At 35.6% G+C, this 72,089-nt stretch overlaps 2 protein-coding genes across 3 annotated transcripts in view; both read left to right on the top strand.

Annotated features, from left to right (window-relative positions):
- The window catches only part of LOC135222847 (telomerase Cajal body protein 1-like), a 57,776-nt gene extending 51,698 nt beyond the window's left edge, over window positions 1–6,078 (top strand). For both annotated transcript variants that reach the window (XM_064261180.1, XM_064261179.1), the window contains exons 10-11: window positions 3,906–4,032; window positions 5,188–6,078. In XM_064261180.1, the coding sequence (XP_064117250.1) occupies window positions 3,906–4,032; window positions 5,188–5,353 (293 nt within the window). In that variant the 3' untranslated portion in view covers window positions 5,354–6,078. The remainder of the gene's footprint in view (window positions 1–3,905; window positions 4,033–5,187) is intronic.
- A 29,745-nt stretch (window positions 6,079–35,823) lies between these two features.
- LOC135223292 (uncharacterized) lies at window positions 35,824–40,154 on the top strand. Its single transcript, XM_064261764.1, has 5 exons — window positions 35,824–35,927; window positions 36,050–36,234; window positions 37,535–37,778; window positions 39,475–39,553; window positions 39,898–40,154. The coding sequence occupies exons 2-5, from the start codon at window positions 36,056–36,058 to the stop codon at window positions 40,050–40,052; spliced, it is 657 nt and encodes a 218-aa protein (XP_064117834.1). The 5' UTR covers window positions 35,824–35,927; window positions 36,050–36,055; the 3' UTR covers window positions 40,053–40,154.
- The last annotated feature ends 31,935 nt before the right edge of the window (window positions 40,155–72,089 follow it).

Here is a 72,089-nt window from a genome sequence, read left to right as displayed (position 1 = left end):
ATCTTCTAATCCTTGGCCGAGGAGTTTTGTGGTAAGGAACTTATCTGATTTGGTTGGACATGAGGAGGAAGAAAGGCTCTTATGTCCAGTCAGGGCTATTAAGCAGTATCTGTTTGCCACTAAGGGTATTAGAGGACAATCTTCTAAGCTCTGGACCTCGGTTCAAAATCCCTCTCGTCCTCTCTCTAAGAATGCTATATCGTTCTTTATTAGAGAGCTTATCAGGGAAGCTCACTCACAGTCCGAGAACGACAATCTTTCCGTTCTGAGAGTTAAAGCTCACGAGGTTAGAGCAGTGGCAACTTCTTTAGCATTCAGAAAGAATTTATCTTTAGCTTCGATTCTTCAGAGCACGTTCTGGAGATCGAATTCGGTTTTGCGAGTCATTATCTCAAAGAGATAGAAACGGTTTTCGAGAATTGTAAAACGTTAGGTCCGGTGGCGGTTTCTGGCATGGTGTTGGGAGAAACGGCACAGGGGTCGTCACCTCTATGCTAACTTTTCACCTTGAATAGGTTGTCGAGTTCAAGGGAAGCTGGGGGTACTGAGTACCTGGGATACTCACCAGTCTGTTAGGTCAGATTTTACAATGGTTGGGTATATATGTTTTTAAATCTGGTGTTGGTGACAATGTTTTGTATGATTGAATTTCTGGTCTTAGCCCAGGGCAAGGGCAATCTTTGTTGTTACTATCCTCCGTCAGTCAGCCTAGACTCGCTTGAACTACGGAAGGATTCCACTCCTGTAGAGGCTAACTTTGGTCAAATTCCAATTCCTCTACAATAGTAAGAAGAGCACCGACCAGAGGCAGTAACAGTCTGCTGTAGCTCTCTTACAAGGTAAGGTACAACAGACACCTTGAGTGTTTACTGGTATTGCAATAAATGTAACCATTTAAAAATACTAGTGGTCCACTGAATCCCACCTTCCCATAAATGTGTAATCAGCTCTATAATTGTTCGGTAAGACACTACAATAAAAATAAAATTTTCATTATTAAAATGAAGTTTTTATTGTATATACTTACCGAACAATTATGATTATACCCACCCTCCTCCCCTTAGGTGGACGGACGGGCAGAAAGAATTGGATTCACCTGGGCAGTTGTACCTGGTTCTCCCGCGAGTGGAGGGAGATGATGTCATCACCACCAGTGTTGGCGACGCCGACGCGCTAAATTTGAATTTAGTATCCTGCCGCTCGTGGAAATCACGGCTCTATAATTGTTCGGTAAGTATACAATAAAACTTCAATTTTAATAATGAAATTTCATTTTTTTGAGTGCTGTTATCGTTCATGTTTATTAACTCAGTCTGCATCCCTTTGCTTTTTCTGTTTATTGTTTCCTTTGGTAGATTACAGGAGAATTCTTTTACCAGTTAATTTGTTTGCTGGGATACTCACTTTGGTTGTAAATCTCACATATTTACAAAAAGCTTAATACCCTGTTGGTGGAGAAACTTGAGTAATGTTCTTAATTATTTATTGAAATGAGAAAAGTGGTGTACAGTAAACCCCCCAAAATTCATGGGGGATGAGTACCAGAACCCCCAGCAAATTGTTAAAATCAGTGAGTACTTGAAACCATTCTAAAAATGTTTTAAACTGCTGCAGTATTTTGATAGTTTAAACACAAAAAACCTTGTCAAAATGCTTATACCCGAGTATTTTAATAGTTTTATCACAAAAAAGTGCATTTAGTTAAGAAAAGGATATGAAAATACAGTAATGTGTGAATATTTCTCATTAAAAAATACCATGAATAGGCAAACTTTCTGTGAATAATGGGTACATATGGTCTGTAGAAAAATGCGTGAATAGGTGAGTCTGCGAATCATGAGTCTACGAATCGTGAGTCCATAAATAGCGGGGGTACTGTATTGGTAAAAACTCCACTGCTATAATTTTTATAAGTCTAATGGGCAGTCTGCATTATACCTAATTAAAAATTTTTAACAAACTGACTGATTTAGACATTTAATGCATTGTTTACTTCTAAACATATTTGAGAATTAGATCATGAAATGCCTCATACTGTAAGTGAATAAATTTTAATTTAAGCAAAGCATTCATTTCAAGATTCCTCATGTCCTAGACAGTGCCTGTGGATATTCCTTTTGTTTAGATCAGGGGTTTTCAACCTGGGGTACACCAAGGGTCTGTCGGGGGTTTGCGTTCCCCATGGCACTTGAACGAATGTTAGATGCTGACGTTCAATGTGCTTTAGCAAAAAGTGCTCATCGGTCAACTAGTATAGTTAATGAAAACAGTTTCAGCCATTTCATTGACTCCCTTTGCATCTGATGTAATAATAATGTATTTTGTTTTTGTGGCTCAGTACCATAACCTTGAAAATTTACTGTTTAGCCAGAGGTAAATAATTATAAAAAATTGTCTATATTTTTTTATGGAATTCTTTATGTTTTCAATATTATTGGTTATGTCAGTAGAGTTATGCACTTAATTCCCTTCTGTACAGTACTTGCAAATATATAGAATGGAATGTTTTCTGAGTTGGTTTTGTTTTCCATGTTATACAAAGTGAAGGGTTACATTACTGACATTACAAATGCCCGAAAGGGTACGGGTGGAGAAAAAGGTTGAAAACCCCTGGTTTAGATGGTATAAGCATGATACAAAATCAGTTCACTGTCTACTAATGCTATCTGCTCTATCCAAATCATTTTGAGTCTTAATGATTAAAAAATTTTCACTCAGGTAACTGCTGCAGTTTGAAGGGATCAAAATTTATGAAAATTTTGGAAGAATTATTCCATTTTGGATTATTTCATACTTAATAAATGCCACAGCAATGAGAAGCAGATGCGATTGTGTGAATAAGATTTGTAAAAAGATCATGTGACCAACCATGATTTCAAAGGATAGCATAATTGTGGTATTTGGATGGACAGATATCTTTGCTGAAAGGCCTTGAAAAGTGAACGAAAGGAACCATGAGGCTTTTGCTCACAATCTGGAGTTATGTAACTAAAGCCAAGGAAGAAAGCAGGCCACAAAAAAAAACTTCCTTTAATATTTCAAAGACCTCTTGACATTTCCTTGTTCTGTCAAGCTCCAGATGATGAATCAAGCCATACATCATGGTGTTAATTCAGTTTTTAAATCAATATTTAGTATTATATAAAATGCACTAGGTTTATATTGCATTTACCTGTCCATATTACAGATAAATGCACATTTGCATGTGGCTTTTGAGAAAGTAAGGGTATGTTGGTACATAACTTAAAATGGTACAGTAGTAACAAGTGCATAGCATTCCATGAAAAGTTAACAGACCACTAACATTCAGTATTTGTGAAAGACCACTGTGTATGACTACACTTGTTTAGTAGTGTATAAAGATTACTATATCTTGGGGAATATGGTAGTGTCAGGCTACAATTTAAGGCTTCCTCTATTTCTTAATATTTTTCTCAAACTAAAACAACCTTTTGTAATTATGAGATGATATGATCCACATTTCTAGGCCCTCGTAGGACAGGCCAAAGGATCAGGTCTCAAATAAGTGGCTCATATTGGGGCAAAACTTTAAGAAAAATAAGGTCCGTTAGGTAATGGGAAAGGAGCAAAAGAAAAAAAGTTAGGTAGCTAATGTGAAGAGAACAAAAGGAATGAAAGTTAGGTAGCTAATGGAAAGAGAACAAAAGGAATGAAAGTTAGGTAGCTAATTGGAAGAAAACAAAAGGAACGGATAAGTTAAAAGTGGAAAGCAGTGCAGATTGGGAATGAAGGAACATTGCCAAGGCCTTTAAGAACTGCCTATTGTGTGTCAGGCAGGGCACACCTTAAGCAGGCTTCTTTTAGGGCTTTTGTGTCTTTTGACTTGTCAGTCATAATGAAAGTCTATTACAAACGAATTTTTACAAACCACAAAATTTTTGCAGGCACCACAAATGGGTCAGTTCTTAAGTGGAACTTGCAGGATTTACCACTCCCTGATGGTGAGGACCCAGAAATGATCAAGACATCTTCAAAGTTTGTTGCTCATAAAGACTGCTGTAATGGTGTGAGGTAAGTTTGTAATTATATATTAAATATATATTTATAAATGTTATACTGTAACTACTTCTAAGTTAAGTTATGCAATAGTTCATCATAACATAGTGAAAATTCCACAAAGTGTTCTTTTAAATTTACCTTTCAAGTGCATATGTTTAGCCTGTGATTTGGCCTTTATTATGTTTTCTGTCACCTTTACAGTATATACCAGTTGAAATTAAGTGCTGTCCTGTAGTGCAGTTGTAATTGTATTAAATTGCACATGTACCATCATATAATTTCTTTTATATACAGTATATATAAATCACAGTCCTAATGCATTTTGGAATGTGGCGATATCATTTTGAGTAATATGTATTATACTGTTGGAAACTATTTTACTATAGTTAAGAGTCCAGGAGATATTGATACATAAAAAGGAATAATGAATGATGACAGTTTATTTTAATGTAGTTAAGAGTCCAGGAGATAATGATACATAAAAGAGAATAATGAATGATGACAGTTTAGGAGAATATTGTTTTCGTAGAATGATACTGTAGGAAATTTTGAGAAAGTCATCCAATTTTTAAAATTTTGCCATACATACTGCATATAGGAACTATCCAGATAAAATGGTGACAAGAATTATAGTTTTTTTTATTTGTGAAATAAATTTTTCCTTAGAAACCATGCACCACAGTAACTTGATCACTGTAAATGTAATATGAATTTATTTTTCTGCTAGGCAAGTTTGTATTGGTGATGATTAGAACTGAAATCCTCATTATATTTATTTGAACTGGCCTCATGCTAGTACTCTTGCTTTCTCCTTTGAGAAAGTCTTCTTGAACAATGATATATAATTTCGAGTTGCTTTTATATGCTATAGAGTGCATATTGCCCTTTGGGTATCTGCTGCAAAAGATAAAAATTTGATGTTAGGTGTGAAAGATAATCTACAGTTTTAGACTACTAAATACATTTTATTTTGGTTTTACTGTTAACTTTATATAAAGGACTTGATCATAATCAATCTGCATCCATGAAGTGTTATGTGCTCATTGTGCATCACCAGGTGTTGTTTTGAATGCAATTTTTGATAGCTTCAATTTATTTCTTGTAATTTTTATTATATGCCTCTAACATGAAAAATGTTGATATAGATTTTATTTTTCTCATTCACAGTTTAAATCCACATTTCCCAGTACTAGCCACAAGCTCTGGTCAGCGCCACTTCCCAGAGCCACAGTCATGTTCTAGCTCAGACTCCTCCTCTGAAGATGATGGACCCTTATTTTTGCATAGGAAAAACAAATATGAAAATTCTGTAAAATTATGGTGGCTTGGGTGATGTAGAATGAATTTCACTTTCTTGGGTATTCCTTGTCATGGATTTTTTTTTTCTTTGTTGATAACGATTCTTGGTTAAACCCAGTTTTGCTCAGGATCACACATTTACCTGAATGTACTAATTACTAAGCATTTTCATTTTGAGTTTTAATAAAAAAACAGAAACAGAGTGATTGTACAATATTCTTTTCTTTGCTCTTAACATTTGAAATGTAGGTAAGCTGATCAATATAGGTGTGCAGAACTCCTTTTGTTATAAGAAAAGACTAATACATGTACTGAAGATATGATATTGTGCATTTTATACTTAACATGTTTTTTTAACATGTTCTGGGTTTATGGTCCAAAAATTGCAGGTTGTTTGCATTCTTACAAAACTCGCTTTTTCAACTGCCTTGACCACTGTATCAAGTCTGATCTGAGGTTGGAACAAAAGAATCCAGCCACGGACACAACATTTCAAGGGATGAATCACCAGTCTCTTGCTGAGTATGTTCATGTGGTGAACGAATGATTTTTTTTCACTTTTAGTGAATGAGCACTGGGAAGATGTCTGGAGAGTCTATAATTTTATTATATTTCATTTTTAAGGAAATATGTATATATTTTTCCTTACCTGGTTCATGAACGTAGACTGATTAGCATATGTGTACAGGCATTCCCCGGGTTACGAAGGGGGTTCCGTTCTTGAGATGTGGTGTAAGCCGAAAATCACTGTAAGCCGGAGCATCGTCAAAAATCTTAAGAAAACCTTACATTTAATGCTTTAGGTGCATTAAAAACTATGTAAACTGCATTCTTATTGCATTTTTCATCAAAAAACCTTCAAATATTGATTATTTTGCATTTTTGGAGTCATATTTCTTCTGCCAGATCAGTGTTGCAAGCGCCATAACCCTGGAACATGCGTTGTAAACCTGGAAATAATTTCTGATAAATATAATTGAAAAGTGTTGTAACCTCGGAACATCGTAAGCCGAACCCGTCGTAAGCCCGGGACTGCCTGTAATGTGTTAAACTTTTTTGGCTTGCATCACAGTTGCATCACATTATGTGTTTCTCACTTTTATACATTCTTTGTTCTACTCTTGAGTTGCATAGACGTTCCTAAAGGGATGACATTGACACTTAATTCTTAATATGAAGTGGTAAGTTTGGGTTTATGTTTTGCAGGAAATTGTCTTGTATGAGAAGTCAGATACTCAGCCTAAGAAATTAAGCCTGAGTAAGTGATACGGTTCAAATATTAATATAGATTGAAGCACTTACTCCTAAATACAGCATAGTCCTAAAGGAGTATGGAGTATAAAAAAAATTACCTAATAGACTAATATCCTGTATTTTAAACATCTAACTTACCTGGTAGTTATATATATATAGCTTAAGTCCCTGTGACGTCACGGCAGAATTCAAAACTTGCGGCAATCGCCGATTGGGTAGTCAGGTGTACCACCTGTGCGCCCTCTATCTAGGTACCTGGAACCATTCCAACTATTCCTCAGATCTTCCCTGCCGCCTTTTCGGCTAACATCGTGGAATTTTACTCGCTTTCGCCCGTGTTTTTTCGCAATTAATTTGGTGAAGTACACTTTGGCTTTGGCTTTCGCTTGTTGTTGGGTGTATGTAGATCATCTTGATAATGATAATGAATCATAATGAATGATGATGATAAGAGAATGTTTACATTATTGTGACTTGCTTATTCTTGATCTCTCTTTCGTATTTTCCAAACATGGCTGACTCTGCTTCGAGTGTAAGAATGTGAGTGAGAGCATGTAATTCTTGGTTTGTTAAACCTCGATAGATTCTTGTTAATATTATATAAATTGAGAAGCAAGAGTGATCATTTGCGTGAAAATAATAACATCAGGAGAGCGAAGAGTATTATGTCTCGCTCTTCTAGAGATAGTCAGGGAATTAACGATTCTCTTTCCCTTACTAGTGATCCTATTGACCCTGCTTTCATAGTAATAGTTTCTATTCCCCCTACTGATATAAGTGTTGGTCCAACTTTATAGGACATGATAGCGACCATTCAAGCCTTTGGTAAAGGTATAATCCCCTGTGGAAACAGGGAGAAATCGTGGTCGAATGTGAGAGATTTTAGAATCACAAGTCACATTGTTAAAATCAGTGCAAGTGCAAGTGTAGTGGAAGGTGCGACTGCTCGGACCTGTCGTGCTCCTAGTCCTAGGCCTCTTCCAAGCTCACCAACCCCTGTGAGAAGGAATGTCGACCGACGAAGGGAGGCGAGAGGCTTTAGCTACAGAGCGGCCGTCCCCTCGAGCGTACCTGTTGACGATCCCCAGGACGTTCACCCTCGCCATAGGAAAGGCGAGGTAAAAATTATTATGTTTTTTTTTTTATTGATACGGCTCGGATCTATCGTACTCCTGGTCCTAGACCCCTTCCAAGCTCACCAACCCCTGTGAGAAGGAAAGTCGACCGACAAAGGGAGACGAGAGATTTTAGCTCCCGAGCACCTGTCCCCAGGGCACTCATACACGCCATTGGATAGGCGAAGTTAAAGACTTTTCTTCGTCATCTGACGATGCAGTACCTAGACGGAGCTGGCTTTAAGCTTCGAAATCTAGATCCTCCATAAGAAGGAGATCATGAGTGATGCAAAGCATCAAGAACTGCCAGGATGTAGCATTGCAGCAGTCCGAAGAGATTTTAGTCCGATTACGAAGACAAAAGGAGGTTGGAGAATGTCAGTTCCCCCACCAAAAGCAGTAAGATGTCGCACAGGCGGCCATCTGCTTCGGTGGCAGACGGAAAGACGTCAGACACGGTTGGTCCTTTTGTCGAAAGCAGTAAGATGTCGCACAGGCGGCCATTTGTTTCGGTAAAGGACAGACAGATGTCAGACACTTTTATGCCTTCTGTACATTCTCCTCTTCCTTCTTCGCTTTGGTCTTCGTCTACGGATGATTCATTGTTTGATGTAGATAGATACTCCGTATCTGTGTATATTCAGCATATAGAGAAAAAACTATCTTCATACATGAAGATCTGCCAGATGGCTCGACATAACGCCCAGCGTCAAGTACATAAGCATAGTGACGACGGACGTCAAAGAACCGAACGTCAAGATGATAATGCCGTCAAACGTCAAGTGCTTGAACGTCAAAGTCATATACAGTACATCATGACGTCGGTCTCCAACATGACGCTGAGCGTCAAGAGACTCCGAGAGTCAAGAGGATCATGGCGCCCAGCGTCAAGAGAATTATGACGCCGAGAGTCAAGAGTTACAGCGTCAAGATCATAAACATAATGACGCCGAACACCAAAGTGCCGAGTGTCAAGATCCTAAGCGTCAAGATCATAAACATGATGAAGGATCATAGACAGCACGATCCCTGACACTAAAGATCCCAACGTCAAGGGGATCATGGCTTCGTCCGAGTAGATCTTGAACGTCAGGATCATAAACAGCATGATCCCGGGCACTTGAGCGTCAGGATCATAAACATCATGACGCTGTACACCAAGTATCCATGGGTGTCAGGATCATATACAACCGCCAAGAGGATCATGGATCCGACCTTATAGATCTTGAACATCTGGATCATAAATGATCATCAGGATCATAACATCATGACGCTGGACACCAAAGATCCATGGGTGTCAGGATCATATACAAACGTCAAGAAGATCATAGAGCAAAGCGTCAATAGCTTGACTGTCAGGATCATATACATCATGACGCCAGACGTCAGCAAGACGTCGCTACTTATATTTCAAACATCTAACTCGCCTGGTGGTTGTATATATAGCTTGCGTCCCTGACGTCAGCTATAGATATAACTACCAGGTGAGTATGTTCAAAAATTTATTTTATCATGAAAATAACATTTTGATTACATTCAGGAGAAAGGAAACTTGATAACGTCCTTTCTCCTATGAGTACCTTAGAGCCTGTTTCAGATGAAGAGCATTCAAAGGAACAACATGCTTCATCAGATTTGAAAAGACTTATAAAGGTCTGTATATTGAGATTTTCTAGAGAGCTTTATTCCAGCTACTCCTCGTTCCCCTCCTTCAGAGTTTACGCTTGGGAAAATCGTTCTAATATGACAAACTTTACAAAGAGGGGTTTTGTCTCCCTCTTCCAAGAGAACTCTAAAGGTGATGGATAATTGGAGGCAAACGAAGAAAGAGCAAATTAAGACAGTTTTCTCGTTTTCCCCCAGCAAAGTTAGCATCCAGCTCGACTGTATAGCATGAGACGAGAGAAGCTCTTGGCCTTGGAATTCTTTCTTCGACCCAATGGGACTTCTTGAGTATGGCGGATTCTTTTCGTCGAACAGCTATAAACAGAACCAAAGTGCTTTAGTCGACTTCAGAATTAGATCAACTCGTCAGAGAAGTGTTCAGAGCTTTCGAGTTTTAACTTTTTGGGAACGTAGAGCGTCAAGGTTTTTTACACCTAGACTACAGACGACAATATTCTGAGCAACAGGACGTATGGACTCCAGGACGCCAGGCGTCAAGATTCTGGACGCCAAGACGCTAGGCATCAAGAAACTAAAAGTCAGGAAGCCGATCGTCAGATTCTCGACGACAGAGCTCCAAAAGTCAAACTGGACTCCAGGACGCCAGGCGTCAAGAGGCTGGACGCCAAGACGCCGGACATTCAAGTATTTGAACAGCAGGATGCCAAATGTCATGAATTATTTTTTCCTTACTTATGAGGTCATACTCATTCATTCGGCCTGTTTTATGCGCCTCTTTCAGCACAAGAGTTAGTGAATGAGGTCTCCTCTGCCTTAACCCAGAAGGCCACGCAGGACTTAATATCGAGAATTCTCGATAATTGTTTTTACGATAATCGGTAACCTCGCAGAATGCTTGAATTCCTGGGATTTCTAGCATTTGCAAGAATATCTAATACTGGAGTAAGAATATCTCTCAGTAGATTACCAACCCTGGAATACACAAGAACGAACCCGAACATCCAGTTTAGATTGAACTTTTGTCTTCGGGGTTTTTTCAATGTATACTATTGAAGCTTTCCTTAGGGGAAGACTTCTCCTTTACTCTCTTGACTAGAGAAGGAAAGGTGTAGATTTCCAATCCGTATTTTCATTTCTCGTAGGGAAAAGAATTAGGATGGAGGTCGTTTGTACAGAAGCCTACAAATATACAACGGATATTACCCTTGAGACATAATTCTGTTAAGCAGTTGCATTGTCCAGGGGCCAGTCGCATACCGTAGTTAATTCTACGGTTTGTGACCGAGACGACTTGGGTCTTAATAGAACTGCAACTCGGGACTGTCTATATTCCCAGGAGTTACCAGTTTCGATTTTAAAATACTATGGTATGGTCACGACAAAACCACCTCAGTTTTTTGTATTTACTGAAATCCGTTTCGTTTAAATATAATTGCTCGAGCATAATAGATTCCTTTTTCTTTTAACGCTCGATTATTCTACCTGAACGCATTCCTTAGAGGAATGAATTACCTGGCAACTCAGGATAGCGAGTGAGCAGGAACTGATTAGACCGAGACTACAGATTCGGCAACCCAGTACCAGCTGGTTCTCCGAGACGCACTGTCTTATTATGTCTCTCTCCCCTACAATGATTGACTACCGAACCTGTTCTCTGTACAACAATATCAGACTTACGTCTCTTTTTTTTTTAACGGGGATTCTCGCATACAGGTATGACATCTTCGGCATCCCCTTGGATATTGCGAGAATTTTCAACAGATATATATATTCTGGACTTTTTCATCTTGACGTTTACCGCACAGTAACAGAAGTCTTTACTACTCTCCCGCTGTATCGCATTGCGATAATGCAGAATGTCTCTTCAGACTTCTGAGTTTTTCTGCAAAATAATCTTGTATTCGATAGGGTGCAATTGTTCGTTGTTCACCCCGAATTAACAGATATATACGGAAGACATCGCCTTCTCCCCGAACTGCCAGCTCTATTTCCAATTGATCAGCCCAGGAGAAGTAGAAATTCCCTGTATTTTCATTACTGGAAACCACTCCGCTTTCATTGCAACTACAACCCCTCACCTTACAGCAATGAAATCGCTGTTAGCGTTTTCAGTCCTTTGTAAGCGGAGGTATGGAACCTTGAGAATCCTTCTCTCGATTCGACTGTAAAGACATAGGTTGCATTCACTCTCCACCTTCGTCTTCAATGAAACAGTGTTGTTTGCTTCTTAGCTGGGATTCATCTACTAGGGGAATGTCTTGCCATAAAGGACCTTGGTCTCTAAAGGGCAATTGACTTGGCCCTATTGGGCACATGACTTAAGAGAATCATCACCTCGTTAAGGGATTCACTACCTCACTGTCCAGCACCAGTGACAAACAAATAGATAATTTGTATTGTCTCTCGGCATAACCTTTTTAAAACACAAAAAATCACGTGACTTGCTCGGATGCTTGGACTCTATGCCACCGAACGCAGTCGATAAACAGATCTCAGAGCGCCCGAGTCAGTTACGATCTACACTGTAGACTTAGTAGGTTGTTCCAGATCAATCATTACTTCTTAATAGATTGTCCCAGCAACCATACCATGGACATCAGCCATGGAGTGTCGCTGTCCTATCCATTGCCGAGAAGAAGAATCTTCGCTGCAAGGGGATAGGACAATAAGAGACTCTTCGCTGCAGACTGTAATACAAGTTGTAACATTTCGACCTCGACCATTAAGTGATACATAAACATGTTCAGAGAGGTCTTCATTGACAGGAACTTAGACGTGTCTGAATATAAAGATCTCCAAGACCTTCATAGACCCTTCGACATGACTAAAGAAAGACTACAGTCCCCTCCAGCATAGAATCTGGATGTAGTCCTGAAATTTTTCATGAGTGATAGGTTCAAACCTTTACAGGAAACATCATTTAAGGACCTCACCGTATAAAACTCTCTTCTTAGTTGGTCGAGCTACAGCGAAAAGAGTCAGTGAAATCCATGCCTTCAGCAAAGCTGTAGGGTTCAGACAGGGTAATGCTATCTGCTCTCTACAACTGGAATTTTTAGCGAAGAACGAACGCCCTTCTCTGCCCTGGCCCAAATCGTTCGAGATTCCAAACCTGTCGGAGCTCACAGGTAAGGAATTAGAGAGAGTTCTTTGTCAGGTAAGGGTCCTGAAGCATTACCTGAAAAGGAACGAAGCAATTATGTGCCAATTCAGAGGGGCTTGAGTGTTTTGTCAGAAAGCCCTCTCTGCAAATGTCAAAGAATGCGTTTCCCTTTTTTATTAAGAACCTTATGAGGGAAACTCATTCAGAATATAGTGAGACGGATCTCAAACTGTTGAAGGTCAAAGCACATGAAGTTAGAAAAGTGACAACATCTGTAGCTTTCAGACAGATCAGGTCTTTACAGAGTATAATGGACTCTACTTTCTGCAGAAGTAAGTCAGTGTTTGCCTCACACTATTTGAAACATGTGCAGACTCTTTATGAAGACTGTTGCACTTTGGGACCATTCGTAACAGCGAATGCAGTAGTGGGAGAAGGAGCTACCCCTACAATCCCATAACCTAATACCTTTTTCCTTCCTTGGAACTGTTGAATTTTTATTGTTGTTTGTGGAGACTGGACGCAGGCTTCCACAACCATTGATTTTCAGTCAGGTGGTCATTTTGTTCCTTGGTAGCGCCCGGAACAAAGGTATTAGATGAGGTCCTGTCACATAGAGGTTATGCACCGGTTGACAGCTCCTTGAGGTCTTCAGCCCCCTGGGTGGATCTCTGGATCTCTTAAGGAAAGCAGACATAATGAGGCACAAGATTATTAAAGTCAGCTTCCTTAAACAGGTACGAACCCATAAGTTTGTTTATTGGCTGTCTCTGACCCTCCACCAAAGGTGTCAATCAGCTATATATACAGTAGTACCTCGAGATACGAAAGGCTCAACTTACGAAAAATCCAAGTTACGAAAGCCAATGCGAAAAATTTTACTGCTCTACATACGAAAAGTTTTCAAGATACGAAAGGTTGTTGCTGTAAAGTCCCGAGATTCGCCCGGACCACCGAGAACAATTTTAAAACTCCCGCGCCGCCAACTGAGTAAACTCGCCACCATCCTCCCGCTCTCCCATTGGTTCCTGATGCTAGTCACCCCATAAGGTCCTGCTCTCCTATTGGTCAGCATCTACCCCTTGTGCTTTAAGTATTCTATTGGTAAAAGGTTGCTGTAAATTGAAAAACTTATTCATGCAATACATTTAATAAAAAAAAACATCAGGTAAAGATAGAATAAAGAATAGAAATGAATGGTTATTATACTGTTTGGTAGTTTCAGTAGTTGAAGAGAGATAATGAAAATTTATGGCTTACTGTGTAAAAGTGATTGCTTGGCGATCGTTCGATACTCGTAAGTGCTGGATGTAAACAAATGTTTGGAAGCTTTTTTTTGTTTGTTTATTATAGTTAATGGTTACTTAATAATTATTTGAAGTGAGTACATGCAATACATTTAATAAAAAAAATTGTGAATTAGATATCATAAAATATAAAATAAATCAGACTGCCAACAAATACGTATTTTTTAGAATTCTTCTTCTGTTTTATTATTACGTTATGTATACGCATGTTTCATTATAGCTGTCAGTAACTCGGTATCTTCATTAGGTAAAGATAGAATAAAGAATAGAAATGAATGGTTATTATACTGTTTGGTGGTTTCATTAGTTGAAGAGAGATACTAATGACAATTTATGGCTTACTGTGTGCTAGGAAAAATGACTGCTTGGCACTCGTTCGATACTCGAATGTAAACAATTGATTGGAAGGTTTGTTTTTTGTTTGTTTGTGTATTATAGTTAATGATTAATTAATAATTATTTGAAATGAGTACATACTGATTATTTATACATTTTATTGGCATATTCTAAGCTTTTAGCTCTTAGGTTTAGATGACAGAATCATAGACTAGGCTACAGTAGCAACCGCTAACATAGGCTAGGCTTATTGCTAAGGGACATATGCTAAAGACCTAATATATGCAGTAAAAATGGGGTTGAACATTACATGCAGTTGAATATTACTCAAGTATGTACAGTATTTTGCCTTTTTGGAGTCATATTTCTTCCGTCGTAACCCTAGAACATGTATTTTAGGCCTGGAAATATAATTTACTGGGGTGTTTTTGGAGGGCTTAGAACGGATTAGCCATTTTACATGTAAAATGTGTTCCAAGTTACGAAAAACTCATAATACGAAGGCCGTCTCGTAACGGATTAATTTCGTATCTCGAGGTACCACTGTATATAACTACCAGGTAAGTTAGATGTTTAAAAATGATATTTTCATATTAAAATAAATTTTTGAACATACTTACCTGGTAGTTATATATATATAGCTTAAGTCACTGTGACGTCACGGCAGAATTCAAAACTCGCGGCAATCGCCGATTGGGTAGTCAGGTGTACCACCTGTGCGCCCTCTATCCAGGTACCTGGAACCATTCCAACTATTCATCAGATCTTCCATGCCCCTAGTCTCTAGAGGGGAGGAGGGTGGGAATTAAATTATATATATAACTACCAGGTAAGTATGTTCAAAAATTTATTTTAATATGAAAATATCATTTTTCTCATGTACTTAGGCATTATTATGATTAGATCTAGAAATATAGAAGCAAATGGGAGGAACAGATTGCATAGTGAGCAACACATGCATAGAGTCCGAGCCATGGATGAAAAAAAATGAATAAACATATTGACTTTCTTATATCAGCAGCATGTATATAAAGATCCTGGACCAATTACATAAGTCAGGTTGATAAAAAGCCAAAATATGTAAGCTGAGGCAGTTGAGAAAACAGTGAGATTGAAAAAGATAAGAATAAGGGAACAAGTAACACTAAAAAGAATACTTAGAAATGTCAAATCACTTACTTTTTTAAGTGGGCTTAACAAAGTTACTCATTACTTATGACAAAAGCAATAGTAATTTCAGGAAAAGAAAGTATGAAAATACCTTTGAAATAAGATTTGGCATACTATCAAAGAGAGAAAGAGTGATTCAGATTGCCAAACAGAAACCAAGAAAGCCAAATGTGCATGACACATAAGTAAAATAATTTGAGAAAAATGTATCTTAAGAGCAAGGGTAATTTAATTATTATAGAAGGACAGTTCACATGGTACAAAATACAGCGGAACCTTGACATATGAAAGTCCCTACTTACGAAAAATCCAAGTTACGAAAGCAAAGACGAAGATTTTTTGCTTCTGTATACGAAAATAATTCAGGTTGTGAAAGGGTAAGGTCCGAGATTCCCCCGGACCACCGAGAACAATTTTAAAACTCGCGCGCCGCCAACTGAGTAGACTCGCCACCATCCTCCAGCTCTCCCATTGGTTCCTGATGCTAGTCACTGCCGTAAGATCCTGCTCTCCTATTGGTCAGCATCATGCCTCTATGTAAAGGCGTTCCTTGACCATTTTTTGCGGCAGCATTATTGTAAACACTGGAATTTGTTCGTTCACATATATTTCATTTGTTAACGTAAATTCGTGTTAGTGATTTCGCTTTTGTTGTACTGTAAGTTACTTTATCGTGTTGTGTATGAACTTAATTACTTACATTATTAGCCATGGGTCCCAAGAATGTTGCTGAAGTTCATGGAAAGAAGAGAATGCTTTCTATGGAGAACGAAGATGGAGATAATCAAGAAGTGTTAATGTTTTCTGCATTTGTTAATGTGTTTTGTAAAGTTTAGTGTTAGTGTTTTCTGCCATTTTTTAATGTGTTTCGTAAAGTCAAGTGTTCATGTTTTCTGCTATTTGTCCTCCTCCTCTGTCGCCACTTTCGGTGATCACCTCATTCGAAAGGTAAGGTTCCACATTTTACTACATATGTAGGTACATGTACGCAAAGTATTTCTTGTACCATGTACACCAATACACTTTATTTACAGGTACGTACTACAGTATAAGTTATGTTAGGTATTGAATGGTCCAAATTGTTGTATTTCATTATTTATTGGTCAATTTAGCTTTATTATAAAATTTACTGTGGTGATTTGTAGGGCTTGGAACGAATTAGGCAATTTACATGTAAAACGTCGTTCAAGATACTAAAAAATCAGGTTGCGAAGGCCGCTTCGGAACAGATTAATTTCGTATCCTGAGGCACTACTGCAGTTAATGAAATGTAGCTAGATAAGGGTAACAGTGTCTGGTTTTTGAAAAAAATCAGGCCAGACTGGCTCATAAATCACTAGAAGCTCTTTAAACTAAATTGACAAATACTGAACTGCAAGAAACTCCCAGTGAAAGCATAAATTAAAATAGTGTAACATGAAATAAGTACTGTTTGGGTCTATGAAATATTTTTGAGAGGCAACCCTAACTGATGTTAGGACAGAACTTTCTTAATATTGATGATGGAAGAGTTATTTCCAAATACTATCTTCTCTAAAACCATATTGGTTATCATGAACAAATTTAGTTTGCAGATTGTTCAGGAATGCCCATAAGATGTTTCACAGCCATGAGGAAAAATAAGCCATAATGTAAGCAACAGAGAATCAGTCACTGAAGACAACAGAAATATGAAAAACATCAGGGAGGAGGAACCAAAAGAGTGAAAAAGCAATTGTCATAACAGTGATGTACAAAGAAATAGGGGGATGCAATACAAAGTGCAATACAAAGTGAAAAGGATAGAGAAGTAAGGTTGCTGGAGCCTGGCATGAAGGTATGGGGTTTTGAAAACAGTATTGAGAGGCCCATTGAATAAATGATGGCAATATACCATGACAAAAAATCAAGAGTGAAGACTGAGGCAATCATTTTAGATGAATCTGATATAGAAGTTGTTGCCCATGAAAGATCAGCACAGTTCTTTGTTGTCTATTACAGTATACTAACTGAAGCAACTGATAAAGTATGGAAAGTGAGCTGCTGTTTGTAGATGACATGGTATTAAAAGAAAGAGGTCTTGGAAATGTTCAAAAGGTGAGATTTGAAAATCAACAAAAACAAAACCAAGTTCATGGTGACCAGATAGAGAGCAAAGGATAATGTCCAGTCTAGACTATGGTTTTGTGGGTACTGCAGGTGTGGTATAGGGGTGAATTAATTTGTATATAGTATAATAGATAGTTGACAGCAAGTGTACAGGATGGCAAATTTTTATTGCAATAATGGTTTTTTAAATGTTCAGAATGATTGACAAGAATTAATGATGGCGAGGAGAGGAGGAGGATTGTTTTACATACCGGTATATACTAGTACCCCTTCATTATGGGACCACCTTGACGTGGTGAGGGGTGCTCTCGAACCTCAGGAATCTCTTTCCAGGTTCGAACCCAAGAGTCCCATATGACATTATATATTTTCGAATTAACTTATGTGGACTTTTCCATTTTTGCCAAAATTTTTGAAAGCAAATAAATGAGAAAACATATCATGGCTTAACGTGGAGTTAAATCCGAAGCTAAATAGTGAGAACTGTGGTAGATCCATCATCTACCCGACAATGTTCGGACCTGTTTTTCAGGCGGAACTATTCTGTGGAGCTGGACCACGGATTCCAGGGGGGGCCTGGTTCTAGGAATAGAACTCTCGGCATTCTATCCAGTTTGCCCATAATGTGATTAGGATGGGGATAATTGTATTAACATAATACTCTTAGTCCTAGCAAGCGGGTTCTGCTTACACTTGGGCCATACTAATCATGTTATGCCATCCCCTTTTGGGGTAGGGTAGGGATGCGGACATTTGGGAGTCCTTTCTCACTTGTGCCTTTGGCGGAAGATTTAACTTCGCGAAGGGCCAATGATATCTTTTCAAGATTTTTTTTTTTTTTTAACTCAAAATTTATGAACATGGAAATAAATGATTTGAGTACCCCTGGGCCACATGATGGAAAAACTACGGCACAGTTGATGACCATTGGCATGTCACTCCCGAATTTCTTAGGTACTGCCACAAGTAGTGAAAGTACTATAAAAGATACAAAGGAACACCCTGTTCCAAGTAAAGCAGCAGAGCCAGAAAACCAAATAGAGTGCACAAATAAAAAAGAAACAACAAAAATAAATTGGTAAACTCCAATATCGTAACAATGGAACCATATATGATGAACAATAATTCTGAATTAGAGACAAATAATCCTCCCAACAATACAGAAAAATATAAAAATCATAATAGACAACCAACATACAAAAAACAAGGACCAAAAAGAAACAAAAATTACCGACTTAATCCCACATTGGTACATTTTGATGACCTCTTTGGACCAGATAATTGGTCAAGATTTCTAGTCCTCAAAGCTGACAACAAAATCTCAGCAGCGATGCTAGAAAACAAATTACTTAACATATATCCAACTCAAGACATGGAATGCAGACACATCAAGGACAATGAATGGCTTATCCAAGTAACCAATAAAAAGCAGTCCACAGCCTTTTTAAGTATAACAGAAATAAATAATATAAAGGTAATAATTACAAGCCACGAAACATTGAATTATGTACAGGGTACAGTCATCCTACCCAATAGCGAGCAGGAGCTTCCTTCAAAACAACTATTGCTAGACTCCTTAAAATTGAGATATAACAATATCCACGATTTAGAAATATACTCTATTTCAAGTAGGAAAGATAAAAATAAAAATATCAACATTGCCAAAATAAAATTTACAGGCCAAGACTTACCATTTAAAATAAAAATTCTTGGACAAAATAGAGAAGTTCGTCCTTTCGTTCCTAAACCACTACAATGTACACAGTGCTCAAGGTATGGACACACATACAAAAGATGCCGTAATAAGGCTATATGTGCAGTCTGTGCATCAGATGACCATACCACTAATTGGAACTGTAATCAATCAAAATGTATTAATTGTGGCCTAGCCCATCACGCAAAATCTAAGGAGTGTTCATTTTACCAATATAACACAGAACTTATGTTGTTAATAAATAGGACAGGAATGTCAGTCATGGAAGCCAGACTTGAACTAAAAGTAAGAGGCGTTAATAATCCATCCAAAACCCCCACCTTTTCAAATGTGACTAAAAATCAAGACATCAAGCAGCACAATAACAAACAAGATAATATAAACATAGAAACTAAATTTCATACCAATAATACTGAAACCCAAAATAAAAGGGATATTACAACAACCAATACCACTACTAACATAGATGATTGAGTTATCCATGGAAAAGAACTTCCAATAGAAGAAGAATTAAATAATGATGATAATCGAACTGGCAAAAAGAAAAGAATTCTAGAAAGAACCCCACCTAAGGGAAAAAAAGTAAATATTGAAAATTACAATCATTCCAGAAAAACTCCAACTACACCAGGAGAACATTTTAAAAAAGATATTAAATTAACCTCACCACAAGTGGAAATACACAATTACCCTCAATCTCAATCAAACAGCCAACATCTGGACAGTAAAGATCACTCTTTACAATTTCCATCAAATAATACTAATGAAAATCATACTATTAAACCAAACCAAAATATAACTATCACCCCCCAACCATCCACAAGACCCAAATATCCCATTAACAACAACAAAACAAATAACCCCTCAAACCAACAGTCCTTATCACTACAGAAAAGGAACAATAGAATTACAAAACCAGAAATTTCTAAAGCTAGACCAAATACTTCTGAACCAATAATTAACATTACCAAACATGCTTCATCTTGTGGTTGTAATGAATGCTTTGTAAGTACATATAACCAACTAACTACCAAGACAGAGGACACAGTACGAAATTGTATAGACAATTTTACCAAATTAAGGAGGTGCCCTTTAACACACCAACATGAGAACGAATTATGTTCTGAATCCTTAAAATACAAAAAGGAAATTATAAAATAAAAAATAGACTTGTTAATATTCAACTATGAAAAACAAACAACTGCAGAATCTAATAACCAACATACAAATGCAACAATTAAAAAACCACAAATAAATTCAAATGCATATAAACTACGAGATAAAGTAAAATCAGCAATCAATTTACAGAATTTAACACCAGTTCCTCCCAATAATGGAATATAAAATCATTCAATGGAATATAAATGGTCTCTTAACCCGACTACGTCTGGGTGAATTACAAAGAATCATACGAGACCACAACCCAATGTGCATATGTCTACAACATATAGGAAGTAACCCTACAAATATCCAACACTATAAAATTGCCTGTTATTCACCGACTGACGGTGGAAAATTAGGCACTGCCATATACGTTCATAATAGCATTACATATGAACCTTTTGACATACTATCTATGCCATATCAAATAACATCAATTAAACTATTATGCCTGATAAAAGTAAAATCACTATTTGTAATTTATATAACCAACCAAATTTCAATGCAAATTTCAGTGATTTTTCTGAACTTATTAGCAAAAGTATACAGGAACCCCTACTTATAGTAGGAGATTTTAATGCACATAATCCATTATGGGATATTAATAACCCCACTGACACATCCGGAATCAACATAGAGAATACTATAATGAAACACAACCTGTGTTGTCTCAATGAAAGTGAAGTTCCAACATATTTTTCAAATACACACCTAACCTTTTCTTCAATTGACATTTCATGTTCAAATGATGTAGCCGAGAAATTTGAATGGAACGTCCTAGACGATTCATACACAAGTGACCATTTCCCAATCATTCTGAACTACTTAAGTAATGTCAAAATATTGCCACCTACAAGATATAATATCCAAAAAGCTAACTGGGATAAATATTTCCTATACACACGAAACATACCACCATTCCCACATAATGAAGATCACAATACTACATGTGAATCAAAATCACAATACTACATGTGAATCAAAATCCCCTGTCCCATGGTGGAATCCAACATTAACAACATTAAGTAAAATAAAACATATATTGAGTCGCAATCTAAACAGACTCAAAACTCGCCTTAAATCACTCAACAAAATGCCCTATAGTATAAACATATTAAACAAAATAGTTATAACAAACATAACAATTAACCACATTAAACCACTATATAACAAATATACAGCCAAATTTAGAAAAACGGTAATAGCTGAAAAAATCGCATCATGGAAGGAATATGTCTCAAACATATCTTCAAACACATCCACAAGGGATGTCTGGCAAAAGATAAGGAAAATCAATGGAAAACATATAAGACCATCAAGAAGTGCAATACATTTAAATGGAAAAATATACCATGATACTTATGAAATATCAAACATAATTGGGAAACATTTTGAAAACATCAGTGCTTACTCCAGCCTAGATACACATTTTCAAAATATCAGAAAACAAAAAGAAAATATAATACTCAATTTTGAAACTCTTGAAGACCTGGAATATAACTATATTTTTAACATGGATGAACTAGATAATGCCATCAACTCTTGTCATCCCTCTGCACCAGGATATGATAAAATATCATTTGAAATGATAGAAAAATTAGCTCCCATAGCTAAAATCATATTATTAAAATTTTACAATAGTATCTGGCTAAAACGTGTCTTTCCTGATAAATGGAAACATGCCATAATTATTCCAATAAACAAACCAGGAAAGGATGCAAGTAATCCATCCAATTATAGACCGATATCTCTAACAAGTTGCCTATGCAAAATCTTAGAAAAAATGGTTAATGCACGATTAACGTATGTAATAACCAAAGAATCCATTTTAACACCAACACAATCCTGTTCAATAGCTGGCAGATCAACCCTAGATCCCTTAACACTTAGAAGATCATATATTATTAAAAGGCTTTGAACAAAAGAAATTAACAGTAGCTATATTTTTTGATATAGAAAAAGCATACGATACAACATGGAAACATAACATCATGCAAAAACTCCACTCCAAGGGACTAAGAGGCCACTTACCAATATTTATTAAGAACTTCTTAACAAACAGAACTATTCAAGTAAGAGTAGAAAATTCCTACTCAGTAACCTATAAACTGGAAGAAGGAATCCCTCAAGGTAGTGTCTTGAGCTGTACATTGTTTGCTTTAGCAATCAATGACATTACTATAAATTTACCAATGGTGTAAAAAACAGTTTATTTGTTGATGACTTTGTCATTTACTATACGAGTAGTAATTTGAGACATGCTCAGAGAGTTCTCAGTACTGCCATTTCAAATATATGAAGTTGGACAAATTCAGTTGGATTTAAATTTTCAACTGATAAAACAAAAGCAATCGTCTTCTACAAAGACAAAAGATGGATGAAGAACCAAACAATCAAACTGCATCTTTATAGCACTGAAATACAATTTTGTACAAAAATCAAGTATCTAGGAGTAATATTTGATCAACATTTAAATTGGAAAGAGCACATCAAATACATTAAAGCCAAGGGCATCAAAGCCCTTGCCATATTAAAAAAGTTATCACACACTAATTGGGGAGCAAAGCGAGACATTTTATTAATGATATATAAGGCAACAGTCTTATCCATAATAGATTACTGCTGTCCAATATATTCATCTGCCTCAGAATCTGCATTAAAATCTCTCGATGCAGTGCACCATGAAGGCGTGCGATTGTGCACAGGAGCATTCCGATCGTCCCCAACAAACTCGCTTCTGGTAGAGGCAGGTGTGTTGCCCTTAAAACATCACCGTAATTTAATAACAATACAAAGAGGTCTTTCAATGCAAGCGGGATCGTCTCCTGCAGCTTACTGCTTCCAAAACTGTAATCCAGTAACAGCAGTTAATAGTACTAGCTCTTTCCCAAAAAGAGCTAGATACATAATGAACATACATAATATGGATCCAATTTTTCACCCACCAATGGAATTGCCACCACCATGAATTTTAAATCGAGCAAAGATATGTACCTCCCGGTCTTACCTACTCAAAAAGCAAATGACAAGTACGGAAATGTACCGCCAACATGCTTTGGAGCACATTAGAAGAAAAGGCGACAAATTTATGGTATATACAGACGGCTCCAAAAATAATGTTGGAGTAGGAGCATCTGCATATTCGAAAATTATGTTAATTAAAAAAAGCCTACCTTCAATATCATCAGTATTTACTGCTGAAGTCACAGCCATACAGATGGCTCTAGATATGATATCTGAGGCAAAAGCAAGTGTCTCTGTTATTTTCAGTGACTCACGTAGCGCTATAGATGCAATAAGACAGTATAGACCAGGAAACCAAATAGTACAGGAAACTAAAGAAAAAAATTCATCAACTCCTCCAATCAGGAATATCAATGGAAATATGTTGGATCCCAGCACACGTGGGAATAAAAGGAAATGAATATGCAGACTGCTGCCAAATTAGCCTGCACTATCCCTCCAACAATTTCAAATGCCCCAGTGTCAGACTGGGTAAAATCTGTTAAAACATTGATTTACCAGGATTGGAAAGAAGAATGGGCCTCGGTGCCAACAACAAATAAACTTAAAAACATAAAAACTGAAGTTTATGCATGGAGGACATCCTCACAGGAGGAAAGATCAAAAGAGGTGATCCTAGCAAGACTCCGTATAGGACACACAAGATTCTCACATGGTCACTTGATGTCAACACCACATGCTGACCCAGTGAAATGTAACAGATGTCAAACACCCATGACAGTACAACATTTGCTTGTTGAGTGCCCAAATTGGACCCAGCAAAGATCTATTTATCTGCGGAGTTCGGAAATGAAAAGTATTCTTGCTGAAAGCAGGGATTTTTCAATTAATAAAATCATAAATTTTTTAAATAAGACGGGTTTCTCAAATAAAGTCTAATTTTTTTTTTTTGTCTCTCAGGATTGATCCCTGAGAACCAGTCCGAGAAGAGTCTACTTGAGACTCAGAGGTCTGGAAAAACTAACCCCTAATAATAATAATAACGTATATAGTAGAGGAGCAGATCTTGACTGAGGTACAGTATATCTCATCTAGAAATACATTGGATTGCAAAGTTGAGAATTTATTAAGAAAAGAAAGATTAGCATCAAATGGGATAAAATGAAGAAAAACTATCAGACTGTTGATAATAACAGTACTGTATCTGTCAATCAAGAGAGCAACATTTATGACTTAGGTTTATAACGTGCTTTCTGTAAATAGGGGACAAGGTTACATAAAGAAAATGGAGCCTTTGAAGAAGTGCAGGTACAAAAGGCTAAGACTCATGGCTTGGGTGCATTTTGGAAGCCATATTATAAGTAAAGCAGTAGTTGACATGTGGTCAGAGGCTGAAAAATAAAAGGAGAATATGACAAATGAAATAGTGCTTTGGACATGTGTTGAGAAGGAAAGAGGAGTCAGTGAGAGTTATGATAGTCATGGAAATAGCAGGATGACAGCCAATGGGAAAGTCCATAAAATCATGAAGATGTAGCCCTAACAATAATTAGTACAAAGTGTAGAAGAGAGTAGGAAGAACTCATTAGATAGGTAACTGTGGAGGGAAAATCCGAGGTAAAAATGTTAATGATTATTCCGTTAAAATAAAACCATCCAGCTTAAGCTGCTGACCAGTTATATTGTTCAGCAACTTGAGTTTGAAATGCAGATGGCAAATGCATTTACAGTATCAAGTTTCTCATGGAAGATTTTAGATATTCTATACCTATTTGACTAACTCACAGCTGAAATTTTATAGTGGTGAATGTTAGGATGCAAATGGATTGTAAATAATGTACCACTGTTAAAATACTTATGATGTATAAGTCACTGAGATTTATAGGTGTCACTGTTGAGTGCAACAGAAAAAATGTCACCTTTTACAACAGCCCAAGGGTGACTTATGCCAACCCCCTTCTGGACTGCTGTGTTTGAGAAGATGAGCATTAACTAGGAAGCATCTTAATGAAGAACATTACAAAAATGTCCACATGAAGGGGACTGAAGTGGGAAAGATGCTCTTTCTCACCATGGGATGAAGAGACCATATGGTGATCTCTGCAAGAAATTGGCTAAGAGATGTAAGGTCTTAAACCCACTTGAAAGGAATCATTTTATTAATTGTGCATCTGTCAAAACCTTTTAACATAAACATTGTTTATTTAATGTGTTATTGCAATCGAATGTGTGTGTACAAAGTCATCTATTTGTTCAGGATTTTAAGTCATGGTCATGATCAAAATATATTAATAAAAACCACATCTCCCTACATTACCTTGAAAGAGGAAGAAAATGACATGACAGAATTCACAGCTACTTGGAGAAAAAAAATTGAACTACACATCCTCTCCAAGGCTCTTAGTAAGGATGTACATCAAAGAGGTATCAGTTATTGCTCCTCTACCCAAGAATGAGGTATTCAGCCAGAAAATGCCTCACAGTCAAGGAAAACAACTAAATTTTCTCAAAGTAAAGTTTATCCCTTCACTGAACTGTATTCTTGAATATCAGTAGCGAAGCTAAATACATTTGATTATACTTAAGGTTCGAATTCAAAGATATTTGTACTTAGATATTAACAGAGAGTAATTCATACTTAAATATCAAGTTAAACTGATTTATGATAAGATATAAACTAAAAATCATTCATATTTAAATATCACGTGAAAGTGATTCATGCTTAAATATCAACTGAAAGTGATTGATATAAACTGAAAGTCACTCACACTTAAATATCAAATGAAAGTCATTCATACTTAAGTATTAACTGAAATTGATTTGTTCTTAGATATAAAATGAAATTTTATTCATACTCAAATATTAACTGAACATCGTTCCAACTTAAATGTCAACTGAAAGTCATTGAAACATAAATATCAACTGAAAGATGTTCAAACCTAAATGTCAATTGAAAGGCATTCATACTTAAATATCAACTGAAAGTCATTCACCCTTGAATATCAACTGAAAGTCGTTTATATTTAAATATCAGCTGAAAGTCATTCATACTTAAATATCAAATGAAAGTCATTCATACTTAAATATCAACTGAAATGATTCATACTTAGATATAAACTGAAAGCCATTCATACTTAAATATCAACTGAAAGACACACCCACTTAACTATCAACTGAAAGTCATTCATACTTACAATACTGTAAACCACTAAAACGAAACTGATATATAAGTATATAAAAAAAATTACATAATTACTTTTGACTTTTATTTTAAGTACATGGAATTCTCTGTTCAAAGAGGCGAATAAGACGAAGACAAGGAAACAAAGAAGAGAAATAAGACAAGGAGACAAAGAAGAGAAATAAGACGAATAAGACAAGGAGACAAAGAAGAGAAATAAGACGAATAAGACAAATAAGATGAATACGACAGGGAGACGAAGAAGAGAAATAAGACGAATAAGGCAAATAAGAAAGTCAAGGAGACGAATAAGACAAGGAGACGAGTAACACAGTTGTAAGATAACTGAACTAAATGTTCTCAGATACATGGCATACAGACATGTACCGCAGGTCTGTACATAAACTCGAGCTATCTGATTCCCTGTAGCCATTTGACAGAACTGCTAAAACTTGCGAGAAAAGGTAAAAAAGATAAAGATATCATGAGTGTTTGTCGCAGTCAAAGGATCACACACGAACGCAGAGCTTATGGCTGTTGATAATAAAAGATTTGACATAAGTAGGTCAGGGTTTACTGTCACATACCTGATTGACAGAGAAATTGACTGATTGCTTTATTGTATACTGGAGGAGTCGGAACATTTGAGGTTATGGATTTGGTGCTGAGATGATAAGGTGATACATTATGTTAGGTATAAAAGAAATACTGCAATATTGCATACTCCAATAGGTTCAATTTAACTATGTGAAGATAAGGTTGGATTTCATTATGTATATATCTATATATATTTAAAAAATCACAGTAGATGCACGTGACTTCATAAATAAACGAATCCCACAGGAAAATGATAGTCAGAAATCCAAGAGCTTTCGTCTTTACTCAGACATTGTCAAGGAGCTAATGAAGTACAATTGGAGAGAAAGGTCTCAGGTACAAAACAAGATCAAGAATACCAGATGGTTAATTGTCAAAAGGGTAAAAATTAAAAGAGATAATCCAGGATTATCGGATATCACACGGTTACAAACCTAAACAGGTTGGACCATAACCGAAATTACAAAGTACCTTTACAGTCCAAAACATGAAAAAACTGAATATATTAATTTTGTTGCTTATATTTATCTACAACTTTTTTTCATAATGAAAGCATCAAGTTTAAAAAATCCAAGACTTAAATTTAGAACATTTCTTTCATTTGACTTGATGAAACAAGATTCAATGATATTCCTTTTAACTGTGTCATTACATGGGATTAAGGCGCTCTTGCTTGAGTCCAGTTAATAGGATGGTCTAAATCTCTCATATGTACGAATAATGCATTCGATATTTGCCGAGTTCTCACAGAATATATGTATTGTATATATGCATACATACATACATATATATATATATATATATATATATATATATATATATATATATATATACATATATATATCATACATATGCTTAAAAATCACAGTAGATGCACATGACTTCATAAATAAGCGAATTCCACAGGAAAATGATAGTCAGAAATCCAAGCGGACTTTCGTCTTTACTCAGACATTGTCAAGTAGTTAATGAAGTACAATTGGAGAGAAAGGTCTCAGGTACAACACAAGATCAAGAATACCAGATGGTGAATTATCAAAAGGGTAAAAATTGAAAGAGATAATCCAGGATTATCGGATATCACACAGTCACAAACCTAAACAGATTGACCCTAACCGAAATTACAAAGTTTCTTTACAGTCCAAAACAAGTAAAAACTGAATATATTAATTTTGTTGCTTATATTTATCTACAACTTTTTTCAGTATGAAAACATCAAGTTCAAATAAACCAAGACTTAAATTTAGAACATTTTTATTATTTGACTTGATGAAACAAGATTCAATGACATTCCTTTTAACCGTGTCATTACATGGGAGTATGGCTCTTGCTTGACTCCAGTTAATAGGATGGTCTAAATCTCAACATATGTACGAATAATGCATTCGATATTTGCCTAGTTCTCACAGAATATTGATGTTGTTTGAGACGTTGTGAAAGAGATTTACCGGTTTGTCCGTAATAGACTTTATCACACTTTTTGCAAGGAATTTCATATATGCAGCCTGAAAGATCTTTAGGAGAATTTTTTATTACTAAACTCTTGACATTAATATTACTGAAAACAACATTTATGTTAGAAAGCTTTAAAATTCTAGGAATATCTAAAAACCTTTCATCATAGGGTAATTTTAGAATGTTACGCTTACTAAATTCAAGTTTGTCATTAGTTGAATAAAATGTTTTTCTAGCTCTTTTCCATGCCACATTTACAAAAGTCCTTGTGTATTTAAGTTTCATTGCATATCATATAGTTTTATTTCAGCGTCAATAAACTGCAGGCTACAGACACGTAAAGCCCTTAGAAACATCCTAGAAAAAACAGAGAATTTAACATTTTGATGATGATTGGAGTAGTAATGAACAAAAGAGGCAATGTTAGTTGATTTTCGAAAGACTGAAAAGGTGAAATTTCTATCATTTCTATGGACAGTTATAGTAAATTTTATAGAAGGGACTAAATTATTGAGATTATTAAGGAATTCCTGGAGATTTTCGTGAATTGGCCAAATACAGAAGATATCATCCACTTATCTAAACCAAATAACTTTTTGGGGCAAAATTCTTGGTAAGAGTTTTGTCTCAAAAAATTCCATGTAAATATTGCTAAGGACAGGAGATAAGGGATTACCCATAGCCATGCCAAACTTTTGTACAAAAAATTCCCCATTAAAACAAAATTTACTATCTTTGATACATAACCTTATGAGACTAATGAGGTTTGCCACACTTACGGGAATGTCATGACGTTCTCATTCCTCCTCCAAATATTCAAGTAAGTCGTCTACAGGCACTTTTGTAAATAGACAACATCAAAACTAACCATATTAAAATCAAAATTCAAATTTAAACTATTCAATTTGTTTATAAAATCAACATTGTTTTTAACATTCGTGTTAGAAATGTTTCCTACCAAAGGAGTAAGAATTTTTACAAACCATTTAGATAAATTATACATAACTGAGCCCACAGAACTAATGATTGGTCTGATAGGGTTATTGATTTGATGTGTCATGACTAAACCATACATATAAGGTAGGGATGCGCATTGCGGTGTAAACTGTTTGATTAAATTATATTATTATTATTGTTCGTGATGTATAAACATTCATACACATCAAGCCTTAACATGGCGTGACCTTGTACACTGATAATCTAACGAAATAAATTGGCACAATACAGAGCTTGAAGGAAGCCATAATGTTTTTAAAAATTTAGAAGAGCTATCCATTATAGAAATAAATTATACATAACTACCAATACTCTTACTTTTAGATAGATTATAACTGGAACTTTGAAACAACATTAGCTATTTATGATAAATCATTCCCAATATTATGTCTCTTGTAAAGAGAACTACTCTTTCGAAGTATGATGTGTATTTTCAGGTACCGTTTCTGTCCCTCTCCTAAAATGGTAGTTCTGTAATATCATTTTTCATTCATACCTCTTGCCAACAGGTTTTATTTTTTATGTTTTTACGTTGTTTTTGGCCAAGGGCTCAAAAATGACGAGAAAGACGACAAAGCATGCATCAAGCTTAATTCAAGCATGCAAATAACTAGATAGGTTTTGTCTTTTCAAACTGAGAAGTTGCTGTTATACAGTGTATTGTTTTCGTGATTTTGCCATTCAGCAAAATCCTTCAGAACAGGTCAAATGATTAGCAACAGAATCTCAACGTGAATTTGACACTACGAAAGAATCGATGACAGTTCAATCTTTTTTAGTCTTTGCATCAAGTAATTTTCATACATCCACGCCAATAATTCTAAATTACAGATATAAAGCAAAAAAACTCAGATATAAAAACGAAGTATGCTTGTCAAGTGATGTTATTATAAAATCATGGTACTGGGTAGAAACAGACTAGTGAATAAATCGAATCCCTTTTAAATAGAAAATTCTCGTCTTACAGGTGGGCAACATAATAAAGAAAATTGTAGTTAAAATACTTAAATGTAAAGTATTTAACATTCCTTGCATAGACGTTGTAATTGCAGTACTCCGACAGGAACCTAGATTACGAGGTAAGTGTAGTCTCATGTCCTGTTTAGTTGATCTCATAGTTAAGTTAATTGCTATTATCAGTTTTCAATATATAACGTAACTGCTGTGAGCAGCGTAGCGAATGTGAAAGAAAACGTTTTTAGTTTTCCAACGTAAATCTGTTGATGGTTTTGTGTGTAATATTTCGAAAGGATTTACATTCATTTGTTATCTATCAAAATTAGACGACAAGGCGTCCAAACAGGAAATTTATTTTGCAAATCCGAGTTGATTCAAGAACTTAAATAGTACTGGACTCAAATGACACAACAACCCTATATATCTCAAAGGAATCATAACCAAGAACTTTCTATTTACAGACGTAATGGTGATGGATTTGGAAAGTAGCCGGCCCATGGACTCAGTAACAACGGTGTCTGAGGAATCTATCCTTATCAAGAAAGTAGTCGTTGCCAAAGACAAGATTTCTAAAGAACTGGAGGAAACCATTGCAGAGAAACTGCGCAGTCTTTAAGAAGATCTTCAACACGTGCCATCACCAAATATACACAAATGATATAGATTTATGATTATGATTTCATTATAAGTTTGCCATTCAATAAAGTCTGGAAATTTTTAAGCACTTTTAAACAAAACCTCATATTTCCCGTATTTCAAAGTATCGTGGTTTTTAAGATTTGACATTTTACTTATAATTTATGACACGAATACATTTAAGTGAGTTCCAGAAAAGTATTTAATTTTTAACATTTCACAATATGCTTAGAAGTCTACATCGCAAATCAAGCTGCAAGCTGTAAAATATGTGTTTTAGGGCAAATAAAGCTTTATCATGTAATATTGGTGATAATGCTGTGATGACATAAAAAAAGACCAATTATAGATATTATCAATAGACGATCTTTAATTAGAAAATTGAGATTGACGACAACATGAGAGTGTCTTTGCTAGTTCTATGAATTTTCAGCACACATTGTTTCGTTGTTTATGCATAGCCAAGGAGAACAAGTAGTCGTCCAAAAGTTTATAAGGAGTGTATGCCCAGTTCTCAATTGGCATAATGCTGTTGTCCATCATCTTGGGCATATTCCATACTTCCGAAGAGGGATGCGTTGCTACCACTTCCACGAGTTCTTTCCTGTTTCTTATACCTTGTGAAGTTTAAAAAGAAATCCTTGATACCTTTTCTCCCCGAATTTCTGATTGGCATCCTGCCACATCTTTACCGCTTTGAACCGAACTCTAATAAATTTCACGGCATTTCTCATGTAAAAGCACAACACATTCACATTAGTTGTGCAGGGATATTTCTTGTCATGCATGTCCAAAGTTAGTTGTTGTTTCAGAGCATTAAAACAAGAAACTTCTTTTACATGAATTGGAATACTTTCTCTTTTTAAGGGGTTTAGTAATTATTTGTATTTGCTCTTTTCTATATCTTAAAATCCTGTAGTTTCTACAATATCCCCTCACTAGAAAGAATGTAGAAAATGATCCTTTTTAGTATCCTTTATTTGCCTGGTTAGTCCTGCGAAATATGATTAACTCTTAACTTGTGAATTAGTGTTTTATATCCTTTGCTTATGCTTATGGTGACCGTTTGGAACTCCTCAATAACCTTTATAATTAATAAAGACAAATCCTATGATCTAGCCCTGTAAGATCTAAATTAGTTTGCTAAGTGGCATTTTGGAACTACTCAATAATAATCTCCAATAAAAGATAGCTCTTTCTTATTCTTTTGCAACACTTATATCTAATGACCTTTTTAGCATAAACAACTTTCCTCGAAATCAGCCACATTCTCTCTTAAGAGGTTAAATTCTGATTAATACGCCCTTAAAGGTCCATACGGCATTAATTAGATGGGGCTCTTGGTCAGAATGGTGGAAATATCGGTTTTTCTTTAGGTCGTCTGTAAATCCTCATTAATAATAATAATAATAATAATAATAATAATAATAATAATAATAATAATAATATCCTTTATTTCGGTTCAGGGCCATATACAATGAATATACAAAATACACAGTAACATACACAATCTAGAAATATGAGTCAACATGATAGGAAAAATTAGTAATCGCACTTATCCACAAAATAGCTGAGGTAGCATAAAAGATAGTAATCATAATACTGGTAATAGTAATAATATTGGTGAGAAAAAAAAATGCATTGAGAGTTATAACAGTTAGTGCACAGATTATATAACTTAAATTTCAACTAGAGACCTTAGGTGGTTACAGTAGTCAGGTCCAGAGGGCTAAATACATAAATTGAATGTATAAAACAAAAACTTTAACTTGATAGTAATCACAGAAATAATGAAAAAATAAAATATCAGCATAAATATAATAATGACAAAATCTGCAGATGACATCTTGCTAATACAGAGATTAAGTCCTTTAGGGGACAAAGGCCTCATTTTCCCATCTTTCCCACAATTTAGATCTTCTTCTTGCTTCACTCCTTAGGATGCTTTGTATGAGCGAGTTGCCGCTGTTTCTCACTCGGGTTACCAGGCTGGACATTGTTCGCCTTACAATGATTTTTAAATTGTCCAAGTGGTTTTCTAAGAACATCTGTGTGGCGGAGTGGTAGCGTGGAGTGTTTGTGAGGCGTCTCAGAATGCCATTGTGCACAACAGTGATACGTCTCATGGTCTCTCGGGTATAGTTCGTCCAGAGGGAACACCCATAGATACTGTAGCAGTACGAGCGGAAGAGCAGCAGTTTTCACGTCTCGGTGACAGAAGGCAAACCTCCTTGCAATCATGTTGCCAGTTGCACATAGTTTACGACGCCTCTGTTCAATGTCTGCCGTATCTTTTAGGTCGCCGGTAATAATGTGACCCAATACGGAAATTCGCGCACAAATTCCAGCCGATGGTTTCCGAGGAAAATTTGTGTTCTGCAATATGCTTAAGCGATCTCGGGAGCAGCGACATGCACTGGGTCGGTTGGTTTCGTTGTAGATTATATCAAATTCCTCTGCATATTGGCGGCAAATGTCGATGAGTCGTTGGAGGCCATGCACTGATGGGGAAATCAGAACCATATCGTCGGCGTAACAGAGGTTGTTTATAGTTGTTTCATAGACAGTGCATCCGATTGGGAGTGAGTTCAGTTTGACATTCAAGGCATCTGTGTACGTATTAAACAGGTATGGAGAGAGAATGCCCCCTTGCCGAAGCCCGTTTAGGGAGCCGAAGGTATACGATAATACGTTGCCCCATTTTGACACGGAATTGCTGTGTGGAGAACCAGCAATGTAAAATGCCAATTAACAGAGGGTGACTTATAGTACTATCATTGTCGACTTTGCTTTTCTCCTGAACATCTGGAAGTAGCAACTACTCTTCAGTATAACGATTCAGGATTCCCAAGACATCCTTCGGGCCTAGAATGAGATATTATGAAGCAGCAGTTTCTCTCGGGTAATTATGAGACCCCTGGAAGGAACTAGTACTGTCGAAGTAACAGTTCAAGAGGACTTTTATCAATATCGTAGACGTCATTCCTGCCTTCAATCAGAAATTCAAAGGAAACAGAAGCTTTGACAAACATTTGTCTAAATTTGCCAAACTACTCCTCCGGCCTGAAACGATACAACGGGAAGTAGCATCACTAATATAATCATTGATGTCTAGGACTTAATCATGGCTGCTAAGACATCCTATGAATAACACTGTTTCTGGTATGAATGGCATTTGGTCAGATTAAGGATCCTTGGCGCCAATGACCCAGGTCCCCGTGACGCTCGATAAATTGCCATAAATCAACTAAGTCGCAATGAGGCTCGAGACCCGAAACCCAACGGAATGAGTAACCGACTTGCGCCTATAAATGTTCAGATCTTAACGAAAATAATCTTCCTGATCAAAATTCTTTAACAAAAACACCTGCTCTGAAATCACCGTTCTAGTCTGTCGATGACTGTAAAGCATTTTGATTGCATGTCATTTCTTTCCGGTATTGTATGTATTTGTTTTTCGCCTTACGGCTACTACACTCAAAAATCTCAACAGTGCACTAAACATTTTTTCCATTTCCATATGAATGATGGGAAGTGTTGAATAGTTATGATAAAAGTAAACATGGTTAGGGTTAAGGAAAAATATTGTTAATGATCCTGCGGCAAAGTAATGTGAAACAATAAACAAGCAGCAAGAGTAAGCCGAATTTTGTGACTTGTGGAACTGAAGTGTACAAAGATGGAACGAAGAAAAAGAAAATTCAGTTAGATGCGGGAAGATGCAACTGACGGGAAATTTAAAACTAAAGGAGACGAATAAGAGAACTGTAAAATTACTGAACTAAATATTCTCAGATAAATGTGCACATATCTGTATATATACTACAAGCCTGTAGCTACATATACTCGCACTATCTGATCCTTGTAGCCATTTCACATTAATGCTAAAAGCTCGCGATAAAAAACAAATGAGATTGACAGATCTAGAGCGTTTGTGTCTTTGAAGGAAAGCACAGCTTATGAATGCGATAATCTGTGATGTGATTTGACTTAATTAGGTCGGGGTTTAATGTCAAGTCCTGGCTGATAAAGAGATCAATTGATTGCGTTACTGTATGCTGAAGGAGTCGCAATATTTGTGTTTACTGATACCGGTAATGCATTGGGTGCTATGATGATACGGTGAACTAATAATGCTTGGTAAAATCGAAGTACTGTAAATTGTTATATGTTCAGTTATATATATATATATATATATATATATATATATATATATATATATATAATATAATATATTTATGTATATAGATATATATATATATATATATATATAGATATATATATATATTATATATCATATATATATATATATCAAATGAGGGCGAGAGAGAACTGTGGTTATTACCCTGTAATAACAAATGCGTATGTTAAAGGTAACTTTCTTGGTAGAGTACTGGTTCAAAATGTCATTATAACTGTAATTAAAATGAGTTAGTTTGATCATTAGCAAATGGGAACAACTTATAAAGTATATAAGGTATCTTTATTTCCCCCAAATTTTCAATACTTCACCATCGCATAGAACACACTTCATAAACCCTGCATTCTCCGGAAAATCATATCCATAAGAAGGGTCTTTGAAAAAGGGATTGCTTAGTAGGGTAATTCAGATACGTCATGCAATGAGACTGTTTCATTATTTAGGCAATTTATTGTAATGAATAGCCAGAAAATAAGGACTACTCTCTCTCTCTACCCTGGAAAACAAAATGATAAGAGATGACGTCAAATTTACTGCTTAAAATTACACCTACCCTACGGGTATACCCTCAACGAAGCCACGCCCCTTCCCCCATCAGACCCCTTCCCTCCTTCTCCCAGAACCAATGCAATGTCTTAAGGGTATATAAAGAACCCAGCACTGCAGTCATTCATTAGAGACACTAAGACACTCAACGACTAAGCAACTTATTTGCTGAATTGTCTTTCACACTCAGCATTTAGATACGTAAGTTCTGTTGCCTTTTGTCTATTTTATATCAGTTTCTTTTGTTCCTAAGTCACTCGGAAATTTTTCAGTCCGTGATAATATATAATTTTTGGGGTCATTTACTAACCTTAGTTTTTCAGGTAACAATGAAGGCAGCATTGAGGAATGGACTGTTGCTACTCGTAACAATATGTCAAGTGAGAAGTTCGGTTTCTTTACCTAACTTCAACGATTCCATTTTTGCTGTGACCAATAAGACCGAAATTGAGATCCTCGACGATGACGTTGACTTACTGTTGCGGTCTGTCGCCGATGCTCTTCCCAGGTATTTTCATTTGAAGCGTTTGAACTCAAAGATATCTTACTATAGATAGTTCAGTTACGCAGTTGTTTTGTTCTGTTTAATTCTTGATTTTCAATTCCTCATTCATCAATGTCCCGGAGGCAGTATGCAAATAGTGTATGATAGCGATTTCATCTTTGGAATCTTCATGGGCTTTGATAACCATGATGGTATTCGTTCCGTCCAGTGGCTCTGAGTTTCTCCACCATGGCCACTCTGATGTTTTGTTGTGAGGTTATCAATTTCATTTCTAAGAAATGCTAAATAATAAACTACTATGCCACTACTCACTTTTCAGGGACCTTAGGGGGCCGGGTATAGAGTTAGGGGTCAGCACTCGAAAAAGCTTCTCCTGGTATGGGATCTTATCACACTACCGTCTTAGCCAGGGGATAAATATTACGTACAATGCTGAGAACCGCTTTCCCTAAAGCATACCTTTTAGCATGATTCCGAGTTACAATGAGAATTCACTATTCAAGTTTTAATTACAATCTAAAAACACTTCTCGTTGCTCTTAATTATTTAAGCCTTGTTAAAAATATTAGTCTCATTTCTTATTTGCACTTGATTATCGTTTACTTTGCCTTTAACTTATTTCTATAATGGTGACAGTACATTGATGAGGCAGGTGGTCACCAACCTTAAATGAGTTAAAGTTTTCCATCAAAATTAAAAGAAAGGTGGGGCAGACTTACTTCCTATTATAAATGATATAAAATAGAATGAAAGTCAGGCTTCATGTATATGTTTTATCGTATCACGAATATTTCCGTTTCTTAATTCCCATTCTTAACCTATCATTATTTTATAACTATTTCTGACAGATCTTTAACCAAACACCACTTCACAGAAGTATAATTTCCAAAATATTTTCTGATGCATAGTCTTTACGACCTAAAATTATTGATGAGTAGCTTTCTATTATCTAAATGTTACTGACGAGTAACCTTTATCACTTTCTAAACCTTACTGATGCATAACTTTTATCATCTTCCAGAATTATAGTGGCATAACCTTTACTAGTTCCTAAAATTAATGCTGTATAGCTTTCTAAATTATAATCAGAATGATAGATAATCTTAATCACTTTTTAATAAAAACACTGATTGCCTTTCTAAGCTTCTACACATTCTGATGCAGAAACTATATCATTTCTAAAAACAACCCACAAATAGACTACCCTTTATCACTTTCTACACATTTCTGATGTCTCTGACCTTTTGAAATTTCCCAAAAGTGACTGAAACGCCAACTTTCCTTCTCCCCCACAAACACCCAGCGAAATGAGACTAGACAACGCCAGTGAAGCGCCAGACGAAGAGTGCTCCTTACACGGTCTCCGGAACAGCGTCAAACGCAAGGGAGATGCGGCTGTCCTACAAGTCACTGACAATGAAGTCCTCATATCCTTTGACGTCTCTATGAACGAGACGGAAGTTCGATGCGTCCGGAAGGAAGAAGACAGGCCCCCAGTCGTCCTAAGGCGCAGCTGGTGGAAGAAAGTGCGAGAGGGCGTTAAGAAGGTGAGTCCTTCTCGACTGGATTAGATTGACTGGTTTATTCATTGTCAAATGTCATCGCAACAACAGAGGTCATTGACAATGGACGAACATTCAGGCTATGATTATTAAAAAAAATGTAGCTTTATCTTAACTTTGATGATTGGACCAAAGAACAGGGTATTTGTTTTTTTCAAATGAATTTTATTATTGTTATCATTCATGATAAACCATAACATATAGATATATATATATATATATATATATATATATATATATATATATATATATATATATATATATATATTATTGGTTGAAGCATCCAAGGCCCAATTATTAACACTAGAGTGCAGTCAAATATATTCTAAAACTAATATTTTAGAAGATTAGAAACGATACTCTAAAAGGGACAGCATTCTTTGAAAGAATAATTATCTTTACAAGACATAGTTTGAGAATGATATAACATAAATGATGATGTTTCAAAGTTTCAATACTACTTATAATCTGTTTGAAAGTAGGTATATAATCCGTTGTATACAGTTTTTTTTATATAAACGGTTACACCTAAGTGTTGGAAAGTGCACAATACCACTCCATGTAAAGTTATAAACTATAAGATATCTTCTGTTAAAGATTATCAAGCTGATGGTTTTATTGGTTGGATGATATATATATATATATATATATCTATATTATATATATATATATAGATATATCTTATATTTATATATATATATATATACATCCAACCAATAAAACCATCAGCTTGATAATCTTTAACAGAAGATATCTTATAGTTATAACTTTACATGGAGTGGTATTGTGCACTTTCCAACACTTAGGTGTAACCGTTTATATAAAAAAACTGTATACAACGGATTATATACCTACTTTCAAACAGATTATAAGTAGTATTGAAACTTTGAAACATCATCATTCATTATGTTATATCATTCTCAAACTATGTCTTGTAAAGATAATTATTCTTTCAAAGAATGCTGTCCCTTTTAGAGTATCGTTTCTAATCTTCTAAAATATTAGTTTTAGAATATATTTGACTGCACTCTAGTGTTAATAATTGGGCCTTGGATGCTTCAACCAATAATCTGTAAAAAAAAAAAAAAAAAAAAAAAAAAAAAAAAAAAAAAAAAAAAAAAAAAACAGACGTGAATGCGAGCTGGGACCACCTACATACTACCACATCTCTTGGCGACAGTCATTTGTTGTTATTGGCTCAGGACTCAGAAATGACGAGGAAGAAAAAACCAAAGACTTTCTCAAAGAGTTAACTCAAATACCTGAATGATCAGATATCTTTTCTATAATTTTTTAAATTTAGACGTTTCTGTCATTCAAAACGGTGTTTTTCATGATTTTGCCATATAACAAAATTCCTGCGGAACAGGCCAAAAGAAGAGCCGCATCATGTCAACTTGAATGTTGTCACTGACGGGAGAATCGATAAAATCTCAGCCATTGTTAGTCTTCGTTTCACGTAACTCTCAGATATCCACACCAACATCCTTACGAGTGTTATGCATAACGATAATTGAAAACACGTTTGTCTGGAGTGATGGCATTACAAAATCATCCCACTTCCATGATTTTGAAATAGCGTCACACTTGCTGTGATAGTAAAATTAGGAGTGATGTCTTTACAAGGAATAGAATAGTGAGCAGACTGAATTCCATTAATGAAGGAAATTATCATTCACAGGCGGTCAAGGTGGTGGCAACCGATTTTGCTGTGAAAGTCGTTTTAAGTACAGTACTCCTCGACGAACCTAGGTTGCGAGGTAAGTGTAGTCTAATGTCTTTGTATTTGAAGAGATACTGAGTAACTAACTACTTTTTTTATATTGATTTATCAATTTCTAACTCAACTGCTCTGAAATAGTGTAGAGAAATAAGAGAGAAAAAGCAGTTAAATTCCAAATCTGATCTGTTAATAATGTTATGTGTAACCTGCTATAATTATTAAAAATTTTCTTCGTAACTATCAAAATTAGGCAGTTAGTCATCCTTATGGGTAAGTTAGTATGCAAATCCGACTCGACTGAAGAACCTAATGAGTACTGGACTAAAATTGCAAACTAAACTTATCTCAAAAGAAACATAACCAAGCACTTCCTATCTACAGACGTTAGGGTGATGGATTTGCAAATTAGCGGGTCTGAGGGCTCAGGAACCACGGTGTCCGAAGAGACTGCTCTTTTGAAGAAACTCGTCGATGGCAAAGAAAAGATTTCTAAAGAACTGGAGGAAACCATATCAGAAAAGCTACGCAGTCTTTAAGGTGTGCAAAAAGGCATGCGCTCAACAAACGCAAATAATTAATGATTCATGATAACGATTTCATTTTGATTTTGGTCAATCAATAAAATATTTAAGTTTTAATCATTCTTTAACAAAACCTTTTTTTCCCCTTAGTTTTGAACTCTGGAAATTTTTAGCTATTATTATAGTAAATCAATATTCTGAAGATAAATCCTATTCATATGGAACAAGCCTATAGGGGCCATATGGACTTGAAGTTCCGCCTTCCAAAGAATGTGGTGTTTATTTGAAACGAATTACAGAATATAAAGTACGTGTAGAAAGAAGCGAGCGGCTATTAGATAAGTTACTTAATTATTTATTAATATATTAATAAATAAATAGGTACAAATATGAATAAGTATTAAAGTACAGAGTTAACTGTTGTAGGGTAGCAATGCTTTGCATTTTTGCTTGAGGTTTTGAGGTTTTAATTGCACACCATGCTCAAGGAGACTGTTCCACCGTCTAACGGTGTGAGGATAAATAATCTCTAGAACTGGGAAGGTTACCAGTGTGGCACATTTACTGCATATTGGTGCAGCTGTTCAGCAAATCTGGTCGTTCCTGGCAGGAAAAGAGGACAAGAAATCTATTGTGACAGCAGAAGATCTGTTAGAATACAACAATGACCACGAACCACTCTATCTCAGATAATTCTCTGGTAGAAGTAGACATCAACGCCAGAGGGCAGTATTCTAGTTAAGAAAGGGTAAATGACCTAAAACAGACCTTACTTCCGTGGGGCATTTGCTGACACTGTCATTAGATGTTTCTCAAAAGTAAGATGTGAGTCAAAAGTTATAGACTCATTCGGCAGAATCCCATCCACTTTAGGATAAGGTGAAAAATCAGTGCGGAATAAACTAATGAATCACGAGTGTTTTCTTTTTACTTTAGTTCAATCTCATAGCCACCGACTACATTATTTACTAAACCCCTCCAGTTCACGATTGAGACTAATGCAGCTTAATTTTTCGAAAAATACAGACTTTCCGACACCCGCAAGAGTTACATCATTGGCATACTTATCAATCTTATTTCCAAGCCAACAAACATATCACTACTATACTCTAAGAATAACAAAGAACCAAGAACACCACCTTGTGGAACACCAGAAAAAATAGGACTTGGTTCGCTAAAGATCATCAACAGCAACTTGTTGCAGCCAACCTGCAAGGAAATCTGTGAGTAATCCTAAAACATAGCCACCGACTTAAAAATCAGAAAAGACTACTCTTAAGTCTGAGTTCTATAAATATAGAAGTTTTTGAAATTAAACAATATTCATAGAAGTTTGATTCGGGAAGCGCGGTACGAGTTACCTATTCTAATATTTGTACAACATTTTCATTGAAATAAATCCAAAGAAGTTAGGAAAATAAATAGAATGTCTTCGAGCATTTGAGTTAACTGTAACTTGGAGTATCTTTGCTAATAATATGAATTTCTAGTACAGCTATTAACAGACTGCCTTGAAAGGCTCGGAACTGTAGGATGAAACCCAAGGCTCTTGTACTATAGCCAATAAATTACTATGATATCGTTCGTTAAATTTTTGTTAGTATTATTGATATTATTACACGCAATATTTTCATTGCCATTGCACTGGCTGCTAACATTAGTGCCGCAGCTTCTATAACGTTAGCTGATTTCGTAGCGAAACTCTATTGCTTGTATTACGTTTGTCAGTTATCTTTTGTAAAATCATCACTGTTGTTAGTGGTCTATTGATTGTTTTGTATCTTGCTAACGAATTTTAAATCGGTATATAAATATAGCAAAAAGGCACCAGAAGGAGAACACCTGTTGTCCTTTTTTAGCTATTATTATATTAAATCAATATTCTGAAGATAAACCCTATTCATATGGAACAAGCCTATAGGGGCCATACGGGCTTGAAATTCCACCTGCCAAAGAATGTGGTGTTTATTTGAAACGAATTACAGAATATAAAGTATGTGTAGAAAGAAGAGAGCGGCTATTAGATAAGTTACTTAATTATTTATTAATATATTAATAAATAAATAGGTACAAATATGAATAAGTATTAAAGTACAGAGTTAACTGTTGTAGGGTAGCAATGCTTTGCATTTTTGCTTGAGGTTTTGAGGTTTTAATTGCACACCATGCTCAAGGAGACTGTTCCACCGTCTAACGGTGTGAGGATAAATAACCTCTAGAACTGGGAAGGTTACCAGTGTTGCACGTTTACTGCATATTGGTGCAGCTGTTCAGCAAATCTGGTCGTTCCTGGCAGGAAAAGAGGACAAGAAATCTATTGTGACAGCAGAAGATCTGTTAGAATACAACAATGACCACGAACCACTCTATCTCAGATAATTCTCTGGTAGAAGTAGACATCAACGCCAGAGGGCAGTATTCTAGCTAAGGAAGGGCAAATGACCTAAAGAGACCTTACTTCCGTGAGGCATTTGCAGACACTGTCGTTAGATGTTTCTCAAAGTAAGAAGTGAGTCAAAAGTTATAGACTCATTCGGCAGAATCCCGTCCACTTTAAGATTAGTGTTTTCGTTTTACGTTAGTTCAGTCTCATAGCCACCGACTACATCATTTACTAACCCACTCCAATTCACGATTGAGACTAAGGCAGCTTAATTTCTCAAAAAATACAGACTTTCCAACACCCACAAGAGTTACGTCACCGGCATACTCATCAATCTTGTTTTCCAAGCCAACAAACATATCACTAGTATACTCTAAGAATAACAACGAACCAAGAACACCACCATGTGGAACACCAGACAAAATAGGACTTGGTTCGCTAAAGATCATCAACAGCAACTTGTTGCAGCCAACCTATAAGGAAATCTGTGAGTAATCCTAAAACATAGCCACCGACTCCAATACTCTGAAGCTTAAAAATAAGAAAGCAAGACTACTCTTAAGTCTGAGTTCTATAAATATAGAAGTTTTTGAAATTATACAATATACATAGAAGTTTGATTCGGTAAGCAAGGTGAGAATTACCTATTCTAATATTTGTATAACTTTTTCATTGAAATAATTCCGAAGAAGTTAGGAAAATAAATAGAATGTCTTCGAGCATTTGAGTTGCCTGCAACTTGGAGTATCTTTGCTAATAATATGAATTTCTAGTACAGCTATTAACAGACTGCCTTGAAAGGCTCGGAACTGTAGGATGAAACCCAAGGCTCTTGTACTATTGCCAATAAATTAAAATTTTTGTTAGTATTATTGATATTATTACACGCAATATTTTCATTGCCCTTGCACTGGCTGCTAACATTAGTGCCGTAGCTTCTATAACGTTAGCTGATTTCGTAGCGAAACTCTATTGTTTACTGTGCCTTTGCAGTATTACGCTTGTCAGTTATCTTTGGTAGAATCATCACTGTTGTTAGTGGTCTATTGATTGTTTTGTATCTGCTAACGAATTTTAAATCGGTATATAAATATAGCGAAAGGCACCGAATGAGAACACCTGTTGTCCTTTTTTAGCTATTATTATATTAAATTAATATTCTGAAGATAAACCCTATTCATATGGAACAAGCCTATAGGGGCCATACGGGCTTGAAATTCCACCTGCCAAAGAATGTGGTGTTTATTTGAAACGAATTACAGAATATAAATTATGTGTAGAAAGAAGAGAGTGGCTATTAGTTAAGTTGCTTGATTATTTATTAATATATTAATAAATAAATAGGTACAAATATGAATAAGTATTAAAGTACAGAGTTAACTGTTGTAGGGTAGCAATGCTTTGCATTTTTGCTTGAGGTTTTGAGGTTTTAATTGCACACCATGCTCAAGGAGACTGTTCCACCGTCTAACGGTGTGAGGATAAATAGACCTCTAGAACTGGGAAGGTTACCAGTGTGGCACGTTTACTGCATATTGGTGCAGCTGTTCAGCAAATCTGGTCGTTCCTGGCAGGAAAAGAGGACAAGAAATCTATTTTGACAGCAGAAGATCTGTTAGAATACAACAATGACCACGAACCACTCTATCTCAGATAATTCTCTGGTAGAAGCAGACATCAACGCCAGAGGGCAGTATTCTAGCTAAGGAAGGGCAAATGACCTAAAAGAGACCTTACTTCCGTGAGGCATTTGCAGACACTGTCATTAGATGTTTCTCAAAGTAAGAAGTGAGTCAAAAGTTATAGACTCATTCGGCAGAATCCCATCCACTTTAAGATTAGTGTTTTCGTTTTACGTTAGTTCAGTCTCATAGCCACCGACTACATCATTTACTAACCCACTCCAATTCACGATTGAGACTAAGGCAGCTTAATTTCTCAAAAAATACAGACTTTCCAACACCCACAAGAGTTACATCACCGGCATACTCATCAATCTTGTTTTCCAAGCCAACAAACATATCACTAGTATACTCTAAGAATAACAACGAACCAAGAACACCACCTTGTGGAACACCAGACAAAATAGGACTTGGTTCGCTAAAGATCATCAACAGCAACTTGTTGCAGCCAACCTATAAGGAAATCTGTGAGTAATCCTAAAACATAGCCACCGACTCCAATACTCTGAAGCTTAAAAATAAGAAAGCAAGACTACTCTTAAGTCTGAGTTCTATAAATATAGAAGTTTTTGAAATTATACAATATACATAGAAGTTTGATTCGGTAAGCAAGGTGAGAATTACCTATTCTAATATCTGTATAACTTTTTCATTGAAATAATTCCGAAGAAGTTAGGAAAATAAATAGAATGTCTTCGAGCATTTGAGTTGCCTGCAACTTGGAGTATCTTTGCTAATAATATGAATTTCTAGTACAGCTATTAACAGACTGCCTTGAAAGGCTCGGAACTGTAGGATGAAACCCAAGGCTCTTGCACTATTGCCAATAAATTACTATGATATCGTTCGTTAAAATTTTTGTTAGTATTATTGATATTATTACATGCAATATTTTCATTGCCCTTGCACTGGCTGCTAACATTAGTGCCGTAGCTTCTATAACGTTAGCTGATTTCGTAGCGAAACTCTATTGTTTACTGTGCCTTTGCAGTATTACGCTTGTCAGTTATCTTTGGTAGAATCATCACTGTTGTTAGTGGTCTATTGATTGTTTTGTATCTGCTAACGAATTTTAAATCGGTATATAAATATAGCGAAAAGGCACCAGAATGAGAACACCTGTTGTCCTTTTTGCCATAATACAGTAGAAGATATATTTCATTTCCTCTTATATTGTTGTACTTATAGAGAAGAACGTGTTAAAGCAATTGGGCTACAGCAACCCTATGAAGAGAAGGAAAGTGACATAGTTGGAAAATTTCTATTTACAGGTAACAATGAAATAAGAAATGAAACCATATACATGATGTGGAAAAAAAGAGAGAAAAAAATGAAAGAACAAAAAAAAAAAAACCTCAAGATTAAGAGGCGCCGTTGCAAAGGCAATGCCTCGACCCGTAACTATAACCATAACCATAACTATAACCATAGTAGCTGCTAGCAGAAATAAAGTATAATTAATCATTATCTCTAATCTCGCATCTGTGGTATGCCACACTCCCTAAACAGTTATATTATTTTCTTCATTTTCCATGTAGGCTATTTAACTGTTATTTGGTACCTAATCAAAGGCCGTTGTACGAAAACATAAACAAGGAAAATAAAAAAAAGAAAAAGAATACACACATTCAAAAGAATACTTGGTTGGTTGAAGTAGACGTAACTTGACAATAGAAGCAGAATGAATAGTGTATGCTTCGAGTGTGTGGAGAAAGAGAGAGAGAGAGAGAGAGAGAGAGAGAGAGAGAGAGAGAGAGAGAGAGAGAGAGAGAAAACGGAGGTTAAAATTCACGTTTATAGAAAACTGTTCATGCACGATATTAGGAGGGTGACTTAGCCTTTCAAAGCTTCGTTGCGAAAATTTCTGAAATCTGAAAGATGATCATTTTTTTCTTCCTATTATTGAATAATGTGCCTTTTAATGCCTTGAGCAAATGGATCAATCGATGATGCTAGTCAGGCCTTCAAGCCTAATAATTTTGCCCTACCCATAGAATTAAAAAAATCTCGAATCAGAATTATTTATCAGATTCAAGGCTCATACCCACCTGACTGAGAGAGGTCTGCAAGTAACAATAATTATAAATATGGGAAGAAAAGACTATAATATAACGTGGGTTCGACAACAATTACAAACGTGAAGTTTATTACCCGCAGACCATCGTTGTTTCACACACGAAAAACATATGTATGGATACATTACGTTTTACTACGTAGGTTGCAGCTTGACCTGTGATTCATTATAATATTTATTTTAACGTCAGCTTCAAACATGAAATGGCGTTGGAAGAGTGGGTCGTAACTTTTGAAGCTAGAAAAACTTTTCATTTAGGGAATCATAAGAATAAAGTGTTGTCAGTACCGCAATGAGAAAAAATATTGAAATATCTAATAATTTCAGCTTAGAAACAATTTATATAATTAAAAAATCAATAAAGTTGATGCCTATAAAATGCTTTTAAAATTGAATGAAGCATAATAATATTGTCTTAAGAGTGTTACACAACTTCTTTATTTTAAATGGATAAAAAGGTATTTGTTCAGGGTTTGGAGCCCTTAGCCTAGGGCCCGTGCTGACAATAAACCGACCGGTGACAGAAGCTATATAGTAGATTCACATCAACCGTGCATTTGATGTCTATGCCAGTCCCTTACGACGCTCCTGATTGGCTGTTAATAAGCCAATCGCATGGCTGTTAACTCTTAGTCTCTCTCGAGAGTTCACATAGGCAGAATGTATGTTCCACCTCTCCTAAGGGATACTTTTAGAAAGATGTACCCATAAGGAGAGATGGAACATATCCTATCCATGTGAACTCTCGAGAAAGCCTGAGAGTTTCCAACCCCGTCATTGGCTTATCAACAGCCAATTAGGAGCGTCGTAAAGGGACTGGCCTAGACATCAAATGCACGGCTGATGTGAATCTACTATAGACATCTGAACTTTTAATGTTTATAAAAGGACCATAACTGCTTATTCTGCAAGTGCGTATCCTTCTTGCTATACATACACATAAATACATACACACATTCATACGTGATTCTAAGCGATATTCTCATTGTACATAACGGCATTTTAATGCGGTTGTTCACCCGATCTAAATTTTTATTAAAAGGAAAAAATGAAGATATATAGTATATCTAAACAGGAAGTCTTACGGCTTCCCATACATACCTATCTCTAACGATGTCTTATCACTGATAACTTCCAACAGACTCCCACATTAATATAAGTAGTGTAACGTGAAGACAAAAACGTTTTTAACAAGGTCTCATGTCTAGTGGGCTGATTTGGAGCAGACCCCGTGTTGGTTATACGACAGGATTTATTCAACAATAAAAAAAAAACAAAACTAAATATAAACAGCTGTCGCGTGGTAAAAATTGGTCTCTTTGTTCGATCAAGGGAAAGGAATACTAGCGATGAGCTACACGAGTTAATTAGAGTAAAAGATTCCGATTATTTTTCGTTTGCAAAACTGCATACAAATAAAAACGTTTTTCTGACAAATGAAAGAAATAAATTGACTTTTCTTGTGTGTGTTTAGTATGTTAAAAGCTCACGGAAAAGCTAATGTAAACAGTATATATATCGTGATATACTTAAAAAACCTGCACAACAAAGGTCTTGAGGTTTCTTTCAACAACAACAACAACAACAATAATAATAATAATAATAATAATAATAATAATAATAATAATAATAATAATAATAATAATAATATAATAATAATAATAATAATAATAATAATAATAATAATAATGATAATAAGAAATGAAGTAATATTCGCATACTTATATCCACTAGCAGACAAATGGCTTAACAAAGGAATTATTTGAAAAAACGTCATTGTATTTCATTACCTGAATAATGAAGAACCTATAAAATGGGAAACGAATCTTTGCAGGCCATGAACGTGATTTAAGAGATGAAGGAAGACTCATTTAAGGCAGTCACAAAGCTACGTGAGTCACAGCAGTAGCAACCGAACAATTTAAGAGAAGACAAAGCGCCATTATATCTTGTGTTTTTGAAATTTTACGTTGCCGACACACGGGAACAATTTGTCATGCGTTAAATCACCATCCATCAAGTCCTTTGGCAGGGCTCATAGAATCCACAATATTCTCACGGAGAGAGAGAGAGAGAGAGAGAGAGAGAGAGAGAGAGAGAGAGAAATCGTAAATTTCGACTTGGGTAGGGTATGGCTTGTACGTGGTCATATTCTTTTCTCGGGCACATATACACACAAGCAAGTAACTACATTACATACATACATACATACATACATACATACATACATACATATCGCGGTCTCATTGCGACATATTGCCGATTACATTAAACTCTTATGTTCGGTTTCAGGTAGACATATTGTTGGGCGAGGTTGCTAGTCTTACGCCTCCTGGTCTATAGGCAAAATCTTTATATAGAAAGGAAATGTCCATTTCGCAAATTTAAGAAAATGTCGATTTCATAAATGCCCAGAAAGCGTCCATTTCGATATTTCAAGAAAGTGCCTATTTCGTCAATGAGATTTTAAGCAGTTATTCTGTCCACACAATATAACACTTAAAAGTCCTCCCTATTACCATATAATAAAACGAAATGTGTATCCTTACATATCCTTACATTCACTTTTTTTTTATCTGTGTGGAAAAACTACAGGCTTCGTTTAGACTTGCCGTCCTCCAGACCAAGGACAAACTCTCTCACTATTAGTGAGCTCCTCTACGATCTAGGTTTTCCGTTTTTCATATAATTGTCATTTTGAACTGTATTGGTAGACTAGTATTCTCATAATTTCACATCTGGTCAAGTACGTATATACGTAAGTAAAATAAAAAAAGGGTTCCTTTAAAATACGAAAGATAAATGCACCCAAGAATTTTTTTCAATCGCGACGTTCTCTAACCTACATGAAAGAGGGGCCTAGGCTTTGGTCTAGCTGTGTTTAAAATTCCTCTTGAGAATCAATGCAGGAACGAAGTCCTTGAAATAAAATTTTGCTGTTGCAGCTAGCAACGGGCCTTTTAAAGGTGTGATGTCAGTAAAATAAGTTCGGGCATCTATTGGTAAAAGTATGGCAAAAACGTTTATATGCAAACACATATGTATATTGCTTCATATAGATACACACACACACACACACACATATCTATATATATAGCTATATCTATACGTATATATAGATATATATATCTACTATATCTATCTATCTTCTTTCGATATATTATATATATTTCTATATATATATATATATACTATATATAATATATATATATTATATATATATATAATATGATATATATATAGATATATATATATATATCTATATATAATATATAAATATCACACACACGCACCCAAACATAAATACATACACACATATATTCATGTATGTTTGTTTTATATATGTGTATGCATGTATGTTTGTCTGTATACATGATATACATATATATATATATATATATATATATATATATATGTTTATATATAGTATATATATATATATATATATATATATAAATATATATATATATAGATATATATTATATATATCTATATATATATATATATATATATATATATATATATATATATATATATATATATATATATATATATATATATAAATGAGAACGAGAGAGAGAGAGAGAGAGAGGGAGAGAGAGAGAGAGAGAGAGAGAGAGACCCAGGAAGAGTGAAAAGTCTAAAAAAAAGGGAAATATAATTCTGACCGAAATAGGACTTTAAGCGAATTGGTCCTTCGGCTACAGAGAGCTTCAAACGCCCATTACACCTAAGAACCAGTAATTCCTTGGATGACGCTGAAGTTCGTAAATACTCTCCCATCAGCAGCAATCTTCACAGTAGACGAAATGTCATTACGAGATTGAGTCAAAGCCGACGATTAATCTTTTTTCAGAAATGACAGAGGGGCTATTTCTGGAGCATTACGAAAAGGGAAAGTAATGATAAAGCATTATCACCTTATTAAAGAATTTTTAACCGCCGTGCAATAAACAATTTACGTTCCACTAGACATATAATTCTTATAGCAACTCCATCAGTAAAAATTCTCTATATCTACATATTACGTAAATTACCGTGCCATTTTGACTCACAGTGGCGGAGATTAAATAGACATTACTCGTATTCAGTAATTATAGTGTATTGATTCCTGGATTGTCATTAACAGAGTAAGGAATATAACAGTATAGTGAATTTTGGGTCGGGTCATGACTCGAGTGATTAGGTCGTAGCTTAAGTTACTGCTATCATTATATAACAAGATGACTATATATTTTCAATCCCCAGACGTCCACCTCTCTCTCTCTCTCTACTCTACTCTTAATATTTCCATCGAGGTTTAAGGCCTAATTGTCCTTAAACCCATTGTACATATCCACAATATATTCCTGTTTTATCTCTCTCTCTCTCTCTCTCTCTCTCTTCTTCTTCTTCTTCTTCTTCTTCTTCTTCTTCTTCTTCTTCTTCTTTCGAAGCCAACTTTTATATGCTGTTTAGTGTACTCATTATAATGACCTGTTCAGAAATTTACATTTTACGTATTTCCTCTCTTAAACAAATAGAACATAAACCCAAGATACTGCTCCCCTTAAGAACATAGTTACAATCAAGAAAAAAGCAAAAACGGTAACATATACAATGCAGATGGAATCAAAATAAAAAACTCCAAGTTTGACATTTAGGGGATACAGCAAGGCCCTTATCCAGTTGGTTGATACGCTGACCACCGAGGTTACGAGGATTACGAAGAAATGCAAATAAGACCAGATATTAATTTCACTGAAGACTTACATTGCAAAGAATTCTGTTTCTCTTACAATCAAAGCCTTTTTACCTGCATAATTCAGTCCCGCTGGAAGATGCACATGCAAAAAAAAGTCATGCTTAGATACATTATATATATTATATACACATGTATGAATATACATATACTATAACATATACTATATATATATGTATATATATACACGAGAATGAATTATGTATGCATATGTTTATATATCACGTTTTATTTTTCGTGAGTTTTATAAGTGCATATGTACATATCTGTTGACGCAAATACACACATTATATGTATATATATATTTATATATACATATACACATACATATATACATAAATATATGATTATACATACATATACATGCACTTATATACATGTATGTAGTAACTATATATATAAAATATATAAACAATAATACATATATATATATATATATATATATATATATATATATATACATAATGTATATATATATATATAATATATACACATATATATATATAATATATATATTGATATATATATATATATATATATATATATATATATATATATGATATGTATATAATATCTACTTACTCTGGGTCCGGTTGCAGTACTGTGGGTCATGCTTTAAATAAGACTCAGTGGGTAAATTTATCAATGATCTGTATTATCTAAAACTTACACAAGGGCCCAAGTATTTAAGGAAACTGGCAATTACAGTAACTTTAGCGGTAACCTTGTGCCCAAGACCGAATCCCCGCTAAGGCAGCCGAGAGGCGCCGGGACGCTAGGCTGGTTTCCTCTCAGCCCCCTCGTTTTACCCGCAGGCAGGTCAATGGTTCATTTCTCTCTCCCAAGGAGGTCTGACCAATCGTAGGTCAGACATACCCACGCCACAAGTTATAGATAATGGATATAAGCCGTGATATAAGTGTCCTAGTTCTCAAATAATTTTTATGTAAAGGGAAAATAAGGTAAACTCTCTAATAGTGCCTTTGATTTTTCATATTTCGTATATAAGAATATTATATTTGTTCAACTTTTATTTTTGAAAAAGTCCTCCTCATCCATTTGGAGATAAAACTACGAGTTTCCAAAGTTAAAGAACTAAGGTTTCGCTATTTACAGACAAAGGCGCAAAGGCTTTTCAAACTGCAGAGAAATAATAACGTGTTCGCTTTTCCACAAACGAAAAGTGACGCCTTCGCTAATGCAAAAATAAAAACTCACTGCTAATTTACAAATTCAAAAATCATTTGCATTTTCTACACGGAATACAATACTTTTGGTCATTTACCAACTGACAACAATGCTCTTGCTAATTTACAAACTAAAAATGATGTTCTCGCTCATTTACAAATTAAAAAAAAGCACCAACGCTTCACTGGACACCGGGAGACAATGACTCTTAACAGTCGCATATCTTTTTTGCTATTTGGTTTTCCCTTGAAGGCCTCACTCGGTCGAAGCGAAAGTGATCAAGTGATTCCAAACTTCCACAAATGTTCCGTAATTGCGGCTGCAGGTGCGACAGATGGACTCCGCAAAAAAACCCGCGGACAGTTCAAAAGGTGTCCCGCCTGAATTGATTTTTAAGTGTATTTGCGTGAGGGGAGCCATTGACAGAGAGAGAGAGAGAGAGAGAGAGAGAGAGAGAGAGAGAGAGAGAGAGAAAGGAGTTACAAGGATGTCTCAAAGACTTTTTAGTCCATCCGAGGAGACATCGTGCGCTTACTTACGTCTAAGAGCAGGTTTTATGTTCATTCACAGTCATATTGATTATGCCTAGCCTTTTTTTATTTTAACTCTTTCACACTGTTGCTGTTTACAAATTATTGTAGCAGTTTCTTCCATGTGTCACATATCTTGTATGTAAAGAAGTTCCCACAATGGGATCTGCTGTATCTCTTCAGCTCTAGTTTCCATCCATTATTTCTTGTCTGGTTTTCGTTTAACGTAAATAGGTTACTGTCTACTTTTGTTATTCCTTTCAGTATTTTGAATGTTTCTATTAGTTGTCCTCATAATCGTCGTGTTTCTAAGCAATACATGTTCAAGCTCTCTAGTAGTCTTTGGTAACCTATTTGCCTGATGGATGTATTTAACTTTGTGGCTTTTGCTTGTACCCTTTCCAGTCTATTTATGTCCTTTCTTAGCGTTGCTAACCGAAACTGTGCTGCCTATCCTAAATGAGGTCTAACTATTGATGCGTAGAGCTGCAGCACCGTTTCCTTGTTTCTGTATTTGAATTGCCTCTTTTTGTATCTCACTAGTTTCTGTGCCTTCTTATCAGCTTTTATGCACCGTTTTGTGGATTTTAAGTCCTTGGTAACAATAACTCTAAGGTCCTCTTCTTGTTCTACATTATTTATGTCATTCCCAAGCAGTATACAGTTGGCACGAGGGTTGTTTGTTCCTATTTGTAACGCTTTACACTTATCCACATTAAAAGTATTTGCCAACTTTTTGACCACTCTCCTATTTTCTTTAGATCATTTCTTAAACTTTCTACTGTCTCTGGGTCTGCAGCATTTACACCTAGTTTGGTGTCGTCTGGAAATTTGGCTATCCTGCTAATTAATCCTACATTAAGGTCATTAATATAAATAAAAAACAAGGGTGGGCCAAGGATAGAACCCTAAGGAATTCCATTTATCACATCTGCCCATTCTAATTCTTCACTGTTTATTACGATTTTCTGTTTTCTATTAGTTAGCCAGTCTTCGATCCAGTCTGCTGTTTCTCCTACAATACCTAAAGCTCTAACTTTTGTCATTAGTTTCTTGTGTGGAACTTTGTCGAAGGCCTTTTGGAAATCTAAGTAGAGTATATCTATTGCTCTACTACTGTCGTAAATACCGAGCATGTTATGAAAAAACTCCAAGAGGTTTGATAGGCAGATCTATTTTGTCTGAAACCGTGTTGGCTGTTTAACAACAAGTTGTTTCTATCAATGTGATCCACACTTTTATCTACAATTATGGACTCAAAAACTTACAAACGACCGATGTTAGACAGATTGATCTATAATTTCCCGGCTCTTCTCTTGGACCTTTTTTGTAAACTGGGGGTACATTACCTAGTTTCCATTCTTTTTGTGCCTTTCTTTGTTCTGCAGTTTTTCTGTAGAGTTTATTTAGGTGAGGGTCCATCTCCTCTGTTAACTCTTTAATTTCTCTTGGATGAATCCCATCCGGGCCAGGAGAGAGAGCAGTTTATATATTTTGAGAGAGAGAGAGAGAGAGAGAGAGAGAGAGAGAGAGAGAGAGAGAGAGAGAGAGAGAGAGCGTAGATCACATAGACAGAGGTACATCAACGATCCATCAGAGGACATCCTTAAAATAAAAATCACAATTGTCTCATCATCCACTTTGTGTAATAAACTCTTGCATTGGCCAGTGGTATACCACTGATAACCCTAACTGGAGAGAGAGAGAGAGAGAGAGAGAGAGAGAGAGAGAGAGAGAGAGAGAGAGAGAGAGGCTTATCAGATTTTCTCAAGTAAAGCAACCTCATGTTATGGGAGTGCTCCATTTACCCAAAAAAAGCTAGCTCTGCTTTTAGGAAACTGCAGTAACTTCCGCCAGCCCTACTTACTGGAGACAGCCAACGGTAGTGACAAAAATCTTGCCCAAATGAAAGCTATGTGAAGACTCCATGGGATGTTACCTGTAGGTTGCAAAGACGCATTCATAAAGATATAAATCTATGCGCTTGTTCTGAGCATGAGATACATAAGGATTAGAATTAGGAGAGATTTAGACCCGACAAATGAAGGGTTCAGCAGAAAGAAACGCGCCATTCTTGGTTATGTATGTTTTTCCTGGTATAGGATTGCTACAATATTTACTATTTCGTTTGATTACTATAAAAAAAGACGTCAAAATATCCCCATATTATTCCTTCCACAAGTGCATGACAGAGTAACGGGGCTTAAAACATATACCAAAAGTCCTTCATTAGCATAGCGTTGGTCCAGTTTCCTCACTTAAGTCGCAATAAATTTCGAAAAGACTTCGGATTTTAGACATTCGCAAAAATCCAGGTATATAAAATCGCCATTTATACTCGCATTAACCGCAAACATAATGGCTGATGGTGGCGGTCGGCAAGAATTTGTAGTCCGGGGCTGTCATGATGATTATACAGCAATTAGAGAAAAGAAAGCGTTGCCAAGGAGAGAGAGAGAGAGAGAGAGAGAGATGTCCCAACTCTATAAAATCCTTGTGTCACATTTGTGAAAAGAAGGAAGACTAACAAACAAGCAAAAAGAAGAAAAAAGCTTTTTATTTCCTCGCATTCCAAAAGCAGGGATATCGAAAAGAAGAGAGAGGAGAGAGAGAGAGGATAACGGGCCATGGCGGAAGAACAAAGTCCTTTAGCATAGCTCTCCGTACATTGCTCGGGTCCATTTGCCTTCCTTTGGTGGCAGTAAACTTCCAAATGGCCTGGAAATTGATATTTTGCAAAAAAAAAAAAAAAAAAAAAAAAAATATCAGAACTTTTATGCTTGCATTAACCGATAAGTTGATGGCGGTGATATAGATTTTGTAATTTGAAGACCGTCATGACGAATAGATTTTGTAAAAGAGTTAAGTCCTTGAGAGAGAGAGAGAGAGAGGAGAGAGAGAGAGAGAGAGAGAGAGAGAGAGAGAGAGAGAGAGAGAGAACTTTTAAGCAGTTACAGGATCTACAGGTAAGTTGAGATCTTCAAATAACATGGAGACAATGGAACTAGAAATCAGAAAATCCATACTTTCTCTCTCTCTCTCTCTCTCTCTCTCTCTCTCTCTCTCTCTCTCTCTCTCTCTCTGTTTCTCAAACACACACACACACAAGTGCGCACCAAACGTAATTATTTATTTATCTTTAGACTTCCATGATAATTAACCGCAAAATAATATCAGTAAGTTTAACAATTTAACACACGCGCATACATACACACCCTCAAAACTATTAAATAATCTCAAAGGATGTTTGAACCTAAAGTAAGAGACTCGGTGCTAATGTTAAAGACAGGCTTCTGAGCAAGTTACTAGTAGATAGACAGTAGAGATTACGGAGGCTTCGTGGCATTCTTGACCAAAATTATAACTTTCTTGTCGCCAGGCACCAACAACGGCGATTGCATAGCAAATATAAAGAAAAGACTTGGATAAAGGTAATCTTCATACGTCGAATGAAGACCTGATAGAAGAGGAGGAGCTACTCTTGAGTATGAGACAATACAGCAAAAATACGATTGGACTAAACTATCACATGATAGCGCATTTTTTATAGCTTTGTTCACTAGGAGATTCTCGACATTTTACGTACGGTGTGAGTCCGTTGCTTTGAAATCAACAAGAGAGAGAGAGAGAGAGAGAGAGAGAGAGAGAGAGAGAGAGAGAGAGAGAGAGAGAGAGAGAGAGGCCAGAAACCGGAAGCAAATAAAAATCTATGCAGATGTGGAGGAGACCAAACTGAAAATCACGTCTCGACAATAGTGTCATTATCTTGGCAACAAGATCTGTAAACCCGTTACAGTTCTGCGCAGTGTTGCAGGAGACATAAACATTCTCCTAATTTTTTCGTATTTCTTTTTTTCCTCATTTGGCGGGTCCGCCTGCCTTGAACGTCTGCTATTTTGACGCATTTCGGAAACGTAAAAAGCATCTGGACGGCAGTTATTAACCGAATGGACGCCCGGAATAGCTGTTAGTTGTCATGAAATCCTCCGTGACATATAATTCCGTTTCATTTCTCCTCTCTTTTTCAGCATTACCCGGAAACATTAGACGGAAGATGACACTTGAAGCCAAGCGCAAACTTGGAAGCATTGTGCATCCGCGTGCGAGCGTACGTACTAGGTGTTCAGGCGCGCGTGCAAAAAAATTCTCGTTCATGTACAGTACCGTAGACTTAATAAAAGGAAAGAATGTTGCAGTCAGACCAGCGGAAGTCGCGGAGTGTTGTCTGGAACTGCAGTTCACGCTGAGACCTCCTTGACGGATACGTTGAGTTTGGTCTCTTGGTTTTTATCTTTATTTTCTTACGATGAGAAATTCTTAATGGAATTATAAATGCATTGCAGGACAATAAAATGATGGAGGAAAGAGAGAGCATTGACCATGCATTGATGTATAATCATCATAAAGGTATAAATCACTGGAGTCAAAAGGGCAAAGGTCATCTAATATGGTTCCCTAGAGAGGAAATGAGCATGTGCTAGTATACAACGTTGTTATTCATGATTAGGAATTGTCTGGTGTTTTCGTTGCAAGGGTCACTGCTCTCGGTCTGATTCATAAATCTCTTCTCATTGATATCCCTTGCTCAAATAGACCATCTTATGTAGTTACTGATTTCTTTTATAATAAAACACAGAGAAGGAAAAGAAAAACATTTAATAGGAACAACGAAAATTAAAATAAGGATTAACTGAAACATAACAGGTATGGGAGGTAAAAATGACATTACAGTTATAAGTAAAAAAAAAGGAAAAAAAGAAAGAAAATCAAACTACAAAGTCAATCACTTTTTTTGGAAAAATGCTATGCATAGAACAATTATGAACAACAAGAAACATCTCACTCTGGGTTATTGTTATATGATGTCAGTTGTTAAAAGTTCTAGATTAATCTTCATACATACATGCATACATATACGTATTATGTAAAAGTTTTTAAATAATAAACTACTAGAAAAATTAATAGGCCAACTGCACCTAGAACGCCATTCTTTGCCAGGGTCCCGTTCATCCTTAAAATGCCAATTAATCATAAAAAAACCCATGAACTATTAGGGCTTTATTTTTTAGTTATAAAGAAATATTGAACCCTCTTTTGACTTCCAATGCGGTCTATTTATTTTCGTGTCCCAAATGTAGTTTGGAAAATTATGTCGGGGCCTCCCGTAGGCTTCTTAAAGTCCTCATTGATTGCCACAGGGGGTTGGGTTATCGAACAGGTGTCCGGTTGTCTTCTCCAGAATTCTCGAACATTCGAGAACATTAAAAAAAATGTAAATTTAATATAGAATATAAACATTTCAAAATCATGCACTGGCTTCTTCCCCTCAACAGCTTGCTGTCTTCGAATCACTTTTCATAAAAACAATAGTTCCAAAATGAAACAATCAAATTACCGCATAACCATATTTACTTTTGACCTTTCCTTCTTCCATTCACTCGTCTTCTTCCCTTACTGAAAATGGTAATTGTCCTAGAACTATAGTTTTTTTTTTTTTTTATTCTAAATGTACGTTGGATATTAGGAAGAATCTTTTTATTATGTTTTATATGTGTTTATCTTTTTATAACTGTGATGATGGGGCTAGACCCCGAAACGGCGCTCAATAAATCTTTGCTAAATTACCGGAAGAAGTCTCCCTTGCTTCCTTATGAAAAAAAAAAAAAAAAAAAATATATATATATATATATATATATATATATATATATATATATATATATATATACACACACACATATGTATGTTATATATATTTATATATACATATATAAATATAGGTAAAAATAAGAAAGAATTATTGATTGCTCTTTCTAGTTGCCTGTTAAGAGTCTATCATGTTGTGTATGGAGAATTCTAAATGCTTGTATGACTTCAGAAAAGCTGAAGGTTCTGCGCAATTGTTTTTATTATTCAACTTCAATAATTAATTCTTGTATATTACAAAAAATTTCCAGACCTAAAAGAGTTTACAGTAATCTATAGCAATCAATAATAATTCTTCTGAATATCCAGACTGCCACAGTTTTTCCCTTCCCTACTTTACCTTTTTCTCACCTGTAACCTCATAAAGTCCGTCGAAAATGACAGTGACAAAGGATGATAATGTGAGGATACACCTGATATTTCCTCACCAGATGGCGTTAAGAAGGAGTCACGTCATTGGGTGATCAGGTGATTAGATAGATCTTTATGTAAATGTGGATACAGCTTCATACCGTGTAAAATCAATCCGTGAAATTGTGCGGCAAAAAATGGATGTAATAAAGATGTAAATGGAACACATACACACGCACACCACACATACACACACACACACACACACACATATATATATATATATATATATATGTGTGTGTGTGTGTGTGTGTATGTGTGTGTGTGTAGTGTGTGTGCGTGTGTGTATGTGTTCCATTTACATCTTTATTACATCCATTCATGGAAAGAGACTGTCTCCAAATATATATATATATATATATATATATATATATATATATATATATATATATATATATATATATATATATATATATATATTCGATGCTTCATTCTATAAAGGCCTCGTTCCTTATGAGAGCAGGAAAGAGAAAAAAGTTGCAGTCACTTGCATCTACTATACCATTTCTGTTGCATCCCGAATATCACCTATATTAGATAGCCTTGATATGTAAAAAAAAACAAAAAAACATTACGGTCCTAGTAGATGCATTATTCTACTGAAATATCGGTTAATAAGTGTGGACTGATTCAGTTTGCCTTAACGGGAAATGAAGTGTCCCTGTAAAAACAAATATGTGAAAAATATAATAAAACTGTATTTGCTCATCCCATCTTGCCTCTGGCAGTGGAATTTTGTTTCTTTATAAACTGTTACCTCATTCAATTTTTTCATGAATAGCTTTACCTACCCTATCTGGAGAGAGAGAGAGAGAGAGAGAGAGAGAGAGAGAGAGAGAGAGAGAGAATCAATGGAACTTGAAGTCACGGAGTCAAGTTTATTGCAATCTTGAAAGGTAGCGATATAGAATGTAATACATTTGATATCTCTACAAAATACAAGCGAGATATGAGTTCCTCGTTGGACGAGTGGTCTTCGCGCTCGGATACCAATACGGTGGTCCGAATTTCGATTCTCGGCTTGGCCAACGCGGAATCAGAGGAATTTATTTCTGGTGAATAGAAATTCATTTCTCGATATAATGTGGTTCGGATCCCACAATAAGCTGTAGGTCCCGTTGCTAGGTGACCAATTGGTTCCTAGCCACTTAAAGATAACTAATGCTTCGGGCCAGCCCTAATCAGCTCAGTGGTCTGGTAAAACTAAGATATACTTACTCTACTTACAAGCGAGATGTGTATCCTCACACTTCATTTACGGACAATACACATCACGATTGAGTTCGCCTGTCTCTAATCTTTGGCTCCTACATACTTATAAAGACTGCAAATACCTCGTTTAAACTCCAGGACGGGACATAACGTCTCTAAGGCGAGACCTGCAACCTTGACCGTCCCTAGCATCGCAGTTGACGATACGGGTACAGTAATAATATACAATTTTCTACTTATGATTTTATAAACGTAAAGAGACGTTTCAACCATGCCATTAAAAAGGCCACTCCAGAAATGCGGCCAATTATGAAGATTTGCAACATCATCCAGGATTAAGATTTACGGAAGAAAAAAGATTAAATGGAGGCCAAGCTATAGTAATACTTATATGAAAAACACGAACTCAAAGACAAGAAAAGCGCTAAAGGAAAGAGAGCGAAAACTAAATGTGAGATATAATAAGTGTTATAAAGAGAACTAGTAAGAAGATTAACGCAAGTGTATGATGAAAATTAAGGCATTTATAAGAGGGAACCGATGCACTGAAAAACGGAATGAAGAAATATAAGAGGGAAATAAGATGAAAAGAGAACAACTGAACACGAATAACATAGAGTAGCATATGAAGTAAATTGGCCAAAAAGAATGAGCCCAGAAGTCATTAAGAATTAGGGACAAAACGACAGGAATCGAAGGGCGAATTCGGTTAAATATCAATAATTCAAGAAAATTGATAGACTAAGAGGATAATTATTGCAAAAGGAATTATACAATTGGAAAATGAAAAATTAATAAGAGATATCTCACGATGAGGAAAGTTATGACATTGAAATTCAGGCGAAGACGGTAGAAACTAGGTTGCTCGGGGTCTTCCCTCTAAAAAAAAAAAAACCAACGAATCAAGGAATATCAGAATTGTAGAATAATCAAGCCATACTGATGGAAGGGAAATGTGGGAAATCCTGGCACGATTGAGAGTAAACACGAGCTTTAGACATGACGTGAACATACCTTTTGAACCCTTAACCCAAAACGCATAGTCTCACTCTCGAGCGCTCAAGATTTTTTGACCCAACTCTGGTTGATCCTTGACCTCCCGTCTCGATCTTTTTCATCAGAAGGGAAGACGTATGAATTTCCGAATTTATGACCCTGGAAGAAAATTCAGATTGCAAGTGTATCTATCTATTAGTCTATATTTATATATATATATATATATATATACTAATATATATATATATATACAGTTATATTAATTACACCACACACACACATATATATGCATATACATATATAATATATATATATATATATTACATATATGACACTATTACATAACATAACATACTACATATACATATACATATACATATACAATTACAATTACTACATACTATATATACAAATATAATATATAGAATAATTATAATATATTATATATTAATTATATATATATATTATATACTATTATATCTATACCTGTGTGTGCGCGTATGGTGAAAGCGTTCAAAAGCTTTGTATCTCGGTAGAAAAGAACATGACGCGGAGTTGGAATAATTGCATTGAGAGAGAGAGAGAGAGAGAGAGAGAGAGAGAGAGAGAGAGAGTCAAAATGGTTATGACGTGGGAAGCAAAGCCTGAAACCAAATCTTATAACACATCTATATTTTTTTTCAAATCTTAAGTACGTTAATTTGAAATCTAAAACATTATAGTTTATAACAGCAACTCGAAAAATGTTTGAATCTCAATCATGACGGCTTTCAGTCTCGAATAACGATCTATTTTTATCAGTTTTTACGAGACTAAATCATTACCAAGCAAGAAATCGAGTGGCGGGGTATTCCAGCCCAAATACGGAAGTAATGTTGCATTTATTCCACCCTTCTTCCACCTCCTACCTTCTTACTCTACCTTCACCTCCTACTTTCCATCATCTCCTTCCTCCCATTCCCCTTCCCCATTGAAAAGGTGAAAATCCGAGAGATTCATGACTCCGCTAAACGCTTTATCTTACGAATCGCAAACAGCTCCGGCCAGTGAGCGGTAATTCAAGTGTCCATTCCAACCAAAAGACACACCAAAAGACCTGAATGCCACACCAAATTTATTTATGGAAAGTCAATGTATAATGGGTGGGGACCATGAAACAAGTTAAATCAATGGACAGAGTTTGCATATCAAAAGAAAATCTCATTATCATAACAGGGATGCAGTTCTCATTTGCAGGGAATTCTACTGATTGTTCGTCTTTTCGCCCCTATTCAGAACCTGCCTGAAGTTTTCTTCAGTTGTATGTTCTGTTCTGGGCAAATCTAGCTTTCTGATACTGAAATCCCTCTTTCACTTACTAAGCGCAGGCTTTTAGTCATTTATACGTACACACACACACGCATATATATATATATATATATATATATATATATATATATATATATATATATATCATATATTATATATATATATATATGATATATATATGATATATATATATATATATATATATATATATATATATATATATATATATATATATATATGCGTGAGCGTGAATCCTTTAAACTTCAATCGGCTAGAGCTACCAACCTGATCCTAAAGCAATAGGTGAAACAGGAAGAGCAGCACCTTCTGAGTGTAATTCCTTCTTATAGGAATACACACACACACACACACCATACATACACACACACACACAGATATATATTATATATATATATATATATTATATATATATATATATATATATATATATATATATATATATATATATATAAAGGCTCCTTTTTGTACAACACATGGAGATTATCTGTCTGTGTGTCACACACAAAAACACACACACACACATACATACACGCACGTGCGCGCGCGCGCACACACACACAAACAGATAATTCCCAGAATAAGATAATCTGGTGATTATCCTGACTAATGTCATAAAATGGTGTTCAAAAAGGCTATTCAATTAACCCCAGCAATAAGATCCTTTGCCAAATGGTAACTTTAAAAAGGAAATAGAAACTGGTTCATTTCGCGTCAGAATAAACCTGAAAGATTCTCGATGAAGTACACGACACATTCTGATTCAGATCCCAAGAGATTCTGATTCAAACTCAAAAGCCTGACTGACCTTGATAGAGATATCATTCAGCTTCGGACAAAAGAGTCTAAGACTCGTAATCTTACACAATAGCTAGAAATATTCTCAGTCAGGCACATGAGCACGATGGATTTTCACTCAGGGTACAAAAGTTGGTGAATTTTTAGTTAAATAAAAACCATACAAAATCTGATAACCTGGTGTAGACGCATGCACCTAACTGAATCCGGGGGATGGTTTGATTAAAAATAAATTCCCTATTATCGACAGCGGAGAAATAAGTAAGTACCTGTACCTCGAAGGGGTACTAAACCTTAAACCTGGTAGTATGAGACATGATAGCCAGTGCAATTGTACTGCATATTTACTGTATATTTTCATGTTCGTATTGTATTTATATTGGATGGGGGGGACGAGAAATTTTTCTGAGATATCAAGGGCTACGGGCACTGAAACGGGTTAAGAACCAACGAGTTTACAAATCCTTTAAGATTGTTGCACCCATCCTAGTACACACACACACACACACACACACACACACACACGACCATACAACACTACTTTCATAAAAGCTATATATACATTGGAACTAAATATGGAATTCGTAAGTTAAAAAGATCAAATTAAGATCCTAAAAACTCTTAGCGTAGTTTAAATAGTTAAATAACTTCTTCCAGAACCATGTGACATCAGTTGTCACTTGACACATCTTGACCTTTAACAGTGAGGATGAAAACACCGCCCAAAAAGTTGAACAAATCCGCCTTTTTTTCCCCCACAGACAATGGAACCTCCGAGGACCTCCATAGGAACCGCCTGGGGTCCCGTAGAGGTCCCGCAAGAGGTACTCCCCCGATAGGTCCCAAGAAGCTGCCCCCAGAGGTCACAGCCACTTGCCCGATTCACGGAGCAAGATAAGCTGCGTTGGTTGCAATGTCGACCTGAAAGCCTTCCTGCTGAAAGCCATTTTTCTCTTCTTCCCCTTCTTCGTTCTTCTTCCTTTTTTTTTTTTTTTTTTTTTTTGCTCCTCGTGAAAGGGGATGTCACTTGGTGTTCGCGTGGCTTTGCAAGTGTCACTTGAACTTGTAAGTAGGTTTTATAGCCGAGGTTATTATCTATGCGCGTTTCACTGCACCACTGAGTTCTGGACACCAACATTCAACTTTGAATGCGGTGATTTCGGTATCGAATTGTGTCTATTAATCGTGTTCTTATAATTCAGTTGTTCTTCTTGAACCGGGTCTTTGGTCATTAAGTAATGAAAAAAGAAGGATTTTTCAACTATAGTTTTAGCTCTGTAGATTTGAAACAATCATATTCTGATTTTTTTGCGGAAATGATATTTTACATACACCTACAGAAACGAACTTCCATATTTCAGTCTGCGATTTAGTCTGGTACTATTTTATCATACCTTGTTTTTATAACTTAAGTGTCCTATTTTTTTTGTGCCTTGAATCCTTATTACTGGATATTACGCGTTTAAGCTAAACTTGGCTGAGGTACTTGACTTATTATACCAATTCTTTTGTAATCAAATTTAGCTTTAGGCACATGAATGAAAGAGAGATAAACCATAGTTTAAATGGGAAATGAAAACGTTTTCGCTTTGTTCCTTTACTGAACTTTAGTCTGAAGAATGATATATACAGAAGCATAATAAATGTATATAAATTCTAGTAGGATTTCGTTCATAATCACAGTAATTCTACATTTCAGATACGTCTTCGATACAGGTTTTGTAAGTAAAGACAGTTGCTGGTTTTGTTTTCGCACCTGGGGCTCAGACTACAAGCCGTCGAAAATAAAAGGCAAAGGTCAAGGTACGTAGTTTAAGAAAATAGCATGCTTTTATCATAATACTCTCCACCCCCCCCCCCTTTCTCTCTCTCTCTCTCTCTCTCTCTCTAATTCTTTTACGTATAGACTTTCTATATTTTGGTGGCCGGTTAGCGTATATCAACAACAACAACAACAACAACAACAACAATAATAATAATAATAATAATAATAATAATAATAATAATAATAATAATTTGATTGACAAAATCAAGAAGAAAGTATCGCTCGTTGATGTCACAATACCATGGGACACCAGAGTTGAAGATAAAGAAAGAAAAGGGAAAAAATGGATAAGTATCAAGACTTGAAAATAGAAATAAGAAGGATATGGGATATGCCAGTGGAAATTGTACCCATAATCATAGGAACACTAGGCACGATCACAAGATCCCTGAAAAGAAATCTGGAAAAACTAGAGGCTGAAGTAGCTCCAGGACTCATGCAGAAGAGTGTGATGCTAGAAACGGCACACATAGTAAGAAAAGTGATGGACTCCAAGAAGGCAGGATGCAACCCGGAACCCCACACTATAAAAATACCACTCAGTCGAATTAGAGGACTGTGATAGAAAAAAAAAATAATTGTAGCGATGAGGACGATGATAGTCTATCAAAACAACCAGTCAATTGACCCCAAGTGTGCTACTTGGACAAAAAAATAGGTTCTATTTAAGTGTGATCTTGAGCAATCGCTTGTAGGCGATCTTTGGTATAGAGGAAAAAGTTAAGCATATCTTAGTTTTACCAGACTACTGAGCTGATTAACAGCTCTCCTAGGGCTTGGCCGAAGGATTGGATATTTTTACGTGGCTAGAAACCAATTGGTTACCTAGCAACGGGATATACAGCTTATTGTGGGATCCGAACCACATTATATCGAGAAATGAATTTCTATCACCAGAAATAAATTCCTCTGGTTCCGCGTTGGCCGAGCCGAGAATCAAACTTCGGACCACCGGCTAGTTAGCCGAGCGAGAAATCCACTCGTCCAACGAGGAACTTTGGTATAGAGGAGCCCTCGCAAATACTACAAGTTCTGAGAGAAAGGAATCTAACTAAGAGATGTTAGAGGCTATAGTTGGCTGCCATCAGAAATGTTCCAATTTTGTATTAAGTATCATCTGCTGTGTCGATGAGTCTCACGCGAAATTGATCTGAAATTGATTGGCGATACTAACTCTGGGAAGTCTAATAGCGATCGAATGATTCCACTTGTCTTACTGCCTCATATGTGATTTTGGCGTTGAAAGTGGTTACATAATATCCTAGGCAAATTATCTCCAAGAACTTCAGTGTTGGAATAATGGCTAGAACTAACGACATTGGAGCAGCAGTTAGGCTGTTTCGAACCTTTTTAATCATGAAGGACCTCTTAGTCATCTAGCGATCTAATACCTAATGCAGAACGTTTCTGAATTAAGACATCTTCGAGGAGAGGAGCCGATTAATTAATGCACTTGTAATAATGCAGTTAATTATTTACATGACAATCAATATACAATTCGACACAACATAGTTAAACCACCTCTTGGATGCAAGGTAACCCTTACGGGCTAGTGGACCTAAGGTTGAAAATCTGTAGGAGCATTAACCCAGGCCAAAGGATGAAGATGACGAAAGAAAAACTTAGGGATAATAAAGAAAATTGGAAACTTGATAACAGACGATATCAGGATGACTATAAAAAAGAAATCCTGGAAGCATCATGGTACAACTGCAAGCGATGCCATTGCGCCTGATGTTATCTATTTGTTGGATATTTGCTGGAGAATGTCATATGAAGAAAATAAAAACTAAAATGCGTTGAGAGGGTTTTTTCAAAATAATATATTTTGTGGAATTTGTGTTTATTTAAAACTTAGCATCCAAGTCTCTAAGAGCATACTTGCGTGTGTGTGTGTGTGTGTGTGTGTTACACGTGTGTGTAGACAAAGGAGCAAAACGCAGACAAAAGAGAAGTATTTATAGATATAAATTGGGAGCATTTGATCTCCATCAGATAAAATAGACCAACAGCCGACATACAAGGCTCCTCTTCAATGACAAAAGGGTCACACGAAATATCAAAAGGCGTTTTAGTGAGGCCATGTGAAAAGATGTTTCCTGCCAACTCACCAGCCGTGTTAGGTCATTCTCTCTCTCTCTCTCTCTCTCTCTCTCTCTCTCTCTCTCTCTCTCTCTCTCTCTCTCTCAACTCTACTAGAATTTCCGCGTTCTTTCCCTTCTATTTTGAGGTGGCAATCCCTTAATATTTTGACGCTAATTTCACATATACTGAAATATCTCTCTCTCTCTCTCTCTCTCTCTCTCTCTCTCTCTCTCTCTCTGGATACAGTGCATTAGGATCCCCAGCCATGAATGCCTCCTAGGGCAGCAATGATCAGGTAGTACCGCCTAATACCACTGCAGAAAAAGTCAAGTATGAACACCCATTGTGTTGTTTTCTTGTGTTTCGGGGAATATATATATATATATATATATATATATATATATATATATATATTATATATATAGACATACACACACACACATATATATAAATATATATATATATACACCTACATACATACATATATATATATATATATATATATATATATATATATATATATATATATATATATATATTTATATATATATAAATATGAATTTTTATCACATCATCGTGATTCATATACAGGTATTAAGCTACAAATGTCCTTTAATATCCAGTTTACTCTACCTCGGAATTAATATATTTTCACATATGTGAACCGAGGGGAAATCTTTTAGATGATCATAATTTCGTCTTCTCGTGGATTCGAACCAGTGCGCAGACGTCACTGAAGTCCTGATTTCAACTCTGTGCACTGGTTCGAATCTACTAGAGGACGAAATTATCGTCAACTTGGTCCATAAGGGTATTTCAGCTAAAGCAAGATTTGCCTTAAATATTACAAAGTATGCAAGTCTTATATATACTGTACGTAAAGTAAATAATTAGAATTACTGCTCTAGAAATATACATTTTATCAGGTTGTTGTCAATTGCTACGGAGTAGCATGTGGTATAATTCACAGTAATTGTTATGTAAAACATCGATGCATCATACCCATACCCTGAGTGAACATACCCTCATGACCTGCGGGTAATTGACCCTGTTCGAAAAGTCCTTTCTGAAAGGGTAAGGAGTCAAAGACACTTGTCGAGGCCACAATAAAACACTTTCCCACACGTCAAAGATAACAAAATGGAATGAGAGAGAGAAAAAAACTGTGCATGGAAACAATTTTAAAAGTTGACCAATGCAAGTTTGATAATGGAGGGCAACAAGAAAAGATTAGAAAAAAGTTTGACAGGTGCTCCATCTTATAAATCAAGCAGTAATTGCCTGGCAAACATGGCTATGACCATCCAGCAAACACGAAGTACAAAAGAGGAAACAGAGAGAGAGAGAGAGAGAGAGAGAGAGAGAGAGAGAGAGAGAGAGTTGTCCAAGTGTGCAGCACAAAAAGTTCGCATCGACCCTGTCTTCGGTATGCTGCCCATGGTACCCCACCCCAGTCCCTCAGCCCAATCCCTACCCCGCCCAGCAGGTTGGTTTACTTTCGAATGCCTGCATTGTTCAATCTGTGTCTGTAGATTCTACGTGACCGTGTCTAAGTGAGAGCGTGTGCTTCCATATATGAAGTCGACGTTTTGTAAACTAAATCTCGTAGACCCACGTGCGCATTTTTTAAAAATCAACATACATTTTTCTTAAAGAGACAGCTCTTTCCACGTACTAAGAAATTCTCGGTTCAAAATGGACATAAAATTGAATTTGTTGCAATTTTATATAGAAAAATTTTTACACATAATTTTGAAATACCTTCTTAAATTAGCTTTGACATCGTTGTTGAAGGAAATGAGTCGATTTAATACAGACAGTTTTTAATACGACCACATTTATATATATATATATATATATTATATATATATATATATATATATATATATATATATATATATATATATATATTCCCAAAATGAGCTTTCCCATTAGGAGACAAGCCACTCTCATAAACACACACACACATACCTAAGCCATTTATATATTTAAAGTTATATAAATGTACAGTTTTTGGTACACCACACACACCACCACACACACAACACACACACACAAACACAATATAATATATATAGAGATATAATATAATATAATATAGTAGATATATTATTTATATATTTATATATATATATTTATATTATATATAATATATCATATTATATGTAGTATTTATGAATAAGTTTCATCTTCTGAATAACTACGTACTACATACATATCTGATAATAGTTACCAGTAGTCTCTACATTATACATACATACATACATACATACATAAATAAATATATACATAATAAATACATACATATATAGATATATAATATATAATATATATATATATATAAATATATGTTGTGCGCGTGCATGTGTGTAAACATATAAATAATAGTTATTTACCTAAGCGCGTGCACTCAAACACGCACATACACACACACACATATATAGTACTGGTAATCTTCTTAGGCACGAAGATATAGTAAATCAGTTGTATTCCACATAGGAAAATGAAAAAAGGTATATCTCAGATAATGCCCAACAGTTTCGTCCTCCAATGGACCTCTTCTTGGAGCGTTTATTAAGGAAAGAGATAAAGTTTACAGTGCATGCGGCCAAGAAAGGCCTAAAATGTTTTTAAACATACAGTTACCAAAAACTAGTAGTTTGAGCTACAAACTATTCAGCAGTAAAATAACAAAAAAAAAAACAAGAATAGCAGTTGAGCAAATGAAAAATACCACCAAAAATATCTAACGAGGTAATACATCCATTTGAAACAGCATAACATACCAGTACATATAAACAAGCCTATACTATATGATAGTTAATGCGGGATAACATTATCCAATTTGTACTGACGTTGTTTCATGACATGTAAGATAAAAGGATCTAATTTATACAAACCAGGCGATAAATTAAAATTCCTTTTTTTCCTTTGCTGTGAACAATGCAAGCTGTCTCTATCAAATTTCTTTCAATAAAACCTGTGCTCTTAAACAAAATCTTTGACCGAGCCAGTCAATCGGTGCATTACATAAACTACTATGAACACATAAAGCATTGCTCGTATTATTTGTTCGTATATATATTTATGATTTAAAATGCGTTTTTCGAGTGGGTCCTTTCCCAGATTGTCCTATATAAAAAACTACCGCCACTTGCATGGGAATTCCTTATATGACTCCTTCATTGTTCTCCGGGGACTATTATGAATTAAAGTTTTTCCAATGGTGCTAGGATATGAAAAAGTTGTACTAAAACCAAGTAAACTTTAGGGGGTAGACTATAGATTCTAATGTGGGATGGTATGGGAAACATATAAAATCCAGTTTTCTGTTTTTCTCCCCATATGAATAAAATGTTTTTCGTGCTAACTTTAGACTGTAATCAAATATCTTCCAATTTAAAATTATTTTCAATACAACTTTATATATAAATTCTAGTTATATATATATATATATATCTATATTATATGTAGTATTTATGAATAAGTTTCATCTTCTGAATAAAAACTACGTACTACATACATATCTGATAATAGTTACCAGTAGTCCTCTACATTATATACATACATACATACATACATACATAAATAAATATATACATAAATAAATACATACATATATATATATATATATATATATATATATATATATATATATATATATATATATAAATATGTGTGTGCGCGTGCATGTGTGTAAACATATAAATAATATGTTATTTACCTAAGCGCGTGCACTCAAACACGCACATACACACACACACATATATATATTATAGTGATTATAGATATATATACATATATCTATATAGGATATACTATATATCGTTTATATATATATATATATATGTATAATATATATGATATATATTAATTTTTTAATATTATATATATATATATATGATATATTATATATATATATATATATATGCTATATATATATATATATATATTTTTATATATATATATATACATATATAGAGATACATACCAATAACTATATAATATATATAATATATATATATATATACTTATATATATATATATATATATATTCGTAGACCGTCCTTCATTAATTAATTTTTACAGTTTTGTGCAAATATATAAAAGGAAATTGACAACTGATCTTTTTTTGTTAGGTTTATCTGTTAATATGAGAGAATTCTTCAATGACCTGGACATCTTCCCTGCATTTTCTGATATAACTTCATTTGAACCCTGAAAATTGGAGAGAAATTTATGATTTCATAACAGCCTATGCAGGCATAGTCATAAATTATCAATCAAAAAGAGCGAGAGATGACAAGATTTATTAAGTGACAGGAAGAAACTTAAAGAGGTAAAGAAAGAACGATTCACCGACACATACACAAACACACACACACACAAAGTGAGAGAGAGAGAGAGAGTCAGATCCAAGTATTTTACATGCAATAAAAAAGCTGTGATTGACCCCAAAGAAAACGGTACAGCGAAAACGATCACCGGGTCGCCATTCGGGCACATAAAAGTTGGCGTTAATGACAGCCGCCGTTTACCCAAGATAACATTTTGGCAGAAAGACTACGCGTGAGATCACAGGAGTCATCGGATAGCGACAAAGGCCACGCCGGCTTGTTGTGACACAAAGAGCTTCGGTGGAACGCCGATCAGTGTGGTAACGTACTGATAAGAAGCCTGCTACGGACCTCTTGACTCTTCCAATTAACAGCGGTATGGACTGGGCCCTTCAGGGAATTGTAGCTCTCCTTAGAGATCCAAGAAACCAAATTCTTATCAGGATTCATGCATCAGCTATGAGCAAAGTGGGAACCAGATGATACTAGGAGCCTTATATATCCTTTTTCACCACACCTGCTTCTAGCAAAGTGTGAATCAGGCACTACCGGTAACCAGGCACTAGTACAAGAGTATTAGGAACCAGGTCCAGCCGGAAACCACGGGAGCAAGCCCTATCAGACGCCACGTCCCTGCTGCATTTTAGGAAGTACCATTCCTGTCAGTCATCATATAACCAGCTCCTAGCACATTATAAATCAACATGCCAGGTACAAGTAGCTGGTGCGAGAGCAATGGGAACCAGCTCCTACCGGGAGCA

This window comes from Macrobrachium nipponense, chromosome 8 (genome assembly GCF_015104395.2).
Source record: "Macrobrachium nipponense isolate FS-2020 chromosome 8, ASM1510439v2, whole genome shotgun sequence".
Taxonomy (NCBI): Eukaryota; Metazoa; Arthropoda; class Malacostraca; order Decapoda; family Palaemonidae; genus Macrobrachium; species Macrobrachium nipponense.
The sequence above is the reverse complement of the archived record's forward strand: the minus strand, read 5'-3'. Positions and strand labels throughout refer to the sequence as shown.

Bases quoted from the DNA above. Each gene is read 5' to 3' on its own strand.
- LOC135223292 (XM_064261764.1), top strand. From the start codon at position 36,056: ATGAAGGCAGCATTGAGGAATGGACTGTTGCTACTCGTAACAATATGT. The intron at 37,779-39,474 runs GTGAGTCCTTCT...TATCATTCACAG, and splicing joins TGCGAGAGGGCGTTAAGAAG to GCGGTCAAGGTGGTGGCAAC. The intron at 39,554-39,897 runs GTAAGTGTAGTC...TCCTATCTACAG, and splicing joins CGACGAACCTAGGTTGCGAG to ACGTTAGGGTGATGGATTTG.